The sequence below is a fragment of the Lupinus angustifolius genome, chromosome LG19 (genome assembly GCF_001865875.1).
Source record: "Lupinus angustifolius cultivar Tanjil chromosome LG19, LupAngTanjil_v1.0, whole genome shotgun sequence".
Taxonomy (NCBI): Eukaryota; Viridiplantae; Streptophyta; class Magnoliopsida; order Fabales; family Fabaceae; genus Lupinus; species Lupinus angustifolius.
Window position 1 is genome coordinate 12,545,964 of NC_032027.1, and position 72,089 is coordinate 12,618,052.

General features: G+C 35.5%; 3 protein-coding genes and 1 long non-coding RNA gene across 7 annotated transcripts; 2 read left to right on the forward strand and 2 right to left on the reverse strand.

Moving 5' to 3' along the window:
* LOC109334527 (mediator of RNA polymerase II transcription subunit 33A-like) lies at nt 9,026-19,109 on the forward strand. 2 transcript variants are annotated; one of them, XM_019570350.1, is made up of 13 exons: nt 9,026-9,380; nt 10,401-10,511; nt 11,588-11,935; nt 12,264-12,583; nt 12,683-12,774; nt 13,068-13,443; nt 14,670-14,880; nt 15,143-15,257; nt 15,380-15,541; nt 16,506-17,160; nt 17,410-17,616; nt 17,814-18,927; nt 19,003-19,109. In XM_019570350.1, the coding sequence occupies exons 1-13, from the start codon at nt 9,106-9,108 to the stop codon at nt 19,040-19,042; spliced, it is 4,026 nt and encodes a 1,341-aa protein (XP_019425895.1). In that variant the 5' UTR covers nt 9,026-9,105; the 3' UTR covers nt 19,043-19,109. The 2 variants fall into 2 exon arrangements, with proteins under 2 accessions (XP_019425895.1, XP_019425896.1); XM_019570351.1 differs by lacking the exon at nt 9,026-9,380 and having other exon boundaries at nt 10,398-10,511; nt 11,697-11,935.
* LOC109334127 lies at nt 20,189-20,712 on the forward strand. Its single transcript, XR_002106067.1, has 2 exons — nt 20,189-20,588; nt 20,630-20,712. It is a non-coding gene; the product is annotated as an uncharacterized LOC109334127 (long non-coding RNA).
* LOC109333805 (uncharacterized protein At5g19025-like) lies at nt 23,678-27,397 on the reverse strand. 3 transcript variants are annotated; one of them, XR_002106049.1, is made up of 3 exons: nt 26,726-27,397; nt 25,929-25,992; nt 25,234-25,861 (listed from the first exon to the last, which is right to left on the reverse strand). XR_002106049.1 is itself a non-coding variant. In XM_019569379.1 (3 exons), the coding sequence occupies exons 1-2, from the start codon at nt 27,367-27,369 to the stop codon at nt 25,989-25,991; spliced, it is 648 nt and encodes a 215-aa protein (XP_019424924.1). In that variant the 5' UTR covers nt 27,370-27,397; the 3' UTR covers nt 25,234-25,861; nt 25,950-25,988. The 3 variants fall into 3 exon arrangements, 2 of the variants coding, with proteins under 2 accessions (XP_019424923.1, XP_019424924.1); XM_019569379.1 differs by having other exon boundaries at nt 25,950-25,992; XM_019569378.1 differs by lacking the exons at nt 25,234-25,861; nt 25,929-25,992 and adding an exon at nt 23,678-23,918.
* LOC109334737 (probable serine incorporator) lies at nt 28,231-31,665 on the reverse strand. The gene is made up of 6 exons (XM_019570650.1): nt 31,491-31,665; nt 31,171-31,407; nt 30,907-31,018; nt 30,641-30,815; nt 29,099-29,336; nt 28,231-28,717 (listed from the first exon to the last, which is right to left on the reverse strand). Exons 1-6 carry the CDS (start codon nt 31,663-31,665, stop codon nt 28,422-28,424), a joined length of 1,233 nt encoding a protein of 410 aa, XP_019426195.1. The 3' UTR covers nt 28,231-28,421.

The following is a 72,089-nucleotide window of genomic DNA, read 5'->3' on the forward strand; positions in this document are numbered from 1 at the left end:
GCACTAAACCCTAGGGTCTTCTAACATATTGATTTGAACTAAACCGTTTCTGTTATTACACTATCACTACCTCCATTGCACAGTGTCCTTTGTCACCATTCATCGGCTATTTATAGCTTCATCCATCAAGGTTAGATACTTAGTCGATTCAGGTTTACTATTGAAGTAGTTCTAACATGTCATCTAATTCTTGGTTTGCCTTAATTTTTTGTTTTTTTCTTTTCCTTTTAGCAATATCTGTGTTTTCTTTAAGGAGGGTTTTGTACAAAAATTCTAAGTTATTGAGAGAAGAGAGAGATATAGAAAAGAGAAAACTAAATATTGGATTTGATACTTACATGATCTTGTAACCCACACTCTATTTTCTCATATATATTTTTATTTAGGGTTTAGGATTTTTTTGATTTTTGAGAGTACTGTCATTCTTTGTGTTTCACTACTCGGTGAGGTTGTTAGTTATTTCTTCACTTTGATAGGTTTCACTTGCTTGCATATATACAATTGAATAAACACATTTGATTGATTTCTTCTTATTGTGTTTTTGGTATTATCGTAGATGAACCAAATATTGGAACTTGCTCAAAACTTGTGTGTTTACTTGACTTTAAAACTTATGTAATCATGTATGGGGCTGCGAATATACTTGTGGGATTCTGATCTCTACTAGGTTACAATTTCTAAAATAAAATAATGAAAACCTTCAATTCTAATGTTAAACTATGTTTGGTTTATCGTTTGATCTCTTCTAATTTATAGATGTTAGGTTTGGTTTACCATTATTCTTAAAAGAAATTATTATAAAAATTAATTTATTCTTTATTTTGTTAGATATTGAGAATTGCTCTTAATAGAATGTTAGTAATTTTCGTTGCAGAAAATGGTAAAAAACAAAGGGATGTAAACTAAAAACAATCACAGATTCTCTACGATAAACTAAAGGATGATAATACTATGAGGATTTGGACAGTAATTGTCGGCTCCTAATGGTGAAAGATTCAAATATTCTTACTTCATTTGTAGTAACTTTACTACAATTTCAGAAATAAAATGAGAGGATTGTCAAAAAATAGAGGCAAAACGAGTTAGGGTTTTCCGTTATTTAGGAGCCCACAAGGCCTTTTGTGGTCAAGAAAATTTTGCATTGTCAAGTTGTACCCCTTGTAAGTACCCATCTCTCAAAGGTACCAGATACATGTTTTATGTGTATAAAGCACCACTTCTGAAGTATCCATGCTTCATAGATGGCATGTATATTAAATAAACAACTACCCTAAAAAAGAGATTGTGGAGGAATATGGCATGTGTTCAGCATAATCACCATGACAAGTTTTCAACAAAAAAAGTAACTAATTCAAGTGAAAGGCAAAAAAATTCGAATAGGGTTTCTCCTATTAGCTACTAAAACTTACAGTAAAAGAGTGAAACACCAATGTAAATTCCAAAAATGTTTCTTGGTCAATAATTGCATCATACATTGTAAGACAAAAAGGATATAACAATGAAAACCAGAACGAAAATTCATCAAGGAATGAAGATACGATCGTAGCATATAAGATCTTACCAAGGTTGAATAGAGAAGCTTCAGAAATGGCGTAAAATTGAAATCAATGCAGAGGGAGAGTATTATAAAAGGACCCTCACGGGCTTTAGGGTTTGGAAGAACGTGTAAGTATTGGGCCCTCACGGGCTTTTCTTCTAATTGCCCTCTTTCATGGCCCATAGTTCTACCTATTCAATTTTAAGAGGTGTTTAGATTTAAATCTCAAGAAGAAAATAACTTTTAAAAAGCCCATTTTTTTTTTTAAAAATGATATTATTTCATCTTTTTCCTCTTGCTCATCTATTTCGTTCTCACTTTGAGATTCACTCAAACCTCAAATTCGGTTAAATTGTATGAAAAATTATAACAAAGAAATGGAAATTCTTCAATTTTTACTAGGAATGTGAAAATTGAAAATTTTCATTTTAAGAGATAGGGTTGGAATAGAGTAGAATAATTATCATTTTGAGAGATAGAGTTGGAATAGAGTAGAATAATTATCATTTTGAGAGGTAAGGTTGGAATAGAGTAGAATAATTATCATTTTGACATATTGTTGGCACTGATTTTTCTAAATAAAGTGGTGAATCAAAATAAAAAACTATTTTGAAGAGGACCCAAAATTTGACGTAAATATCCCCTATCATTTGAACTCCCTCAATCCTAACAAAATAATCTAGAATAAGTGGGAAAAAAAAAATCTGATTTTCTTAATAATGCTAAAATAGTAAATATTAAAATTACAAACATGAAAAATCCCATTTGAAGAATGCCCATAGTGTATATTTTTTAATACACCCAAAGTCTATGCCTTTGTCAAGAATCAAGAGTTGTATGTATAATTTATTATACAATAAATCATTGGTCCAGTGGTAAGGTCCTGCTAGATTGGCAGGATGATCAATAGGTCAAAAGTTCAATTCATGTGAACGATATTTATTGGGAGTGACAGTCATAAATAGAGATGGCAAAGTAGGTCACCCGACTCATTTTGTCCATACATGCAAAAATTTAAGTTGGTGTGGGCATGTTCGCATTGTCTTAACAAACAAAATGGTATGCCCTTCCCATTTTAAAACGGAATAACAGGCATGCAGGTGGTTCGTGAACATTGATGAATAATTTAAAAATTAAAAATTAATATAATCAAATAAAAAGAAACTAAATAAAGTAGTTAAAAGAGAACATTTTTTTAAAAAAACTTTGATATTCTATATAAAGTTGACTAAATTATATTACAATATATTTTTTTTGGAGACATTAAATTATATTACATCATAATTTATTTGAATTTTTCTTTTTTTCTTACATAATGCTTGTGGGCCGCCCTTATTGCCCATTACAAATGCCTGCCAGCAAACGGGTCGAGCAAAATAGGCAAACAAACAAATTGTACATGTCATGCCCGCAAAAAATTGCGGGCTATGTGGATAATACCTATTTACCATCTATAGTCATAAATCTCAAAATAAATTAATTCCTTATCAATAAAGTACAGGATACCCATATAAAAATATATATATTATCCCATATTATTAAGTCCTCAACATAGCTAGTTTCATCTTTAATCGTCATAGCAAGAAGCTGAAAAAATAACACTCAATTTCAATAGTGTCCTTGTCTAGTCTTTATGTTGTGTGAAATTTAGTCCTCAATCTAAGACACTTTCCTAATTTGCCCATTAGTTCCCAAGACATCATCCACTCCTTATTCATCATATAGCATTTTAGCAAAGCACCTACCCTTCCCTTTTCAATTTTTTGGTTGACTTGAGCCACATCTTGGGGCTCACTCAGAAACAGTTTTTTGTATAACCAATAATATTTTTACCTATGAGTAAAAAACTAACTTTTTTTTATGTGTGTAGTTATACCTCAACAAATGTCATTCTAAATAATCCAAGTATAGACAAATTTAGAGAAAGGAAAGTGTGAGTGTTGTTCATCTTATATTTAGAATATTTTGTCAAATTAATAATGTAAATATGTGATATTTTTTTGCTTGCTTATTTGTTGAGTCCTTCAAAATTCGTAGCTTTTTGTTCTAGTTCATACGAAACATTGTTTTAGTCCTTAACTAGTGTTAATATGAATGTCATTATTGGCCTTATGCCATACTATTTACTGACATGATCAATTATATTTTTAACATATGAGTACTTATTTGATATGAATACTAAAATTATATATTATAAAATTTCAAGTAACCAAGCCAAATAGTATAGAGAAAATAGTTTTTGTGTTAACAATAATATAAGAACTTTTATATTATCAGCTTATATAAAACATTCATGTATTAATCATTATTGTCTCTTACATACAAATAATATACATGAATGATAATGAATATTAAACTTAATAGTAAAATAATAATAGGTTTTAAAATAAAAATGGCTCAATTATGCTTGTTTGCCTTTGGCATCATTTTGGTGAGACCCCATCCTCTAAAAGTCATCTCTGGGTAAGGACAAGAAGCTTAAGAAAATCGTGGATCAAAATCAATCTTTTCTTTTATGTTCCTCCTAATAAAGTTAGTGACATGAATCATGAACATTAATTTATGGTGCATGTCCTTTTCAATTATTCTTGCTATTTAATCCCACTCTTCTCACCTTCAAATATCAAATCATACCAACTATCTGCTCATATATTTCAGTTAGGGACCATCTCACCAAATTTCACCCATTGAAGACCTTTGTTTAACCTCCAAAGATACATTACATCCCCTAGAAATACTAGCTCGTGTATTTATAGTGCTTGTGAAATTGATATGGTTGGTGGAGCGAAAACGATTATTATTCATTATTGGTCACAAACAATTAAATAAAGTACATAAAATAAATAGAAGATAAGAAACAAGAGAATTTGGTAACAGATTTCGGCCAATTGTGTCTATGTCTCCAAAAGCGCTAAGCATCTACCAATATATTATTAGAGAATAAAAACTACAAACCCTAACACAGTTATGGACCCAAGTGCCCATGTGATATTTCTATTTTGTGTTTATAGCTATTACACATAATGTAACAAAGATGTGAGTCCAATATATAACATTGATACTTTACTCTATTCTAATATTGGACAGTGTGGGATTTTCATATAACATATTTTAAACATCCTCAACCCATATATTTTCATACTTAAATAAGAAGACACATATACTTGTGAAGGACACGTCACTTTATCCTTTCCTCAATTCATTTTTAAGTTCCATTAAGTTCACTTCTAATTCCACTCAATTCACCATGGATCTTCATTATCTTTCTTGCTTGCCTGAATATCACTTCAATCATTCCAAATATCCACACTAGAATCTTTCACAACAAACTTCAAAAACAAAACAAAAAACACAATCAACAAAACCTAATCCTAAGAATCATAAGCCAAAATGCATTTTACTCCAACCATAGTGCTCAATTGTGTCTAGTCCTTGATCATACTAGCAAACTAACAAACATATAGAATAATACAATGTGTTGGTCTAATGATATAAGGTTTCATTGAATTTTTAAGGTTGACAGTTTGATTCTTGGGAGCGACAATCACGAACCCAAAATAGATTAATTCATTTCCAAAAAGATGAGGAAATACATTTGATAGTATAAAAAAATTTAAAAAAAAAAATGTTAGACAGCCGTTGACATAGTGTTACAATTTTTTAACGAGGAGACTGGGTTGATAAGGAAAATAAAGTTAAGGGATTGAAAAAAAAAGAGGGATCCAAATGAAAAAAAATTGAGGGATAAAAACACGTATTTATCTTAATAAAATATAAGTTGAATCCTTCCTTTTAGATTAGCACGTTTTCTATTATTGCATTTCTATAGTTTGTTTAGTGTTTACTTATGTTAGATATAAAAAAACTTAATAGAAGATGAGATTTTTTGGGATGTAGTATTCTATTTAAAAATTAATTTGATATATATTATGGATGTTCCTCACTCCCTCAATCGATAACTAAAGCTTACTTTTATTCAAAGTGGAGATATTATGGAAACAATCACGATCTCTCAATGAAAGATTTTCTATACTCTATCACTTATGCTAGGATGTGGTGATAATATATTAATATTAATTACTATAAGATTAACTAAACATTTGATAATATTTGTTTTCTCATGAAAACGAGAATTCTCATTGATGGAAAATGGGAAATATGAAACCCTGATGATATTTTTGTTAATGAAAAATATGATAAATTATATTTTCCCAATTAACATTGACATTATACATCTTATGTTTTTTATTACCAAACTTAATATTTCGGGCATCATATATTTTTAATATATTTTTAATATATTTGTAATAATTATTTATCTACTGAGTTACAAAAGAAATTAGCTCATATCTCTCCATATTAAAGAGTATACTGGGCCTAAATTATGACATATTGTACCCAAAAAATTGATGGGTCCAATTTTTTTATATATTTAATTCAACAAATTAAAAATGTATAAAATTATTCCGGCCATCACATTCCGGCTGGAGGGGAGTTCTTTTCAAATGAAATTGTCTAATCTTAATGACATGCATGTCTTCTCAAAATTGATATGAACTTAATAAATAAATACTTATATTGCTCATATGAAATAATGAAAATACTGTTTGTTAACACATCTAAATTATAGAATATTTTTCTTTTTCCCCATACCAATGAAAGATGGTGAACACAAATTCAGATATGTATCATATTATTGTTTTAATCATGTGAGAATGATGAAATTTAAGATTATTAAAATATGGTTAGTTCTCCAATTATAAACATTCTAACAACTGCATCAGAGTTTTCTAACTTTTCTTATCCCTTCTTCCATCAATTTGAATTTTTCTTCTTTAAAAGTGATGAGAATAACACCACCTATAATGAGTTCTAAATTATATGTTAGTAAAAGACATTAGTAGATGTAACTTTATATTTGTTAACTAACCCACTTCAGTAATCCATGTAAAATTTTGGAAACTAATTGGAAGTTTTGTTTAGGCAATAAACGTATCATTGCAAAAAAGGACTATTTGAGTATTTCCTTTAAATTGTGTAGATTAATTTTGACTTTTGAATCAAATTATCAATTATTATCGGTTAGAATTGCAATAATATCTACTTTCTTAAATAGAAAACTTGTGAGACAATTTTATACTTTAATAAATATTTATTATTTATAAAAATAATTAAACTCTAGAAAAAGGTGCTTTCCCCCTTTTGTTAATAAAATAAAGAATGGCATTTATTAATAACCCATAAGTATGATTATAAACTTTCATCTTATTTTGGGAAGGAGACAAATTTCTATAAGTATGATTATAAATTTTCATCTTGTTTTGGGAAGGAGACAAATTTATATAAGTATGTTTATAAATTTTTATCTTATTTTTGGAAGGAGACAAATTTTTTGTATTATATTTTTACTTACAACTTAGAACAAATAAAGTTTTTTCCTCTTTCCTACTCGCTTCTTTTAAGTTTGCTAGGATAGTGTTGAACCACATGTCATTATGGTTTTGGTGTAACTGATCTCCAAGATCGAATGTTCAATTCATGAGAGCGACACTTGTTGAGAGGGACATCCACAAATCTATAAGAGATTAGTTCCTTACCAAAAGATATGAATAAATATTTTTAGTAGTACAAAAAAATATCATTATGATCTTTAACATAAAAGAAGAGTACAATGATTGAGATTGGACACTATAACTACTACAAATTTGCACACTTTATCTCAATAGAAGAGTGGGGATAAAGAAAGAAGCAACAATTCCAATTTATTATTAACCAAACCGATACATATTTTGATGTTATGGACCCACTTATGTGGTTGGGATAATACAGCCACCAAGTCACTATCTCTACCTAACCTATCCACTTTACTAGATTGGAAATCACCAAAGAGAAAACTTCAACCTTAAATAAGTAAATAATTAATTAAAACAAATGTGCCATGAAATAAATTGGAAGTTCCAACCATTTGGACTGATTTATGGATGGAAAAACAAACCAACCACCTGACACTGACCAATCATAACCTTAGCCTATAATTATCCAAGCATAAGAATCTCAGTTTACAAATGCTGTATCTGCCATATTGAATTCTATTTTATATCTTATTTTATGCTACACTGCTAGATGTTAATGAAGAAATATATCATATAACTTCAATACTACAATCCTACCCGCTAGACTTGAAGTCAAAGCAAAGTGAGGGATCACTACTATTATTATGACATAGTTATTCATATCATATTATTATGGTGATACAATGATTTAATTAATGATTCATTAATTAAATTGTATATCAGTTAAGTTATATATTTTATAATAAATTTATAAATATAAATATTATCATTTACAATATAAAATTTAATTATTAAAATGATTCAGTGGTTGATTATATTATAAAAAAAAACTATATATTCAAGTTTCGAATAATAATTTATTAACAAATAGGTTTTGATCGATTTGGTATCACTTGATTGTTTTTTATATTACCAAATGAATATTTTCAGTTTTGGGTAAGAAATTAATCTTTTTAGAGTGCATGATTACCTCTTCCAATAAATGTTGCTCACAGGAATACATTTTTTATCTTTCTGACGATCTAGTGGGACCATACAGACATAGACTATTAGACCAACGCTTTGATGTCACTCGATTTTAACTCATATATTTTATAGAATAAATTACACTGACATCCCCTGAGTTTTAATGAAATTACACAAATCACCCATAACTTTTCTTCACATACACAAACCCCTAATTTTTCATACTTTCATTATACTGACCACCATACATGAGAAATAAGTGTAGTCTTTTAAACAAACAATGTGATAAATGTTAAACAAAACATGGTATATTGTGTAGACAAGTCCAAATAATATACAAATAAGTGTATCTTTGTTGTTTTTGGTTACAAAATGCATCAACAATTCTAAATATATATTGTTTAAATCGCTTTTATACTATATCGTAACGAATCAAAAAATAATAAAGATGTATTAACTCATATATTATTTGTACTTGTCTGCACAATATATCATATTTTGTTTAACTAAATTACATTTATCATATTTTTTGTTTAAAATGCTATACTTATTTTTCGTGCAGGGGGTGTAATAAAAGTATAAAAAGTAGGGGATTTATATAAGTATAAAAAAGTAGATGTTGATTTATAAAATTTCACTAAAACACACGGTGTGAAAATAATTTACATTCTTTTATATTAATACTTTTTATCGGTTCACTTATTACCCTGACCCGCAATTCATAATATGAGGTAATAATAGGAAGGAGGATCATTTTATGATTTTTTCTTTTTAAATAATGGTAATTTTTTATTGAGTTAGGACATAAAAAAAGTGGACAGCTAATCCTAGTCCTAATAATAGTAGCGTCTACTAACTACTGAACTGATCCTGCGCATGCCTTCTCTCACTTTCCTTCTCACTATATATTAACGAACCCAATACCCAAACCAAAATCCCGAACTTACCCTTACCCTGTTTCATTTATATATGACAAAAAATCAAACAATGTTGTGTTGAGTTTGTGAATTCTGAACTGCTGCGGTGGCGATGGAGGTTTCCGGCGGAAGGGGGTGGGAGGAGGAGGTGGTGGAGCTGACAAAGGTGGCGCAGGAGAAAGAGAGTGATCCTCTGGTATGGGCAATTCAGATGCATTCGAATTTGAACTCAGCGGGAGAGTCTTTACCCTCCATTGAACTCGCGGAGTTGTTGGTTTCTTACATTTGTTGGGACAATAATGTTCCTATTCTATGGAAGTTTCTCGATAAGGCTCTCATGCTTCAAATTGTTCCACCCATGCTTCTTCTGGCTCTTCTTTCTCTCAGGTTTTTGTTTTTTTCTTTCTTTCTTTCTTTTTTGTTCATCTGAATTGTTGTCATGTAGATGCATTTAGTTATTATGCTCTGGTTATGAATGAGATTTCAATTTTGTTAGTAGCTGTTTGTTTATGAGTAAAAGTTTTTGGAGTAAAGGCTCTCTTAAATAAGACCATAGTGTAAGGCGAGTAAGCAATAAGCAATGTCTTAAATTGTGGATGTGGTTGCTGTTACTCTGTGTTTACCAGTAATTGCGGGAATTTATGGGAAAATGCAGCCATTGTTGTGGCGATTCTGTTGCCTAATACTTGAACCGCAATATTGTGGTCACACTTGCAATTTCGAAGTGCAACTTAAAACAAGCGAGCAAGTAAGAGTGTATCTAGCACTGATTGACATATCAAGATCTCAAACTATTTAATCATATAGAAGTGGATATACCTTTAGTTCTTCACTTTAGAAATGAGTTCACTTTAGGGAGGCAGCTTTATCCATAATTTTTGCTCTTGAAATTGAAATCAATTGCATTTACAAAGAAAGTCTAGCCACTGTTAATTTGTTTTCCCCTACATTGCCTTATGATCTTGTCCACCCAAGTATGATGTTCTTTCATAATCACAAAAACCTCATTTTTATGACCTTCACTGCTCAGCATTCTGGTCCATAGTGTTAGTTTTTTTAACTAAGAGTACCACACTTGGTTTTTAATTGCCGTAGTGGTTATGTTGCATTTATCACTATTTTGGTAAATTGTAGGTATTGACTACAATTATGGTCGCAATGCGGTTGCGGAGACTCTCAACTGCACTATTGCGAGCACAGTTGCAGTTGTGGACCACAATATAAAACTATTACTGCCTGAGGCCTAGTAGGCCATAACATTTTTTTATTTTGTTCACTAATCATTACAGTTTGGTGTTGGAAAGAGGCAAGTTTATCATCCCAATTTGGAAGGGGAAGTATATGCCCCATGTATTGCTGTTAGTGTGTTAGTATATCATATTTATGTCTTTATTCTTTTTGGCACAGGGTTATTCCATGTAGGCATGTCCAGCCTGCAGCATATAGGCTGTATTTGGAACTCCTCAAAAGACATGCTTTTGAACTTAAATCTCAGACAAACAGGCCAGATTATCCAAGGTAAGTGCTTTATCCTGTTTACACCTTTCAATTTATATATACTATGTGGTCTTAGCAGATGCTATCATATTCCGTTCTTTGACAATATAAATGATCACCTCTACTAAATTAATGATTGACGGATGAAATCTGTTGAGTAGTTGAGTACACTACTATACTGCATCACGTTAATTCCTGTTGTAGTTCACATTCAAGTGATTAGAAGCAACCCTAGTGGCCTAGTCTAACATGTGTAATTGATGTCTATATTTTTTTTGATAAACAAATATATCATAAAGGGCACAAGGGGTCCCAACCCGATTACAATTTGCAAAATAGGTCAATACAAGTAATAGGATCAAGGCACCATTGTGCAAAAGATAACGAATTAGAACCAACAATATTTGAAAACCAAACCCAAGATCTAATCTGAATCAAATCCATAATTTGGATATAACTAAAATTCCCCCCTGAATATTACATCATTCCATAATTGATATCTATTACTTTATCCTTAATTAAGCACTTAATTTTATTTGTGATAAAGCAGACCCTTTCAATGAACATTTTGAGTTCACTGGCCTTTGTGAAGGATGTAAAGTCTTTAACTCTTTATGTCCTTCACAAACTGGCTACATGCTAGGCTGTGAAAAAGGTGTCGAACCATCATGACGCACACCTTATTTACATCTCCCAACGATGCTTTCTGATTAGGAATAGGATGATCCAAAGTGTTTGTCAAGTGCAAATGTTTGTATACATGCATGCGCAAACTCAACAAGAAACGAACTTTTGATCCAAAAATAGATTATGTGTATGTGTCTGTATAAGGTTATCACCTTAAGGCCTACTCCAATACTTGTTTCCTTACCATAATACTACATTTAGGACCCTTTTTATTTTAGTATTCAGTGATATTTTTTTTTGTTATTTGATAATATATTGCAGATGACAGTTGAAGTCTGAGAGTTCTTTGTAATTCTGTAGTTCTTCTTACTTCCCTTGAGACAGATATGAACTGCCAACATTAATAGGCTTATTGTATCTAGTGATGAGTTTTTCTTCTTTGTTAATTGTTCTGCTTATACTATGGACAGGGTCATGAAATCTATAGATGATGTCCTTCATCTTTCCCAAGTATTTGGCATGTCACAAAGTGAACCTGGCATTCTGGTGGTTGAATTTATTTTTTCAATTGTCTGGCAGTTACTTGATGCATCGTTGGATGATGAAGGGCTGTTGGAACTTACACTTGAAAAGAAGTCTATGTGGGAAACACTATATCAAGAAATGGAACTGGACTGGCATGATAATTTTAATGATAAGAAGACTGAACATCATGAAAAATTGAGAAATGCAAATGCTCTTCTGACTATCGAGATGATTGGGCAGTTTTTGCAGGATAAAATATCTTCAAGAATTCTTTACTTGGCTCGCCGAAATTTGTAAGTACTTATCTTTGTATTTGTTGTCCAAATTTTCATTATAATTTTACTAATGACTTAGTCAAACAGAATTAATCAATTCATTCTGAAGTTTCACACACACACACACAATATATATATATATGTCATATGATTCTCTTCCTTTTCTGGGTTGATGAAATGAGTTTCAATGAATTCGTGCACTTATACTTTCTTGATTCTTCTACAGTATATTTTGGTGATTTCATGTGGCATATTTTTTCAATGGTGATATCAACCTACCCTACCTAGTGGGGTAAGGCTTGGTTACTGTTGATATTAACTGGGCATAGTTCTCCCATTTTATCAGGCCTGCACATTGGCTAAGCCTCGTTCAGAGGGTGCAGCTGCTCGGAGAAAATTCATTAATATTGAGAAATTCAAGAGTTTTAAGTCCTGAGGCACTTCTGCAACTGACTTCAGATACTTCTATGGCCTTGTCTCGAGAATGCAAAACAAGTTCACAACATAAGTTCCATACAGTTATGGATTTTGAATATCTTTCTTCTTCTGCATCACTCTGCCATGGTGCAAGTCACTCTGCTCTTTGGATTCCTCTTGATCTCGTGCTGGAGGATGCCATGGATGGCTATGAAGTTAGTGCAACAAGTGCTATTGAAATAATTGGTGGTAAGACTGAGACAAACAATTGGAATCTGTCTGAAATGTAGATATCTTCTCAACTTCAATTTTAGGTACTTGTCAGATGAATGATTTTGTGCTGTGTAGGTTTGATAAAGACTCTCCAAGCCATAAATGGAACCTCTTGGCATGACACATTTTTAGGCCTTTGGTTAGCAACTCTTCGTCTTATTCAGAGGGTAGAACTCTTCATCAACAACTAAATGTGTTTTCCTGTGAAGTTTTGGTGTCAAATATATCTTGTCTATTTATACTGGTTTGTTTTCTTGTTGGTTGGTCTGATTTGTTTTCTTGTTACTCTGCACATTGCTTTACAATTTACTCCCATTTATGCTGTTGACTACAATTACTTCTAGACTGAGTCATTGGATTTAGCTAATTATAGAAATGGAGATACCATTACAATAATTTCATAGTTAAGAAATATTTATGAGTGGGATAGTCCTTTAACATAGTTATTTTTATTTTTTAGGAAAGAGATCCTATTGAGGGCCCAATGCCTCATCTTGATACTCGCTTATGCATGCTCTTGTGCATCATACCTCTTGTTGTTGCTGATCTTATTGAGGAGGAGGAGGAGGAGGAAAGGAGACAAGTTGATGAAACAGAAACAGATAGTGATCCTACAAATAACTGGAAAGAGAAGAAGGTTCCAGGAAAATGTCGCAATAATTTAGTCACGAGTCTGCAGGTATTGGGCGATTATCACAGCTTGCTTACTCCACCTCAATCTGTTGTGGCTGCTGCAAATCAGGCTGCTGCAAAAGCAATGCTCTTTGTTTCTGGCTTCACAATAGGGAATGCATATTTTGACTGCCTCAGCATGACAGAGATTCCAATTGACTGTTGTAAGTCGTATTGCTTTCAGTAATTCAGTGTCAATCAGAAATTGTCTACGGTTCTTCAGCAGCTTGAGTAACTTATATCAATTTTAGCACTGCATTACTGACAACAATGTTTTCCATTTGAGATTCTCTATGAGTTTTCTTCCTGATTTAAAACAAATACATGCCTCATATTTCATACATTTAGATGAATAAAAAAAACCAAAAAATCTGTGTGATAATGTATCTGATTGCTGTGAAAGCAATCTTTATCGTCTGATTTAAGTAAATTTGAACCTTGGAAAAGCAAATGGATTACATAATTTGAATCTGTGATAGTATGCCGTAGTCAAGACTACCCATTTTTAAAGGGTTAAGATGCCTCATTGAACATTAGAAAAATAGATTACATCATCCTTTTAAAATCATTTTGTTCCTATCAAGACAAAAGGATCCATAACAGTTAGTGTTTCCACATTACTCTTTGGATTAATTATGTGACTGTACAGAAGTGGAAATGATATTATTTTGCTAAAGATTTGTGCTAAATAAAATCATTACATGGTTGAATAAAGAAAAACCATTTCCCTTGTCATAAACTATCTCTCCCAAAATCTTAAGTTGTTGGTGAAGGCGTATGAGTGATTTTTATTACATCTCTTAACACATTCCCTTACCCCAAGAGCCCTTTAGGCTTGAAGCGTATGCTCCGCAGGCTCACCCACCTTGTGCTTAAATTCAATTTATTATTGTTAAATAGGGCAGCGAGGACCAACCACTTATCCCATTCCTGTATATGTTAAATTTCTGGTTTAGCATTTCAATTTTCCCAAAGTTAACGATTCTGCATTTTATATTTGGCAGTTTATTTCGTAAGGAATTTGTACTCTTGATGCTATATGTTCGTGCCTATGTGCTTGATGCTATACATAGTCAGTCCTATGCCCAGATAAAAGGTGAAGATTGTGTTAGGCAGTTAACAACCAACATAAAATTTTGCTGAATCTCTGATTCATTCAGGAGTTAGATATCTTAGAAAAATTGAAGGAAAACAATCTTGGTAAGAATATTTTTATTTAGCAATAACTAACAACCCAACAAAATAACAATATCTTAAGAATAGTGGTGTAAACAGTTATTGACCTAATCAACCACTTGACTGGTTAATTGTTCCCAAATTGTAATAATTTTACAAATAATTCTTTCTTTGTAATTTCCCTTAATTTTGTAAAAATATTTCTTCTTTTCAGCTGGAAACATGCGTCATCTACTAGTTGAGGCTTGTATTGCTCGAAATCTACTCGACACATCTGCATATTTATGGCCAGGTTATGTCAAGGGACGTATGAATCAAATACCTCAGTGTATGCCAGCTCAACTACCAAGCTGGTCGTCGTTTATGGATGGAGCACCACTTAATTCGGCGATGGTAAATGCTCTGGCTTCAAGTCCTGCTACAAGGTATGATCTAATTTTCCTATACTTCAATCTCAAACTTACAGCTTCAGTCACTGAAAGAATGAATTGACCTGCTGATACATGAGATCATTTACTTTCAACAAGAATCCACTGTATAGTAAAATTTTGAATTATTTTTAAAATTCCATAGCCTGGTCTTCAGTTGTTCTTTTTCTTTCCTGAAGCCAGGTATGTCAGATGCTCTTTTTTGTAAATTTACCAAAAGGTAAAACTACTGAATTTACGCTCCTGGATTTAATGGAAGCTTAGCAGAACTGGAGAAAATTTTTGAAATCGCGATCGGGGGATCAGAAGATCAGAAGATATCCGCTGCTGCCGTTCTTTGTGGGGCATCACTAATTAGAGGATGGAACATACAGGTAGTGAAGTTAGACAATAAAGCATGAAAACTCCAAACTTTTCTGTCACTTTCTCAATAGTGTAGATCAAATCCTTATTGACCTTCCCATGCTAATAGCATTTGCATCTCTATTTCATGCAGGAGTACACTGCTCATTTCATTCTTAGGTTATTATCTCCACCTGTTCCTCTAGAGAACACTGAAGGAAACAACCATTTAATTGATTATGCTCCAATACTTAATGTTATCTTTGTTGGAATTGCATCCGTTGATTGTGTTCAAATATTTTCGCTCCATGGTTTGGTAAGTTTAATTCAATCCCTTATTATAAGTCTTATGCAATGATGGTATAATTTTTCTCTTCATACTGAAAAATTCTATAAAATTAAAAATACTTAAAGATGAAGTAAAAAAATTTGGCCTATCATTTGAGTTTAATGGATGTTAAGTCTTAGGAAAATAATATATCCTCCTACTATATCCTCCTACTAATCCTCCTACCCACAAGAAGATGACATGTGTCACAATAAGATAATTTAATTATTAATGATTGGATTACAAGTGGCATGTGTCATTTTTGTGTGGGTAGGAGAATTAGTAGGAGGATTTAGTAGGAGGATATAGCAATGCTCTAAGTCTTAAGCTCTTAGTTTTACTTGGAGTAGATGAAGAATAACTGTCCAATATAAGTGATATATCTCATGTGGAGATTGTTTTGCATACATTAGAATTAGATCAGAGGTGCAACATTAGTGTCTTTGTTGATTGGTTTAGTAATGTCCTGAATGTGGATAAGGAAATTTGTTCAATGATTTATTTGTGTTCAGTTGTTTCATGATGATAAGTTGAAAGTGGGTGAATAGAGAGGGCCCAACAAATAGCTATCATGCTTATGCTCCTCATAATTTTATATAACACATCATCTTTCTTTAGATATGTATTGCATTAGTAATTAGATATGCAGTCAATAGGTGATTCTGAATCGAAAGTATTTGTTTGGTTTAGGAAGATAAAGCAGGTAAAACAAGAGAGGAGTGCTAGGAACACACTCATAGCAACACACTCCACGCTATCCACATCACCCACTTTTTAAAATACATTACCTGATAACCTGCCTTTCCACTTTACACATACATTCTTATCTTTTACATTGTTGTTTAATGTTAAATGATATTCTTAACTGCATCCTTTCTTTTTTCATCTCTTTCTTGTTCAATTTTCCTTTTATTATAGTTTGAATTAATGCACTTCCCGAATCTACCAACAGGTTCCGCAGCTTGCATGCTCATTGATGCCTATTTGTGAAGTTTTTGGGTCATGTGTGCCTAATATTTCATGGACACTGACATCAGGGGAGGAAATATCTGCCCATGCTGTGTTTTCAAATGCATTTATTCTTCTTTTAAAGCTATGGAAATTTAATCGTCCTCCTCTTGAACATGGAATTGGAGATGTACCTACTGTTGGTTCTCAGTTAACTCCTGAATACTTACTATTAGTTCGAAACTCCCACTTAATGTCAGATGGTAACATCCACAAAGATCGAAACAAGAAAAGGCTATCTGAGATTGCAAGTTTATCATCACCAAATTCTGTATTTGTTGACTCCTTTCCAAAATTAAAAGTCTGGTACCGGCAGCATCAAGCATGTATAGCTTCAACACTGTCTGGTCTTGTTCATGGAACCCCTTTTCATCAAATTGTTGATGGGCTTCTTAACATGATGTTTAGAAATATTAGTAGAGGAGACCAGGTTACTATTGTTTCTGGAAGCAGTAGTTCTTCTGGCCCTGAAAATGAAGACACTTCTATAGGGACAAAGTTGCCTGCTTGGGATATTTTGGAAGCCATTCCCTTTGTAGTTGATGCTGCTGTCACAGCCTGTGCTCATGGAAGACTGTCTCCTCGTGAGTTGGCAACAGGTATGTGTGTTTAGGTCAGACAAATCCAAGGGAACACACCAATTAACTTGTAGAAGTAGTGATGTCTAAAGTACATAGAGCTCTAACATGTTGGCAAACTATATAAATATTCACTCAGTAGCTTAACCTTTCAAAATTATCCTTGATGCCTTCAGAGCAACCAAATAAGTTCACTTAGATGTGCCTTGATGTATGCAGTATCAACAATGTCATAATATCAGAAATTTTTCTTATTTTTGTTAATATCAGGGCTGAAAGAATTAGCTGATTTTCTTCCTGCATCTTTGGCAACTATAATAAGTTACTTCTCTGCTGAAGTAACTCGAGGTGTTTGGAAACCTGTATTTATGAATGGAACGGATTGGCCAAGCCCTGCTGCAAATCTATTGAACGTTGAGGAACAGATCAAGAAAATGTTGGCTGCGACTGGTGTTGATGTGCCTAGCCTTGCTCCAGGTTTTCTTTTTGTTATGATTCATCCAATATAATAATTACTATCTTGTGTCCTTCAAAATAATATTCTACACTGATTGAACTGAGAATTAATATCCAATTGCTGTTTAGGAAATGTCTTCTTACTTCGTTGTTTGTTTCTCTTTGAACATCAATATTACATTATAGTTTAGAATTGTGACCTATTGTAATTTTCACAGGAGGCAGCTCACCTGCCACACTTCCATTGCCATTGGCTGCTTTCACAAGTCTCACCATAACCTACAAAGTTGACCGAGCATCAGAGCGTTTTCTTAATTTGGCTGGCCAAACATTAGAGTCCCTTGCTGCAGGTTGTCCATGGCCTAGCATGCCAATTGTGGCTTCCTTGTGGACCCAAAAGGCAAAACGTTGGAGTGACTTCCTTATCTTCTCAGCTTCTAGAACTGTCTTCCTCCATAATAGGGATGCAGTTGTTCAACTTCTTAAAAGCTGCTTCACAGCTACCCTTGGCATTAATAGCTCTCCTATCTCAAGCAGTGGTGGTGTTGGAGCCCTCCTTGGCCATGGATTTAAGTCCCATTTTTGTGGAGGGATGTCCCCAGTTGCTCCAGGAATTCTCTACTTACGTGTTTATCGATCAATCAGAGATGTTGTTTTCTTGACAGAAGAAATTGTTTCCATCTTGATGCAATCTGTGCGAGAAATTGTAAGTGGTGGTCCATCAAGGGAGCGATTACAGAAGTCAAAAGCAACCAAAGATGGCATAAAATATGGACAGGTTTCACTTGCCACAGCAATGACTCAGGTGAAGCTTGCAGCTGCTCTTGGGGCTTCTTTAGTATGGCTATCTGGAGGGTTGGTGCTGGTTCAATTATTAATAAAAGAGACTTTGCCGTCCTGGTTTATATCTGTTCACAGATCAGGCCAGGAAGAAAATTCAGATGGAATGGTTGCAATGCTTGGTGGATATGCACTTGCTTACTTTGCAGTGCTTTGTGGGGCTTTCGCTTGGGGAGTTGACTCATCATCATCGGCTTCAAAACGACGTCCAAAAGTCTTAGGTGTCCACATGGAGTTTCTGGCAAGTGCACTCGATGGAAAAATATCACTTGGCTGTGATTCAGCTACTTGGCGAGCCTATGTGTCAGGGTTTGTGAGCCTGATGGTTAGTTGCACGCCAAACTGGGTGTTAGAAGTAGATGTAGATGTGTTGAAGAGACTGAGCAACGGCTTGAGGCACTTGAATGAAGAAAAGCTTGCACTTGCTTTGTTGGGTGATGGTGGGGTTGGTACTATGGGTGCTGCAGCTGAACTCATAATTGAAAGTGGAAGGTAAGCTTATTCTAAGAGCAAGTGTGCCGTTTAGTATGCTTTGTACATTAGTTTCATGTTTAAAAAGTTGTGCAGTGCTAAATCTCCTCTTTTGTTTGAAAAGCATTACTTATGAGAATGGAAAATTTTGTATCTGAACTATGCTCAATCTAAGGTAAGTTTCAATCCATCAAATTTCATTTGGCATCACTGCCAACCTCCATTCGTCATCTTTCATGTTGACTCGTTGAAACATTGCATTTGTGTGAGTTCAGTGGGCCACTGGCTACCATCTATTCATGAATCCTATTTGATTATTATGCCACTCCATTGTTAAGGTATACACGTGATTTTAAATGCTGAATGTATAAAGTATGACCAATGAACTTCCTCTGGTTTTCATTGTGCTGGACATGAGTATATGATCAATTAAGAAAAAACATGTATTCTAATCTCCATGAAGTTTTGACAACATTGCATGACCCTGAAGCTTACAGTGTTTTGTTGATTCCCCATGCGTTAAGGACTATGCCAAAGTGAGATTCCTCATATTAAATTTCGAGACTACATATGTCTGATCCTATAAGGCTATTAGATGCCCTTTAGGATGGTCTTCACTCATAAGCATAGTTCACAAAATCGAGATCTTACATAAGATTGAAAGGAGTAGATGAAAACATAAATCGTGTGATCATAATACGGATCGTAAGATTCTACCATTGAATATTATATATATATATATATATATACACACAATAATAAAAACTTCAAGCTTTATCTATTGCTATAAATAATAAAATTAATAACACTTCATAAAACTTAAACTTCAACATTAAACTATATACATATTAAAGTAACACACATATAAGGAAGCAAATATGTTGAGAAGCATGGCTAGTGTGGATAGATGTATACATTATATATAAAACAAAAAGAGAGCACAACAAAAGGAGAGAGAATAAAAAAGAACATCTACACAACATATTTTGTTCAAAGAAGAGAGAGTGAGCATAATTCTTTTCAAAGAAAAGAACACAGTCAACATGAGTTCCCCTTCTATATGGGTTTAGAAGATTAGGATTTTACAATTTGGAGCTTTTGCTATAAAAACATAAACTTGTAAGATCTTGGGCGATCTTACAATCTTACGATCTTCTTCGATGATCTCACCGACAGTGGTAACATCGCATTCAAAGTGGGCACATTATTCGGTAGCTCTTGAAAACTCGTAAGATCTACCGATCCTAAGAGTTAAATCGAGAGTTTAACTACTATGCTCATAAGTTACACTGCACAACGGATCTTGGACCTTGCCTGGCCTCAACAGGCCATTCCGAATCTTAGACCAATCTTGTGCCTTTCAAATTCTATTCTTGTGTTGGCCAGATCTTGGACCTCATTGGTCGGATCTTGGATGGCCGGTGGTTGACTGATGGACATTATTGGCTAGTTGATGGTCAGTTGCCATCATTGGGCCAACTGATGACATTATTGGCAAGATGGTGGCTGATGGCCATCATGAGCCAAGTGATGTCCATCATCGACTAGGTAGAGGCCATATGGTGGCCATTTTTGGGCAGCTGGTGGCACTATTTGCCAGCTTGTGGACATCATGGGTCAATTAGTAGCCATCACGAGCCAGCTGATTGACATGCTGGATTGCTCATGGTTGGGTTGGTCCAGTATGCTGTGGACTTATGGGATAAACGAGTAACAAGCCTAGGTATGATCATCTAACTCTTATGCACAAACTCAAATTTAACAAGGTGATTGGATCTTCCTTCACCACCCTTGCATAACAATAGTCTTAGCATTAGTTAACACTCTGACCAATCACAAAATGACACTTATTATAGAAGATGTGTTTCCATATGACAAAACACTTGCTATTAAGCATTTTAACGACCAAGATAATGTTAGATAATTTTGGTACGAGAGGATATTTTTCAGCCTTATACTGACTTTGCTTATAGTGCATAATGTAGGGGGTTTTCATATGGTATATTTTTTTAGTTTTTTCAAACGTGATTTCAATTTTCAAGTATTGGAATAGCCCCGTGCCTATCCTACGTGGCTCGATCACAATATAGCATATGCACACACATATAATACAACCATTACATGTGTCAAAATTTGTTATATTTTTTTAGAGTAAATTACACTCATACCCATAAGTTTTAGCGAAATTACACAAATCACCCATCATTTTTCTACACCTTCGCAAACCTCCTAATTTTTATACTTTCATTACACTGACCACCATTGCATGAGAAATAAGTATGATTTTTTAACAAAAAATGTTATAAATGCAATTAAGTTAAACAAAACATTATATTATGGAGATAAGTCCAAATAATATATAATCGATATCTCTTTATTATTTTTGGTTCGTTACGATATAGTGTAAGAGCAATTTAAACAATATCTCTTTAGAATTTTTGATGCATTTTGTAACAAAAAATAATAAAGATACATTGATTTGTATATTATTTGCATGTTTCCTCACAATATACCTTGTTTTGTTTGACTTAATTGCATTTTATCACATTTTCTGTTTAAAAGATGACACTTATTTCTCATACAATGGTGGTTAGTGAAAGTACAAAAACTATGGGAGATTTGTGCAGGTGTAAAAAAGTGAGAGATGATTTATATAATTTCACTAAAACTCAGAGGTGTAAGTGTAATTAACTCTTTATTTTATCCTTTACATAGTATTATTTTACACGGTCAAATAAATAAATCATCTCTTCCAAAGAACCTACCAAAAAGCTAAATCCAATTATAATTGAACCTAAACCCAAGTTCCTCATATTATTAACGTAGTGTTAGATGACACTTAGCATCACTAAGACAATGACTTTACATTTATAAATATAGAGGCGTTAGAATTTGGGTACTACAAGAATATCTTCTTATCCTATTGATAATAAACTAACTATTTTTGGTATACATGAGTGCCTTTTAAACAAGTGTCAATTACAGGAATTGGATTATTGATCTTTCATAGAGACATTAGTTATGATAATAATATATTATCTCTAAATTAACCTAATAAGATTTAAAGAGGATGGACATGGTGAATGTGCATCATTTTCTTTACCCATTATGTTTGGAATGTTTGTCTTGTTACATATGAAGCAATAACCAACTAAATAGGCCCGATAATGAACTGAACCAACTCGGTTTTTGTTCGAAACTCGATTTGTTATTTAGTTTGATAAATTTGGTTTATGAACCAACTAAGCTGAACTTGAGCTGAAAACTGAACTCGCTAAATAAATGAGCTCGACTTAAGTTAGATATAGTTCGACTTATTAGGTTCATGAGGTAGCTCGATATATATAAACTAATTTTTATGTTTATTATGACTCATATTATTTTTTATATTTATTGTTATTATATATAAACAATATTATATTTATATATAAAACATTTTGAAAGTATTTTTCAAAATTTAATTAATTATTTGAGTTTTCCAAATGAACCATTCAAACTGAATCGAATAGTTCGCAAACTTTAACCGAGTCGAACTCAAGCTAAAAAGATAACTCATTGAACTCGAGTAGAACTCTAGCTAAAAAGATAACTTATTGAACTCGAGTCAAATTTCAAGCCGAATCAATCTTTATTAATTTTATTAAGTTCAACCGAGCTGAGCTCTAATTCAACTTCATTCAACCTGTTTCAGGCCCTACAGCTAAAGAAGCACTTGGGTACGTATTATGTCTGAAATGTGAATGCTATAATATATTTCTCCAATTGTCTAGCACAATTTTTTGTTACTCTTCTTTTATTAGTTTTTATTAAAAAACTGACTATTTGTTAAAATCAACTCAATTAATAAAATAAGAATAACTATATCAAAAGTTATCGTTATAGAAACTATAATTTATTTCTCTCTCCTGCTTTTCTTTTTATCTATTTGGTATCTGAGTATAAATTAACGGAAGAATACATTTTACCTCTTAAAGTTGATGAAATTAGAAGGATTCACGTCACATATACATCCTCAAAATTAGAATATTTGTACTAGGGATGGCAATAAAAACCGAACCCGTGGGTACCCGCCCGAACCGAACCCGAATTTAACGGGGAAAACCCGATGTGATTGGGTTCGGGTTCGGGTTTTACCCGGGTTTAAATTTCGGGTTCGGGTTCGGGTTTGGTATAGCAAAGACCCTAACCCGAACCCGCCCCGAAGTAAGGTAATTCAATTTAAAATTGAAATTTCTATCATTTGATACAAGAGAAAATAGAAATGTTAGAGTAAAATTACACGAAAATAATATCATATTTTCCTTAATACTTTATCATTTTCGGGTTTTTTTCGGGTTCGGGGATGGTATTTTTATTTTCAACCCCGTTGAGTTTGGGTTCGGGTTTTGAATTTCGGATTCGGGTTTGGGTATGTGCAAACCCGACCCCGACCCGCCCCGTTGCCATTCCTAATTTGTACGGAGTTTTATGTATAATCAAATATAAAAAAAAACATGAAAATAACTTCAAATAGCACTCCAATCATAATGCACATAATTTTTAAGCAAAAGGTGAATGAATTTACACGGTCACTATATATCACTCACTATTCATTATATTATTTTTATTTAAGAGTTAAGTCAATGATAATTAACATATGAACTAACGGTATAAAGAAAAAACTCTTAAAACTTTTAGTCCATCAATATTACAACCAAAATGAATTAGTTTGGGGCAAGAGAAACAGTCACTTTAGGACACATATACACGACTATAACTAATGAAATGGGTCAAAGATGAATCAAATATTTATTGCAGTTAATTATGTACTATCCTTCCAAAGTAGTATGTAGAAAGAATCCCATATAACATATATGGAAGGGTGGCTAACACCATATTGCTATTTTCTTTTCTTGAAAAAAGAAAAATATGTTCTGATCAAAAGTCTTCCAGTAAATGGGAACCATGAGAATGGTAATGATATAAATCAATGATGATCTCCTCTTCCATTAAGACTCACATTGGGTGTGGACCTGTTCAAATTAGTAAAACCTGTTCAGAGTTTACCATTTGGTAAAATTCATCAATGTCAATTGAGCACAACTTCAACAAATCTTAACTAGTGGATATTCAATAACTTCTTAAACAGATGATCATGATCATGGGTAAGTTTCTTATTCTAAGTAAAAACGCATGATGATAGCACCTAAGGAAATTTTATGATAACATATAGCAATATATGTCAATTCCAGGAGAAATTGCAGAGAACAATTTTTAGTTTACCACCAAAGTTCACTGTCAAATGCATTGTTAAAAACAATATGAGATAATGTATCCAAGACAAGATGATATTCAATTACATGAGCACAAAAAGATGAAATTATGAATAAGTCTCAAGGAACTCATAAAACACTAAAACAGTGATTCAAAGTTAGAAACTATTGAAAAATTTAAAGCTTAATGCTTCTGGTCAAAGCAATTCGTACTTATTAACTATCCTCAAAGCTATGTTACCACAAATAATGGCATAGTTTATGTAGCTTGTTATGATGAACTATAATTCGGCCAAAACTCTTTTGAGACAAATATTGGAGTAGTTAAAGCATGTAGATTGGATTTTATTTTATTAGACTTTACATTCTCATGTCATTGAGATTAGACAAAGTTTTACGTTGTCTGTCAACTATCAACACCACACGGTTTAAGTACCTTGGGCCCATCATACAAAAATGATGAGGATATATACGGAGAAGTCAAACATAGAATTCAAGTGTGGTGGATAGATGGAGGAGTGCTTCAGTGTGATAAATAGTACCAATCAAGCTTAAGATAATTTTTTACCATACAACTATAAGACTTGTGATGTTGAATGGGAATGGATGATGGGTGGTAAAAAGGCAATAAGAGAAAAACTAAACTAGTAGAGATGAGAATTTTGCGTTGGATGAATTGACACATTAGACAAGATAGGAGTAGCAACGAATGCATTACAGAGAAAGTTGAGGTAACACCTATTGTAGAAAATATGAGAGAATTTCACCTTGGGTGGTTGGGGCAATGGTGGAAAAGACCCGAAGAAACTTCGATAAGGAGAATAGATTAGATCAAGAGTGGCCCAATCGCTAGAGGTGGCAAAACTATTAAGGATTAGATGTACACAGTTTATCTATAGACATGATTTATTAGGACATTATGATGTCAATTTCCAAGAGCGCTATAGCAGCATGGTCAGATGGCTGCTATATTGAAGGCATCAGCTACAATATAAACCTAAAAAAATTGTATGACATACATAATTAGTAATCCTAATCCTAAATAGTTATAAAATTTGGTTGTGAATAATAAAACAGAGTTTACATACTCAAGATTCAAGAGTCAATGTGATTTAGATTGTAAAATAGAAAGACAACAGCTAAAAAAGATAAACAACAAAATAAATAGAAAGACAAGGGAAAAGAAAGATAGAAAACAGAGGAAGCTGCAAAAGGGTGAGCTGCCAGAAATGGGGAGACTTAGCCTGGAAAAGGGTAGGGGGCTTGGTTGGAACCAGGGTTGATTACTAGGAAAAAGGGATGGCTTAATCGGAAAAGGGGGGTTTGGCCAGAAATGGGGTGAGATTAGCTGAAAAAATTGAGGCCTGCTAGTATTTGGTTGAATAATTTATGGGTTGCAGGGCAGAAATGTATGAACAGAGAATAGTGATCTCTCCTCCCACTATTCCATCTGCGATTGACCTACTATACCAGCTGCAACGGACTCGACACTGAAATGTGAAGCCACAGGAGCTCTGCAGTGGCAGAGGGCCGCTACACAGCTATAGAGTCGCCAACGCACTATTGACTACTATATAACTAAAGGCCTCTGATTGATCTCTTGTGATGATAACTCTTTGACCATATACTTAAACCCTCCAAGGTGATTCATGCAATCACAGGAAGAAAAGGAAGACTCCAAGCTGACAACCCATATGAATGACCTGTTGTAACCAGTCTCGCAGGCATATAACATAAGAAAACTACAATCCATATGACAAGAAGTGCAACTCTTTCAGGCATGCCTACAACTATTTCAGCCACAACCATTAGTCAAAACAGCTTGTCCCTTTACCTATTTAGAAAAAAGAACACAACCCGCAGCAATCAAAAGATAAAAAGCAACAACCAATGAGCAACAGATAAAAAGGGCAGAATGGACAGTAGTCACGCAAAAATACACATGAAGCAATCAAAAGACTGAATGCCATTACTAATTAGCAACAAGTTCAGACAGTAAAGTAATCACACGAAAAATTCACACCGAAAATGTCTCAAATATAATATTCGAGCCAGATTCACTCAGTGTAATCAGAAACACAGCCAATTCAAAAATAGCAAAAACTACTATTACTTAAACTACAACAACAACATTCAAAAGTTATTTCTCCCTATATGAGATCAGCTACATGGATCAAATAGTATCACCTCGTTCAACCCCAAAGATCAAATCTTGCAATAAGTTATTATGGTTTCACCTAGTTTTTTTCTCGATTTTCAAGTCCATCAAATTATAAGTCTATCCTTTTATCGATTAACTCTCCTAACTATTTTCTTCTCACAAGTGTCACTCCTACTTTCCCCTCTAACACATTCACTCTCCTACCCTAATCTTTTCCTTTCATACCAACTCATCTAACAAAACATTATTATCTCTACCACACTTACCTCCACCTAATCAAACCACTGTTATCCAAAATTCCATACCAAATCCTTATACCACAAAATCTTATTTTCTTGACCAACCAAAAATAAAACTAAATTTCCCAAATTTGATGATAAAATGCAAAAGAAAAGTAACCACACACCTTTTCTGGCGCTTTCCTTTCTTGGAGCCCCAACCTTCAAGCTTGGCAATAGGGCAACCACAAGGGGAACGGAAAAGCAATACAGCGCGGCCATTCGGTGGTGCCATTTTTCTGAGCTCAGCCCTAAGACACTCATAATCCGGGTTCCCTTCACTCCCTCCCTTCCAAGGTAACTTGTCAATTTCCCCGAACCCGGACCTAGACCCGATTCTAAAACTCTCCTCTGTTTGTATCTGCAAATCAAACTCCATCGATTTCTTCAAACCCCTGCACCCTCTCTTTCCACATTTGCGCGATCTGGAGGAGCAGCACGCGACGGCGGTGAATGAGGAAAGGAAGAAGAGGAGGAATCCGAGGAGGTAAGAGGAAGAGGGGAGTGGGAATGAGAATGAGGAATGGGATTGGGAGAGGAGAGAGAGGGAGGAGAAGATGTAGGAGAAATAGGAGGAGAGGAGGAAGGTGGCGGAGAAGAGGACAAGGAGGAGGATGAGGAGGTCGAGGGTGGCGGAAGGGGAGTGGTGGTTGCAGAGGTGGGAATGGGAGGAGGATTTGTGTTTAGGGTTGGAGGAAGGTGGAGGAGAAGGGGTGGCGGAGGAGGAAGGCATGGTGGTGGCGAGGGTGGTGAATATGAAGTGGTGGTGCATTAGTTGTTGTTGTTTATTTTTATTTGTTTCAATTTCTATTTGGTTTTTTCAAGTAAAATAATATATGCAAATTTGATTTAGAAAACGGGAAATTGGGATTTAAGAAGGATTAATTGATGGATAATGGACCCATTTACCTGGTTTCACCTCATCATTATTGGTCTCGGAAATAGACAGGTTTCAACGGATCTGACTTTGGTTTTAGGTTCAAAAATTAGATCTAGTCAATATTTCTAACTAGATTAGTGACAGACATAACCTAACGCAATTTATCATATGGCCACTCACTCACTCACGTGTTTGTGTAAGTGTTTGCTCAATTATGTAAGTGATAATAACATATCTTTAATAAAAAATATCATTAATTATCTAAATTTTCATCATATATATTATTAATAATATTTATCCATATATCATTTCATATAAATTTATAATAATAAGTAATATTAAGAAAATTTTATCTAAAATGATATACCTTATATTTAAATCGGTCTAAAATTAGGTTTGAGTTCAAAGGTTCAACCGATTGAAACTAGTTGATGCAGTTAAGTTTGGTTCAAAACCAGTTGATGCATTTAAGTTTGGTTCAACTTAGCTTGATTGATTAAGGACAATTCAAATTTCAATGCAAATAACTTTTATTTTGGTATAAGTTTCAGTTTCACTGAATGCCAAATATATATTATTTACTAGATCAAATGATGAGATATATATCTAAATTGATTTGTATTAAAATATTAACTTTAGAATATATTATTTTCATATAACAATATAAATTTATATTTTATAATTATAAATTATTCTTCAAATATGTATATATTATAAGTTTATATATTTGATATGCATGTAAAGATTTATTTGTATGTCAAATGAAGCAAACATGGAAGGCTATATACAATAATAGATGTAAGAGTGCATGCCATTTTACATACATCATTTTCTTGCAATACTGACATTCTATTTGCAGACATGGAAGGCCATAACTTACAATAACATAACATACACCCAATGGCAATACAAAGTTACAGTAATAATTTTTATACGAGGGGGAACTAAGCAAACTCGCGATCCGGAAACAGGGAAGGAGCCACAAGAGTCCAGATATACAACCCAGCAGTAACCCACTCGGTGCCAATCCGAACCCATACCGATGTCCACCCGACATCTATAAGGTCTGTGCCTTCATTTGTGCTGGTCCATCCAGAAAGAAGCATAGCTGAATACATGGTAGCCAGGGCAAATATTAGGTGGAAGAATGAATATGAATAACTAACTGGTTTTGCTTCCTTTTCCTCTTTCTTTCTCTTTCCTTCTTCCAGTTCTTCCTCAAGAAGAGGTTTATTCCCACCTGAAAAACATAATGTGTGAAAAGAGACATAATAACTAGAAAAATAAAATCTAACAAGGTGTAGAATGAAGCTTAGGGTCTGTTTGGTTTGTGAAAACATTTTTCAGTTTTTATTTTCTGAAACTGTTAACGAAAGTAGAAAATGAAAACAGAAAACATTTTCACAAACCAAATGTAACCATTCTCTTAAATCAAAAGGCAAGTTCCTAAAGTTGGCAAGGTCAGATTTTGATTTACTAAATCTAAGACTATAGGAATCCCTTTCATATTTTTTATAAAACAAAGACTGTAATTGAGTATCTAAAGAGGAGGAAAAGAGTTTAATCCAAAATGGCAACACAAGATAGGAGATCAAAATGGATTTGAAGCATATTTTATTACCCGATCTAGGCGAAGATGGTGGTGATAAGAATGTGGTTGAAGATCCTGCCCGAAGAGCTGAATACAACACTGATAGAACTGTTGTTATCATGCCGAGAACAAGTGTACCTGTGTTGACAGCTCTGGACTTGTTGAGACCATTGCACTCGTAGTCACGAGGTTCACTTTGAAGGCCAGTATAGCACAAATAAGCACAATAAACCGAAATCACAGATGCAGGCAACAAGCTTCCATTTACCTGTTTTTGCAATCCCATTATTTTTTAACAATAATAAGAAGAATGAGTTCATGAGGTTATATGGATGAAAACTATGTACTACAATTTCATTCTCACTTTATCAAATATAATTCCTAGGAACCAATTAAAATTTTGAACAGGAAGGAGATGCACAGCATGGTGATACTGATAGTCTGATACGGGGTAAATTGATGCTGAGACTACTGAATAAATACAACTCTAAACTCTTCTGGTGGCATCTTCCATCAAAGAGGAAATATTATTCGAGAGGGGAGAGATGCAGAAATATTGCTATAGTGTATTTGTTACGAAAATGCTAAATCATGTAGAGCATAACCATTCATTGCAAAGTCTATTATACTAAACATAAATATTAAAGATCGGAGAAAGACAAATAGAGAGGGTTGACATATTTAGTGTTGGTGAATAGGATAATGTTTATTAAACTACCCTAACTACAAGAAACTAATTTTTACATTATCAAATTGTTTCCCTCGAATTGGGAAGGTAAATATGTTGGCAAAATATTACTTGTATGTACTTGGTAGTACACCAGGCCAAAACCAATTATCGCTGTCAATTTTCAATTTTGTAGAAACAACACACCAAAATAATGAAAATCCAGCTTATCTTATTTTATTTCAACAGCAAAATGGATTTAAGTGAAAGTTGAAATTAAATGGAATTATATCTACAATCAAGCCAGGAAGGAAGCAATGGATGAGGAGCAACTAGGTTGTGGATGTTCAAGCTTGATGCATATCAAGGTAGTAACTTGTATGCATAAACAAGTCATTCAAATACAACACAAGTCCATAAAAGAGAAAGAAATGTGACATTCATTAAAATAATTCTCTCTCAGATGGCATTACTATCATGACATCATCATCCACATTAAGTTACAGATTCCAAGCTTTTACCCGATCCAACAAATCTTTCAGAAAATTAACCATTTTACCTAACTAGTAAAGAGAAATCACGTGTTCCACAACTAAACTTAAGATTGAGAAAGGGACTACCAGCAAATTGGCAGAAAGCCAAAAACATTACCGCACGTCTTTTGCTTTGCATAGAGACATAATATCCAATAATAACTTAATAAGTTTATATTCTATGAACATCTAGTTTTTCCAAGAGCGTCACAAAGTGGCTACTTGATTTTAGCCTTCTACGACTTTATTAGGCATACAAGTAATATTTTTGGAAAGCCCTAAGATATTCTCCCATCACCTATCAATTCATTTTGCAAAAAAGCACAGAACATAATCCAACCTCAGTTGTTTAAAAGGGATCATATTCTTTACCTGAGGATGTAAAGAAATAACAGCAAATAGAAATGCAAGAATCATGGTCATGACAAGGAAGAAGACATTGAGGCCACAATCATATCCAGAAGGGTTGAACCAAATGAAAAGTATTCCAGACAATGCATACGCTCCAATGTAGCATCCGATAGATACAACAAGTAAAGCAATATACCTAAACATGCAGATTCATTAGGATAGAATAGGACCATATTGGCAACTAGAAATCATTGGTAAAAAATATTAAAATATTTTTATAAGCATACCATTTCCGTTCATCTTTCTCAACCCATGCATCATTCCAATTGTGTGTGCAATCAAGTAAAATTATCACTTGAATCAATAAAAACAATCCAGCTCCAAATTTTGATATGAATCCTGCACATATTGTAAATATGTAAACACCAAATTTAAACCCCAAAATTATAACCACCAATTACAGAAATAGTGAATATTAAGTGTGCAAATACAAAGTGTGCAAACTGAATAACAACATTCAAAAGCAAGAAATTAGAAGTTACAGAACATACCATAAGCTATCATGATAACATCTGGAATGAAAAAAGAAAGAATTACAAGCAAAAGCCATATGATCATTTTCACACTCCAACCACCATGGTGCCATGAATCACGTCTATCATTCTGATCCTTCACACCAATCATTATAAGCGCTAAAATACCGAAAAACAAGAAATTCCCTAAGCTCACACGAAGAACTGCTTGCACTTGATACCATTCCTTTGTATGGGTATGGGAAGAATCAATCCCTGCAAGTACCAAGAAAACTATATATACCCAAATGGAAAATTATCACAAAGTTTGAAACTTTAGTGTTAAGATTGAAGATTACATGGGATTTTTTCCAAAAGGGGTGCTCCAACTTCTCTGAGAACCCATGAAAGGATTAGAGAGGCACCAAAGAGACCACAGTAACCGATCCTTGCAGATTTTTGAGAGATCCCAGATGCTATAGAAGTGCAGAGACCGCATGTTAAAGACGCACAGCAAGATAACAAACACGACATGGTTCACTTTCTCGATCGATTCTGAGTTGAATTTGTTCGACAAATGCTAAAAGGATAGGTTCTTTGTGCTGTGATGTTGTGTTCTGTTTTTATGTTCTTGACACTTGTCACTTGAGCTATGGGTTTGTTAGTGGGCTTTCAAACTATAGTGGGCTTAAACTTTGGTATCGACTGACAGAAATTATTATATAGTTCACTTATTAGATTAATAAATCCAACCATAAAAAAATCTTAATTGTCCTTTAGTTATTTTACTCAGGAAATAATATATATTTCTACTAAATTCTTCTAAAAATTTTACTCAGGAAATAATATATATTTCTACTAAATTCTTCTAAAAATCTTGCTACCTTATAAGAGATTGACATTTGCCATATGTCACAAAATAATACTATATTTATTAATGATTGATTTATAAGTAATATATATCACTTGAAGTCTCTCTCCCAATTCACTAATTTATATGTGATTGTTCTAAACCCTCCAATCTCATCACTCAACAAGCTCACCACATTCACTTTTTTTATCAGATTAAAATCAAATATACAATAGCATATTACCCTAAACCTTTAAAAAGTCACCATCCTAAAGCATCAAGGTAATAGACTTACAACAACTCAAAGATAGAAAACACCAACCATAGATCATAACACAAGAAGAATGTTTAGTAAGACACACCCAATAATAATAAAAATGTAACATTTCTGACGTAGATAACAAGCATTCATTTTATTTATAATAAAGTGACATAGGTAAAATACACATATGTTAGAAGAGTTTAAAATCTATGCATTGAAAGTGTAAATTTTTTTATACTGTCAACATATCACGTACAATTGATTTGTAGTACTTTTATTTGAAAATCAATACTAGCTAATATATGAATGGTATAAATTTAAAACATTTATACTGTGAATATATACATATTAAATCCATACCAGAAATGTCATGCATGGTATAGAAATTACCCACACCCTACCTATCTCACGAATCAACCACAAAGCTAAAAAAGGCATTTTGATTTTTTGAAATAAAGATGGGGTGAATTTGTAAGACTTTAGGTTAAGATAACCCTTTTTTTTACTTTCATCTTTCATTATTTTATTTTGTCCAATTAACCTAATGTATTATACTATTTTTTTAATATAGGATTGATATATGACGCGCCAATTAATAATAATTAATTGTAAGTTTAACATGTAAATCATGTATAAATGAATCTTAAGAATTTATAGTTTTCACATAGTAAGAATAATCATTTATGACGACAAGATCCTCCTTTATGTGTTATGTTGTTCTTCGTCAATAGAGAAACTCTTCTGTCTATTTCTCTTCCTTTCTATGCTCTTCATTTATTGATGACTGATAGAGAGAAACTTTATAGGCATAGATAGATACAATGTTTAAAGTCATTTTCTAATAAGTATAGTGCTTTCTCAAGTACTGTATATAGACTATTTCCAAAGAGTTTTACCATTTCATTCACAACTTTTTCCAAAGAGTCTTACCATTTCATTCACAACTCTACATTCAAGAGTTACATCATTCAAAACAAAACAATATATTCATTTATGTAACATGTGGAATTTCTTACATTCTCCCACGTGGCTCATGTGACAATACAATTTATGATATGATATATATCAAACATAATGTGCACGATCATAATATGTTTTCCATATTCATTACATTACAAGTCATGATTAAGAACAATAACTAATAAGAGTCATGACAGTTATACATCATTTATCATATATAGTCCCTTCCATGTACTACTATATTAACCTTATTCATAACATGACACATTAAATGAGAATCACATAATAATGTCATTTAGAAAAAAAAATTTATTTTCAACATTACCATTCTCACATGTGTACATAAGTGTGAAAATAAAATATTAATGAGAAACTTAAATATTAATGAGCTCGAAATGTCAAACAATGAGAGATTATTAATAACATAATGTTCAACATTCATTATCAGACATAATGCCCATATTTTTAACATGATCAGAAAATATTTTGGGCGGTAACCCTTTCATCAAAGGGTCTGCAATCATAAGCTTAATGCTAATATACTCAATTGACACTCTAAGTTTATGAACTTCTTCTTTATCGACAAAGTATTTCTACTTTGAAAGTTTAACACCTTTGAAATACTTGTCATTTTTAGAAAAGAAGATTGCTACGGAATTATCACAGTAAATTTTCAGCGGCTTGGCAATACAGTCGACTAACCCACGTCCTGAAATAAAGTTATGTAGACACTTAACATGAACTATGACCTCAAAGCATGCCACAAATTCAACTTTCATAGTGAATGCAACAATGACAATCTACTTCACACTCTTCTATGAGATAGTTTCTCCAGTTAATTAATATATATAAATGAATGTCTATGCATCTCGCAAAGTCTGAATTTGAATATTCAATCACTTGAAGATGATTAAATATTCTATAAATAAGCATGCTATCATTTGTACTTGCAAATATTTCAAACCTTTCTTTGAAGCTTTCCAATGTTATATACTAGGATTACTCTAGTATCCTTCAAACATTCAATCTGCAAAACTAATATATGATCACGTACAAGTTTGAACATATAATAAACTCCCAACAATATATGCATAAGGAATTTCTTCCATTTGCTTCCGTTCAAAATCATTCTTTGGACATTGCATGATACTAAACTTGTCACCTTTCTGAATTGGAACGGGAGATGCTGAACATTTATCCATTCTGAATTTTCTGAAGTTTTTGTTAATATATGTTTTTTGAGACAAACCTATAATTCCTTGTGATCTATCACAAAATATTTAATTCCAATCACATAGCTTGCCTCACCCATATCTTTCATTTCAAAATTTTAGAGAGAAACATCTTAGTCTCATTTAAAAGACCAACATCATTAGTTGCAAGTAAGATGTCATCAATATACATAACCAATAAGATAAACTTACTCTCACTGAACTTTATGTATATACATCAATCAACAATGTTTTCCTTAAACCCAAAGGATACAATAGTATTATTAAACTTAAGATACTATTGTCGTGAAGCTTGTTTAAGTCCATATATTGATTTCTTAAGTTTACACACCATGTGTTCTTTTCCCTTCTCTTTGAATCTCATTGATTGATCCATATAGACCTTTTCTGTTAAATCCTCTTTTAGAAAAGCAGTTTTCACATCCATTTGGCGTAACTCCAAATCATAATGAGTCATCAATACCATGATAATCCTAAGTGAGTCTTTCTTAGAAATTGATGAAAATGTCTCTTTATAGTCAATGTTATCTTTCTGAGTATAGCTTTTGCTACAAGCTTGGCCTTATAACGTTCTAAGTTACCATAAGAATCACGTTTGGTTTTGAAAACCCACTTACAACCAATTGTTCTACAATATTCTGGTAACTCAATAAGCTCCCAAACCTTATTTTGTTTCATAGACTTTTAACTCATCATTCATGACATTTAACCATTTATCGACATTATCACTATCCATGGCTTGTGAAAACATAACTGAGCCATTCTTAATTTCTATGTCACATTCTGACTCATGTAGGTAAACCACATAATCATCAAGAATAGTAGATCGTCTTTCTCTTTGAGATCTTTTTAATGCTATATCTTATGATTCTTCTACTATAGGTTCATCAACTTCATTTTCAGTAATGAGATTATTTTGTTGTTCTCCATCATTACCAACCAGTTCAATAACTTGAGGAACAACATTATTAGGGGCACAAGTAAATTTCCACTTTACGTGGTGTTTCACTCCCACTAATCTCATCATTCTCAATGAACCTAACATTCTCAGTTTCAACAATTCTTGTAGTATGGTTTGGACAATAAAATGTACACCTCTTTGATTTTTCTAGATAACCAATGAAATAACCACTGATTGTTCTTGCATGCAGTTTCTTTTCTTGTGGATTATAAATTCTAATTTCCGCCAGACATCTCCAAACATGTAGGTGCCTTAAACTTGGTTTTCTTCCTGTCCACAGTTCAAAAGGAGTCTTTGGAACTGCCTGATTAGGAATCCTATTTAATAAATACATGGTGGTCTTTAAAGCATAAATCCACAATGAAATGGGTAAAGATGAGTTACTCAACATACTCCTAATCATATTCAACAATGTTCTATTATGCCTTCCTGATACACCATTTTATTGCAGTGTACTTGACATTGTGTATTATGCACATATTTTACGACTTTCAAGGAATTTAGCAAATAGACCTAGATGTTGTCCATTTTCATCATATCTTCCATAATACTCACCACCTCGATCAAACTGATAATATTCACAATTTTATCTAGTTGTCTTTCAACTTCAGTAATGTGAATCTCTAAGGCTTTTAACGCTTGAGATTTATTAGACAATAAATAGAGATGTCCATAACGTGAATAATCATCAATGAAAGTAATGAACTATTTTTTTTCTTATTGAAAGAATTAACATCAAAAGGTCCACAAATATATGTGTGTATAATTTCAAGAAGCTTAGTGCTTCTTGTGGCTCCTTTATTTGTGTGCTTTGTCTGTTTACCTTTAATACAATCCATACAAATATTCAGATCGGTAAAATCTAAATCTGGAAGAATTTCATTCTTTACTAATTCTTTCATTCTTTCTTTGGAAATATGCCCCAAACGTTTATGCCACAAGTAAGCAGAACGTTCATCAATTAAGTCACGCTTAATTCCAACGTTATGATGCAAGGTTAAAAATGTTTCAGAAAAAAGATTATCAAGATTTAACTTGTATAATCCATCACATAATATACAATTGTCAATTAAATGAATATATTTATACAAACATTACCAAATTTAAAAGAGTATCCAACAACATCAAGTTTAGATAAAGAAACCAAATTCCTAGATATATTAGGTACATAATGAAAGTGCAAAGTGTCAAGATAGCACTATTAGCTTGCCTATGTTTTGATGAAGACAAGGATTTAGTGAAAGCTTAAAGACAACTTAACAAATCAACATGCCAAGGACTCAAGAGCTTCATGTCTAAACTAGAGTCATAAATAAAGTAATCATTAGTAGTCTTAGATATGTGTCTTAGTTATTGAGTCTAGGTTCGGTAAACCTAGATGCAAATCTCACAAGTCCTAAAAACTATCATATCATTTACATGAGACATGCCATCTAGATTATTATATATTCATGCATTAACCATACATGTTATTTGTGCATCTTAGGCATAACATAATGGTAGAACATGTATAGTTGATAAGCATAACATATAGGTAGTTTACCATTTAATCTCTTATATGAAAATATGTCAGTTAATGGATTAAGCAAGACGTTAATCGATTAACGTGAAATCAGTTTTAATCAGTTTTAACAGATAACTGAAAAACAGAATTCAGTTATTCTCAATAGCCCGTTAATCGATTAAAATGGCACTTAATCGATTAACTGGGCGTTAAACAACTTTTCTATATAAACTGTGTTTTTACACCATGCTACATACATTCATTCATTTTTAGAATTGCTAAGTTGCGTATTTTTGTGCTCATTGTATGTCATATAGGCAGAGATAATTGTATGTCAGATAGTGAGAGATAATATCATGCTTAGGGATTAAAATGTCATCCAATTTCATGTGTTCGTCATTCTATCTTTTCTTCCATGATTCTTTCAATTCTTTTACAGATTTCGTAGGGTATAAATTACATGTTTCTACATGATTATGATCTTATACATATTCTTGATAATTTGTGAGATTTGTATAGGGTTTATAGTTGGTCTTTAACTGTAATAATTGAGCCATATTGTGGTTCATAATATTGTATTTTTGTGTTGTTTTTGTGATAAGGAAAGTCGTCTCTTGGTGTCTTACCACCAATGAGATTTAGTGAGTCTTCACCAAGACTTAGAGGTCTTGAGTTTAGAACATACTCTTGGCTGGGGCTAGATCGTAGGAAAGGTTTTCCTAGGCGATTAGAGGAGTCAAACCAAGGTAAGGGTTCTAGAAATTCAAGAAGGTAGCATCTAAGGTCTTGTTTTGGAAGTGTGTCTGTAATATACAATTGTTTCAGTTTTAGTGAAGAAAATATTCTGAGATCGGAAGGGAAGGACTGGATGTAGTTTTTGCAATGGACCGCAAAACGAACCAATATAAAATCCTTATTGCAGGCTGTTTCTTACCCTTATCTCTTTACTTTTTCAAGTTGTTTTAATTGCCCATTTTAGCTGATAATTTGAATATTGTGAGTCTGCCATATAGTGATTAATTATGTTCAAATATATCTGCTATATCATTTCTATAATATTGGTGAGTGGTTGTGCAATCAAGTCATTCATCAACTGTCTGTTTTGTGTGATTTAATCGATTAAGCTAGTGAGTTAATCGATTAATTGGACATTTTCTAGAATAGGGCTTTGGTGCGAAAAGTGGTATTTGGGAACCGTGACACCTATTCAAACCCCCACCTCTAGGTGTGTTCTGTCACTGATGGAGTTATTGAGAGGAAAAATCGAGTTTTAGAGGAGCTTGCTAGAACCATGCTGAACGGAAACAAGGTTCCTAAGTACTTTTGGGCTGATGCAGTGCATACAGCTTGCTATGTGATAAATCATATACTCTTGAGGCCTACTTTTTCAAAAACTCCTTATGAACTTTTAAAAGGCCGAAAACCTAATATTGTTCATTTTCATGCTTTTGGTTGTAAATGTTTTATTTTAAATAATGGAAAGAGAGCTTTAGGAAAATTTGACTCAAAAGCCGATGAGGGTATATTTTTAGGGTATTAGGTGCATAGTAAAGCTTATCGAGTCTTTAATAAATATTCAATGCAATTAGAAGAGTCTATACATGTCCATTTTGATGAATCTTCTCCAAAAGAAAAGAGAAAGGTATTTTATGATGATGTTGTAGGTGCTTTAGAAGAAGCATACTCTAAGGATATGGACCAGGAAAAAGAAGAAGAAGAACAAATTGTCCAAGATGAGCATCAGGACCAGCCGATCGCATGGAAAACGAAGAAGGATCATCCACTCGACAAAGTTATAGGTGATATAACTACGGGGGTGGTAACCAATAGCTCTTTACGTAATTTTTGTAACTTCGTTGCTTTTGAATCTCAAATTGAGCCAAAGACCATTGATGAGGCCCCTGAGGATGTGCACTGGGGTATAGCTATGCGAGAAGAGCTAAACCAGTTCGAGCGTAATAATGTGTGGGACTTGGTCCCTAAAGAACATCCAGTGTTTGGTACTAGATGGGTCTTTCGTAACAAATTAGATGAATCTGGCTTGATCATAAGAAATAAAGCACGCTTAGTGGCCAAAGGCTACAACTAGGAGGAATGCATCGATTATGATGAGACCTACGCTCCTGTAGCCAGATTAGAGGCCATTAGGATGCTTCTATCCTTGGCATCGATTAGGAATTTTAAGCTCTTTCAAATGGACGTCAAGAGAGCCTTTTTGAATGGCTACATTCAAGAGAAGGTATATGTTGATCAACCTCCCGGCTTTGAAAATTTTAAATATCCGAACCATGTATATAAGCTCAAGAAGTCCCTTTATGGCTTGAAACAAGCTCCTCGAGCTTGGTATGATAGATTGAGCTCTTTCCTTCTAGAAAAGGGTTCGTGAGGGGTATGGTTGATACTACCCTCTTTATCCATAGATTAGATGATCATGTATCATTAGTTCAAATATATATTGATGATATAATTTTCGAATCTACTAATGATATTTTTTGTAAAGAATTTTATGAGATGATGCAGGAAGAATTTGAGACGTCGATGATGAGTGAGCTGACCTTCTTCCTTGGGCTACAAATCAAACGAATGGAAAGTGGCATCTTCATTCATCAATCGAAATACTGCAAGGAGTTACTGAAAAAGTTCGACATGGAAAAGTGTAAAGAAGCTTCAACACCTGTGGCATCCGCCTGCTATCTAGACAAAGACGAAAAGGGAAACACAATCGAGGTAACCAAGTATCGTGGGATTATCGACTCACTATTATACTTAACTGCAAGCCGCCCCGATATTATGTTTAGTGTTTGTATGTCTGCTAGATTTCAAGCATGGCCTAAAGATTCATATTATACTGTTGTTAAACGCATCATGAGATATTTAAAAGGAACATCTAATATGGGATTATGGTATCCTAGGAATGCCTCATTATCCTTGGTAGGGTATTCCGATTCCGATTTTGCGGGATGTAAGTTGGATCGGAAGAGCACTAGTGCGACTTGTCACTTACTAGGCAGTTCCTTAGTTGCATGACACAGTAAAAAGCAAGCTTGTGTTGCTTTGTCCACCGCCGAAGCGGAATACATTGCCGCTGGTGTATGTTGCGCTCAAATCCTATGGATGAAGCAACAACTAAAGACTTTGGACTTAATTTAGAAAAGATCCCTATAAAATGTGATAATACAAGTGCCATAAACCTATCCAAGAATCCCGTTTTGAATTTGAGAACCAAGCATATAGATATTAGACATCATTTCTTGCGTGACTATGTACAAAAAGGCGATTGTGTGCTTGAATTTGTTGAAACTACTAAGCACTTAGCTGATATTTTCACCAAGCCCCTCTCATGAGATACTTTCTATGTTCTTCAAAGAGAACTTGGAATCTTTGATGTAAATTATCTTGATTAAAATCGTCTCGAACTTTATTATGTGCTTCGCATGTTAAATGTCTTATATGCTTCAAAATGTGTATTTGTTGAATGCATTATATTCCTAATATAACTCATGATCTAGCATGATAAAATTCCATATGAATATGTGTTTGATTAAAAATTGCTTGATATATGTAAGAAATATTTGCATGCTTTTAAAACCCAAAAACCTGTGATTCTACAAATATGATGCTAGTTAATCGATTAACCATAATTCTTAATCGATTAAAATGAGTTCTAGTAGCCAACATTTTATTTTTCACGAAAGTTAATCGATTAACGTCCTACTTTAATCGATTACCTAGACTCATTTCTCTGAAAATATGGAATTTTAATTATGATTAATCGATTAAATGCAGCTCTTAATCGATTAACGACAACATATAAATTAGAAATAGTAGCGTTTTTCCATTTTTTCAACTCTTTCTTCCCCCTTTCTCTCTAAATCTCAGAAGTAACAGCAAAAAATTCAAATTTTGGCTTAAAAGAAGAATTAAACCTCACCTATACCCATATTGCACCTCATTTCATCCCACTTTCTCTCAAATCCTCCAAGAAATCCCATTCCCAATTCCAAACCCTAAGCTTAGGTTCCCTCCCTTATCTTTCTTCTTCTCTCATACACTCACAGTTTCCACTTAAAAATGGAAAGAGGATGTTCGAAGAGGTTCAAGACAAATGCTCAACGCACTCATAGGCCTCCTACTACTTCATCTTCGAATCCGAGTGTGAGGAACGACCGTGGAAAACCCTACTACTCTCTCACACTTTAGGAGACTCAGTTGTCAAATTTGCAGGGAAGGAAACCAACCTACATAAGGTATGCTGATCTAACCTGGATGGCAGAACAAAATGTTGAATTTCCGCAAGGTATGCAAGCTTAGGGAGCTGTCATGTTTCTGGAATTAAAAGGAAATCTGTACCCCGCTTTGATTAGAGAATTTTATGCCAACTTTAGATATAAGGATGGCAAGTATTGGTCTATGGTTTCTGGAAATTTATTTGAGATGGATAGTGATATCTTTATGAATATGGATGGCTTATCCACTAATGGTGCTAGCCTAGGTGATTGTGAATGGCTTAAGGATTCTGATGCTGCTGAGTTTTACAAATCAAGCTAAGGTTTACAAATCATGTTTGAGAAGTCCCCATTTGTATATTCAAGGAGAACTAACAAAAGTTGGTTCATTATCTATAGAGAGTAGATTGCTTCACTATCTGATAGCTTACATTTTAGTTCAGAGGAACATAAATCATGCACAACCTACTATGAATGATTTGAAATTCATGTATGATGTTAAGGAAAATATTATGATTAATTGGCCTGAATCCTGAAGGTCATGTATAATGTCCCTACCTCGCAATCCAAGTTTATGCCCTATAGTATATTCATTTCGAGGATCATTGATTATCTACATATTGACGTATCTGACACCATCATCAGAAAGACTTCTGATAAAGATCACCTTGTTGGTGAAAGCCTAATCCACAAGATGGGTATCTACAAGTATGGAAGTACTTGGTAATACCAAGAGGATTACACTATCGTGGATTTGGATCTATCTGATGATGAGGATCAGGCTGGAATAGATCAGCCTAATGCAGGAACTCAAGGGGAGCCAACTGGAAACGCGTCGCAGGAACCATCCTTTGGATTAGCTCTGTTGGATGCCATGGAGCAAAGGCTGAATAATATAATGGATCTACATTTTCAGTCTCTAAAGGACTCCTACCATACAGACTTGGGAGCAATTTGAGGAACGTCAAGTTGCCTACATTGATAACCACTATCAGGCTATGAGGAGCTTTGTTCAGAACACTATTTAGGCACAGAATGAGAGGTTTTGTGCAGAATTTGAAAAGTTGAGATTCCTCATTCAAGGTGATAGTTGTCTGACCGTTCTTGATGACAGAGACCTTCCTCCGCATCCCTAGATTTGACCCTAGGTTACCTTAGGTTTTTTTCTTCTATATGGCTAATCTTCAGGATTCTTGCTGCTTTGTACTTTTGAGACATATTTTCTCTTATGCTTTTTGAGTTGTAACTCTAACTATCTACTTTTGTTGAACTACTATGACTTGATATGCATGCCATTTGAACTTAAATCCTTACCATTTTTGTTTTTAAAATTGCGTACATAACATGCTTATCTATGTCAAATATAGTATGAATATATGTTTAATGGTACTTGATCATGATTGGTTATATGCATCTCTTATATTTGATTGAGCCTTCTTTTTGAATGTTATAATAAATATGCTTGATTAGTAATTGTTTAACCTTCCATGCCATTAAATTTGTCTAATTATTATATTCTGTCAGTTTAATTGATTAACCCATTCATTTAATCGATTAAATGCTAATCAATATGTGCACGTGTTCAATTTTTCCGTCATCTGGTTGATTAATTACATTCCCAATATTAATTGATTAATTACAGTTTGATTTCATTTCATAACTCTTCTTAATTTTGCCAAAATTCATTAGTTTATCTTTTGGATAATGTCAAAAGGGGAGAAAGGTTGCTTTGTGTTTGATGTGTGCAGGTTGTAAATAAAATTCAGCTTCCGTCGGCTAGCTATGCACTTTAACTTCGAAATCAACAACCATGTATTCTATGACCATCTTCAAGCTATGCATAAAAAAAAATTGGTGTGGAGTTTGTCATCATCAAAAAGGGGGAGATTGAAAGTGCAAAGTATCAAGATAGCACTATTAGCTTGCCTATGTTTTGATCAAGACAAGGATTTAGTGAAAGCTTAAAGAGAACTTAACAAATCAACATGCCAAGGACTCAGGAGCTTCATGTCTAGACTAGAATCATATATAGAGTAATCATTATTAGTCTTAGATATGTGTCTTAGTTATTGAGTCTAGGTTCGGTAAACCTAGATGCAAATCTCACAAGTCCTAAAAACAATCATATCATTTACATGAGACATGCCATCTAGATTATTATATGTTCATGCATTAATCATACATGTTATTTGTGCATCTTAGGCATGCATAACATAATGGTAGAACATGTATAGTTGATAAGCATAACATATAGGTAGTTTACCATTTAATCTCTTATATGAAAATATGTCAGTTAATGGATTAAGCAAGACGTTAATCGATTAACGTGAAATCAGTTTTAATCAGTTTTAACAGATAACTGAAAAACAGAATTCAGTTATTCTCAATAGCCCGTTAATCGATTAAAATGGCACTTAATCGATTAATTGGGCGTTAAACAACTTTTCTATATAAACTGTGTTTTTACACCATGCTACATACATTCATTCATTTTTAGAATTGCTAAGTTGCGTATTTTTGTGCTCATTGTATGTCATATAGGCAGAGAGAATTGCATGTCAGATAGTGAGAGATAGTATCATGCTTAGAGATTAAAATGTCATCAAATTGCATGTGATCAAATGTGTTCATCATTCTATCTTTTCTTGCATGATTCTTACAATTCTTTTAGATATTTTGTAGGGTGGAAATTACATGTTTCTGCATGATTCTGATCTTATACATATTCTTGATAATTTCGTGAGATTTGTATAGGGTTTATAGTTGGTCTTTAACTCTAATAATTGAGTCATATTGTGCTTCATAATATTCAGTTTTTGTGATAAGGAAAGTTGTCTCTTTGTGTCTTACCACCAACGACATTCACTGAGTCTTCACCAAGACTTAGAGGTCTTGAGGTTAGAACATACTCTTGGGTGGGGCTAGATCGTAGGAAAGGTTTTCCTAGGCGATTGGAGGAGTCAAACCAAGATAGAGGTTCTTGGAATTCAAGAAGGTAGCATCTAAGGTCTTGTATTGGAAGTGTGTGTGTAATGTACATTTGTTTCCTTTTTAGTGAAGAAAATCTCCCGGGATGGGAAGAGGAGGACTGAATGCAGTTTTGTAGTGGAACGCAAAATGAACCAGTATAAAATCCTTGTTGCAGGCTGTTTCTTACCCATATCTCTTTATTTTTTCAAGTTGTTTTAATTGCCTATTTTAGCTGATAATTTGATTATTATGAGTCTGCCATATAGTGATTAATTCTATTCAAATATATATGTTGTGTCATTTCTATAATATCGGTGAGTGGTTGTGCAATCAAGTAATTCAACAATTGTCTGTTTTGTGCGATTTAATCGATTAAGCGAGGGAGTTAATCGATTAACTGAGCATTTTCCAGAATAGGGTTTTGGTGCGAAAAACAGTATTTGGGACCGCGACACCTATTCAACCCCCCTTCCAGGTGTGTTCTTTCACTGATACCTAACACATAAAGGGTTTCAAGTAAATCTAAATGATGTCAAGTATCAAGGATTAAACGAAAAGTCTCGATGGCTTCCACTGGAACCTTCACTCTATTTCCCATAAAGACAAATTTTTCATTTGATCTTGTAATTCAGGTCGTAATGAATCTCTGCGTAGTATTAGAAATATGAGTAGTACATCCAGAGTCAATCAATCAAGTATTATAAGGAACTTCTGCTAAGTTTGATTCAAAACATACATAAGTACTAGGCTTACCTTTATTTTCAAACCAACCTTAGCGTTTTGGACAATCGTTTTGGAAATGTCCAATCTTTCTACAGAAACGACATATGTTATCATGATGTTCGTTATTGTGGATTTGAGAACAAGACTTATTAATATTTAAGAGTCCTTTCCCTTTCTTGTCATGTTTCTTATGACTTTCTTTCTAGCTTCTTGATGATTAACATAATTGATGGAATGATTTCCTTGACTCCTTATTTTTGTTTCCTCTTGAACTAACATACTATGCAATTCATGCACATTGCATTTTTATCTTGCATGGTATTATAGTTCATTTGGAAAGGACCATATTCAAACGGTAATGAATATAGTATAAATTTCAGAAGGAAGTTTTCATCCACATTCATTCCCAATGTCTTAAGTCTTGCTGCAATATTTGTCATTTCCATGACATGTTCATGCATAGTACGAGAACCATCAAATTTCATGGTGGTCAATGTATTCATTAGTGTCCCAGCAAGAGACTTGTCAGCAGTTTGGGAGCGCTCTTCTACAAACTTTAGTATTTCTTTAGCACTTTCATTTTTAGGAAGAGTTGACTTAATATTGTCAGCAATACTCATTCACATATACATTAGACTTAATATGTTTGATCTTTCCCAATTTCTATAATGAATTTTATGTTCTTCAGGGCTTATATTAGTAATAACACTTGAATTATCTTCTCAAAGTAACAAATCTAAATCCATTACCCTAAGATAAAATTGAATTTGTTCACTCCATTCAGAGAAGTGAAGTTCATTGAAAGTTGGAACATATGAGAATTGTGAATGCAAAATAAAAAGTATTGCAATCAATAAAATTAAATAAAAACATTAAGGCCTTGAGTTACAATGTTACATGCTAAAAATAATCCAGACTACTTCATAAGTGTATGTTAATATCTACCTTTGAGTAATCCATCAATATACCATACTAGACAAGAAATTCACATAATTTGGCATTGATACATACATATATTAGAAACATTTACTATCTTTGAATTTATAAATATAACTAATGATGTATTTATACTACCAACATTTATGATTATTGATTATAAGTACAAACAATCAACCTTTAGGTGATTCTTAATTATCTTACAATAATGAACTTCAATTTACTCATAAACTAGTGATTGTTGTATCATTCTTAGTATCAAATTAATGAGTAAATGAAATGTGATAATAGAATTTGGAATTAAATAAATATAAAGATTCAACCACTTTGGTGATTAACAAATCTATCATACAATAATTTCAAATATTTAACAAGTCAAAATATAATACGTACATATGACTCCCAAAATTGTACATAAGTTATAAAGTCCCATTCATATTCATAAAACAATTACATCAAAATAAAACAATTGCATCAAAAGTTCAATTGTAACTTAATAATTATATATATACCTATATATTCACTCTTAATGTTATTTATAACATATACAATTAACCTTATATACATATTTATTACTTTCTGTTAATGCTAATATATACATAAATAACTGTTCATATGTATATATATATGGTTGTTAACCAATTTACACATATACATATATATTAAAAAATAACAATAAACATATGTTTGCAAACTAGTGTTTCTGTTATATATATATTGCTTTTGTTACGGAATGTGAAACAGTTATAATGTATAAAGTTTCTGTATGGTTTCATTCTTTCCAAAACCAGAATAAAGAAAAGTAAATGAAACAGTCTTAATAACATGAAGTGCTTCCTTTATGTTAACATTATATGAATGCAATATGAATAGTGCAGAATATAGGTATAAGATAGTGGCATGTTCTCTAACTTTGTTTATTATTATAATGCAGCCAAAATAATCATATATGAGTTATCTAAATATTTAACAACATATTTTAAAACATCATTCAAGATTTAATTATTTTTAATGGAAAATTATAAGTTCTTAAATACAACATTCTGATATCACATATAAGTTTAACATGGAAACCATGTATAAATGGATCTTAAGAATTCATAGTTTTCACATAGTAAGAATAGTTATAGGTTACCTCTATCCATGGTGATATGATTCTCCTTTATGTGTTGTGTTGTTCTTCGTTAATAGATAAACTCTTCCATCTCTTTCCCTTACTTTCTATGCCCTTCCTTTATTGATGGTTGATAAAGACAAACTTTATGGGCAGAGATAATGACAATGTTTAAAGTCTTTTTTCCAATAAGTATAGTGCTTCCATCAAATACTATATATAGACTTTTTCCCAAAAGTTTTACCATTTCATTCACAACTCTACATTCAAGACTTACCTTATTTAAAACAAAACAATATATTCATTACTTTAGTCAACATATGAGCTACATGAATATAAAGGAAACTGGCATTTAGTCAACATAGTTTAGTGTTAGTCTATTTTACCTTTATTAATAACTATATTTTTAAATTAATTTATACTAATTTCTAAAATTAAATTTAACATTAGTGTTTATAATAAATTTATATCATTAATTTTTTAAATTTTCACATATATAATATTTGTTTATGAAATATTAATCTATAATATCAATTTCAATGAATTGGAATCAACAAAACATTGGTTTAGTTGTGTAAAGTTTCGTTAGATCCCCAGAACAAGTAAAATGTCAATAATTTAATTCCTGAGAACGATGTTTGTTAGGAGGGGCAACCACATACCCAAAATAGATTAGTTCCTTATCAAAAGGTGAATGAATACATTTGGTAGTAGATTGACAAAAATATAAAAAGCTACTAAGTATAAGCAAATTATAACTTAATTGTCTGGTGGAATTATATCAAATTAAGTCAATTATATTTTGCTATTTCTAAATCATATCTGTAACAATGTCCAAACTCAAATTTTATAAAAAATGAAATTATAATTGATTTAAAACGTGTTAATAGAAAAATTTGAGTGTCATAATCTCATCAATAATTTCCTTTTCTTTAGTTTGATTTCTAATTTTAGCATTATTATAACAATTGGATTGATTGGTTCGACCATGAATCAGATATCTAATCAGTTTAGATTGCTCGTTCGATCAATCATTTTGTCAAAAATGGGATGATAGAGTTTGATTCGGCCGATTTATGCCTAAAATCGGTGTCTCGAGCACTTGAACTTGTCAGATCGGCCTAATCAATCATTTTTTTTTTAAATTTTTGTATCAAAGCTGAGTCATTTTAAGATGAAAATTATGATTAGTTAGATTTGTCATTTGTTAACTCATGCTATAATAATGCTTTAATTATTTAATTAAATTTTAAACTTATTTGTATGTTCCTCTTGTGATTATGTAATTAAATTTTATTTTGTTCTCAACTGCAAATTTTCTCCTAGTAAATTCTTATTTTTTTTATTTGTTTAATTATGTACTTGCGTGATGATAATTTTTTTAAATTTGAAACATAATTTTATTAAATAATGTTAGTTAGTATTATGAATTTATTAAAATAAACTAAGTCAACATGTCTAACTAGTAACCCTATTGTCCAAGTGGTGTAACTAGTAACCCAATGTTCAAGTACCCTCACCAAGTCTATTCTCGTCAATGACAAATCCAACACCTGAAAACAGAGTGTGCAACATATATAAAAGAATAAAAAAAAATATCATCATATATTAAAAGAATGAAAACATTAATGTCAAAATCATAAAATTTAAATATAGCTAATCAAAAAAATTACATACTTCATAATTATATCTACATGATTTCGTTGTTGAATGATTAACTCATTATCAATATTGTTGAACATATCTCCCTCAATATAACTCACTAGACAATCATTTATTCATGCTTCTATCATTCAATTACGTATCCTATTTTTTAAAATCTTCATAGCTGAAAACGATCTTTCTATGGTTGCCGTGATAACATGTAAAATCGTTGTTGTTCTTTGCTGTTGAGAGTGGATGGTCGAGAATTGAGGACGGATGGTTGGAAGTTGAGGATGGATGTTCGGGAAAGTGTAGTAGAGTAGGAGACTTGGTCGTCTAATCGTCTGGCCCGCCGGGGGAGGTACCTAAAAAGGTTCTCCGATGATCAAGTCAGTAGAATATTATAGAGAGAGAAGGGGAGTAAATAAGAAAGAAGTTACATCAATAAGTGCAACAATAAATGAGAGGAATGAGAATTAATTATACTCCATGTGTGGTCTCTTCTATTTATAGAGCTTAGGAAGTGCTAAGATGACATCTGGTCATTGGCCAACACCTAATAGGTACAAGGGACATACTCTAGTCGTCCTTAGTTGGCATGTGGATCTATCCTTGTCAATTTGTCGGGGCAGGTAGAATGTTCAGGAGGCGTGACATGTGGTCTGACATTGATGGTGAGTCGCGACGCATTAAATAGCATGCCTGAAGTGCATTAAATAACGTGTCAGAGGCCTTAATGTCGCCTTAAGGGCATTTAATGCCTCTGCCACGGGGGACCCATCTAAGGCGAATGATAGGAACATGCAGAGTACTGCACGAGATACGTGGGTGGAAGGGGATAGCCCGAGGATGTCGGGCCAATGAATATTCATTCAAGGTTGACAACCCGAGTATTTCAAGGTTGACATCCCAGGTATGACCGGGCTGGAACAGTTGCCCCCAGCCTATTAAGCCGGTTAGAGGTGACCCGGTTAGCAGACTCTTTGGGGTCAGAGGCGACTAGACTAGTAGACTTGGATCATTCCGATTTGGCGTAACGTAATAGGGGTAGGGTTTGATGGTAGGTATAGGGGTAGGTCATGATGGCTAAGAGTTTTTATCGGACATGTGTGGGAATGCTTGGCGTTTCTTTCTAAGACTGTAACGACGGAGCGACGCGTCGGTTCATTTCAGTTCCGTTGCCTGGGTTTCCGTGTCACCATTGGATTGTCCTTGAGTGATTTTGAACGGGTGGATACACATTTTAGGTTGAGCCTCTAGGGAGTCCTCGATGTGGGTCTCTTCCTATAAATAGGGGTGCCTTCCTTCATTTTTCTTCACTTTGCTTTCTGAAAAATTCTCTCATGTCGAGCATATGCCTTGTTTGAATCTGATCTTCAATTTTCTTCCAGATTCTCCTACTTCCATTAACTTGGTAACTCCTCTTCCTGTTTTTCTTTCGCAATAACATTCTAGGCAATTATGGTGTCATTAGGCAGGGATTAAAGCCCTAATGAGGTGGAGATCTTATCCGAACCTCCACCCGTTTTTACTAACGCAACTCGCCACCGCCACCAACGAGCCCACCATGTTGCTGCCCCGGGTGGTAGTCGCCCCTCTTGAAGGCGATCTGTCCAGATGTCCTTGCCGACCTTGCTGCATGATTTGATGGAGAAAAAGGTCGGGCATGGGGCCGCTTTGACTGACCGGGTGACTTTCTCAGAGAAGTGGCGTCTGGTCTTGGATAATCTGTCCAGTTCGGATTCTGACACTTCTTCTGATGACAGGTCTACTATGGGGCGGAATTTTTCTGATCGGGCTAATCAGTTCACTATCCCAGAGGACATGGTGGGTAGCGAATGCCGCTATTGGTGGGTCAACCAAGAGGTTAGGGGAACTCCATCTTATTTCCCACCAGATGTTCGCCCGGCGGTAGAGGTGTTGGCACGATCGACTAATGATATCTAGTAGTATGCCCCCACTGCTTAGGAGCGAGTATGTCAGTACATTTTGTTTGAGACCAAGAATAGGTGGAGCTTTTACATGTACGAGCAGGTCTGCCGACGGATAGGGGTGAAAATCCCCTTTGAGGGGTGGTATACTGAAGTATTGCAACACCTTCAGGTGGCCCCTTCTCAATTGCACCCCAACTCATGGGGCTTTATTCGGGCTTTTAAGCTCTTTTGTGAGGTCATGGAAAGACATTGCACGCGCCGGTTATTCTTCTGGATGTTCCGGGTGATGCATAGTTCAAACAAGGATGAGGCTCAGGCTGGGCGTCATGGGTGGACGTCCCTTCAATCCCAGAACAGACGGGCTTTATTCCTTCCCTTTGAAGGTTCTGTGAAAAACTAGAAGGGCAGTTTTTTTCGTGTTGAGGCTCGGGGGACCCGCCATACTTGGGCATATGGCCCTGGCAATGTTCATCTTTTTCCCTACTCTTGGAATAGGGGAGTCCATCAGAAGTCGACCTAGTCCTTTGGTTTCTCCTATGATCAGTTGGATGATTATGAGAGGAGGACAGCGGATGAGATGTTGGCTTGGGTTTAGGAGGGTCGTTCAATTCTCTGCTACAAATTGGTCTAAGGTGACCAACTCTTCGAGGAGGCAGTCGGTATGCATCCGATCATGTATCTCTTGTTTTTGTTTGTTGACATTTATCTGATCTTTTTCGTTTGTTTCTTTCAGCAGCGGCCACGAGGGACCATGCAGACGGGAGTAGGCTTCTGAAATGGGCGACTGCCAAGAGCAAAGACGCGGAAAGCAGCAAGCGTCCTAGGTCGAGTATTCCTGCCCGGATTGAGGGTTCTCCTTCTACACCTTAGAGGGGAGATGCCTAGGCAAGTGGTTCGGAGGGGACCACTATAGACCGGGCAACTCCTATTACGATGGTGCCTCTTGAATCTGCCTTTGGTCAATCGGTTGACCTAACTGAGGAGCCTGTCAGCCCCCCCTGAAGCGGCCTCAGAGAAGGGTACACAACTGGGGAAGCAGAGATCAGGCAAGTCTTCCGATAAGGGCAAGTCTAGCCCCCTTCGCTTTAAGACTACCTACAATATTCCCAAGGTCGTTGAAGATGGTTTAGTCAACCTGAGGGTGAAGGATTTAATTGATGGGGTACCTCTAGTGGACCTGCTGAGGAGGACCCAGGAGGCGGGGGTTATGGTGGCTTTAGTCGCCAAATACCTTGAAGGTGAGGGGGTGTTTGCCACCCGAATTGGGGAAAATGCTCTGGCCAACCTTCAAATGCTGCATTCGAGTGAGCTTCACGAGTTGAAGGAGAAGCATGTCGAAGTGGTAAAGAACTTGGAGGCTTAGAACCTCTCAGCCGCCGAGCAACTCTTAATAGTGTCTCTCCAGCTTAAGGGTGCTCGGGAGGCGGAGATGCTGGCCAAGATAGACATGGGGGCTGCTAAATGGGAGGTGCAGTCTCTAGCTGATCAACTTCAGAGGAATAAAGACGAGATGCTTCAACTTTGGGATAAGTTGAAGGCATCGGAGGCTGAGAACGCCCGGGTGTGTAAGGAGCTGGATAACCTTCAGGCAACCTACCTGAAGTTGGAGGATGATGTTGATGGGGCGGCTAATGCCGGCTGGGATAATGCCTTCGCCAAAGTCGGCTTGGATTATCCTGATGCTGACTGGTCCTAGACCAGGATAGATGTTCGGGTTACCCCCAAGGGTGGGCTCGTCGTGGACGACGATGAAGGCCCTGTTGCCCTCCCAGTTGCACCAGAGGTGGCGGGGGGGTCAAGCTTAGTTGTTTTTTGTTCTTTGTTTCTGTATTTTGTAATTCCTTACTATCAATGAAGATCAATCTTTGATCATTTTATCTTAGTGTTTTTATTATGTCTTGTTGGCCGGAATAAGTGAACCAACCAATCTGATAACTAATCGTCTAGATAACCAATAACATAGGCCTACAACTTAACTAATGCTGGAGTGAGAGTTGATTGGATCGCATTTACATGATCGGTTAACCGTTTAATTCAAGTGAGAATGTTAGGATAATCATATGTATTAGTTACTCACTGAAGTTGCGCGGTTAACCCATGAACTGATATTGAACTTGAATGTTAAGATGGAATATCCATTAAATAACAATTGTTTGGTTAAAATTTTGTTGAATCTGAATGAGAATGTTGAATATTCATTAAGTAAGAGTTGTTCGGGTATTACTGTTTTCGAACTTGAATGAAAATGTTGAATACTCATTGAGTAAGAGTTGTCTGGGTATTACCGTTTTCGAACTTGAATGAAAATTTTGAATACTCATTAAGTAAGAGTTGTCCGGGTATTACCATTTTTGAACTTGAATGAGAATGTTGAATACTCATTAAGTAAGAGATGTCCGGGTATTATCATTTTTGAACTTGAATGAGAATGTTGAATATTCATTAAATAAGAGTTGTCCGGGTATTACTGTTTTTGAACTTGAATGAGAATGTTGAATATTCATTAATTCTTGGAATACCCATGCCTCGTAAGGTTATGTCGTTGGCGACCAAGAAGACTTTGTCCTGGCCTGGGTTTATTGGATGAACCTTCGTTAGAGGGGACTGGCCCACGCCACTGAGGGGTGATTTGTTGGTGACCAAGAGAACTTGGTCCTGGCTTATGTTTATCGAGTGAACCGCCATCAGAGGGGGACTGACCCACGCCTTTAAGGGGTGATTTGTTGGCGGCCAAGAGGACTTGGTCCTGGCTTGGGATTATCGAGTGAACCGCCGTTAGAGGGGGATTGGCCCATGCCACTAAGGGGTGATTTGTTGGCGACCAAGAGGACTTGGTCTTGACTTGGGTTTATCGAGTGAACCGTCGTCAGAGGGGGACTAGCCCACGCCTCTGAGGGGTGATTTATTGGCGACCAAGAGGACATGGTCCAGGCTTGGGTTTATCGAGTGAACCGCTGTTAGAGGGGGACTGGCCCACACCTCTGAGGAGTGATTTATTGGTGACCAAGAAGACTTGGTCCTGGCTTGGGTTTATCGAGTGAACCGTCGTCAGAGGTAGATTAGCCCATGCCTCCGAGGGATGATTTGTTGGCAACCAAGAGGACCTAGAAAAGACGTCTGAATAATACCTTGTGAACATATAAGCTGAATTTGGTTACATTATTTTGCTCAGCCGTATAAAGTTCTGGCACTGGATTTACATTATTAAGTGAAAAATTGTCGTAGATTTTCCACGTTCCAAGTATGGGGGATTTCTTTCCCTCCCAGGTCTTCGAGCTTGTAGGCCCCTTTTGCTAGTCTTGCTAGTTACTCGGTATGGTCCTTCCCAATTGGTTGCTAGTTTTCCTTTTGTTTTTCCGACGTCAGCTCTCCTAAGTACTAAACTGCTTGTTTCAAAGCCTCGCGGTACTACCGTTCTGTTGTATTTCTCGGTGGCTCTTATTTTGATGGCGATTTCTTTGATTCTGACTCAGTCTCTTTTCTCTTCGATCTAGTTCAAGTTGTGCCTTAAGATGGTCGCATTGGCGGCCTCATCAAAGTGTATTTTCTGCTAGGTGGGTTCGCCGATTTTCACTGGGATCATAGCCTCGAACCCGTAAGCAAGGTTGAAAGGAGATTCCCTAGTGGTGGAGTAAGGAGTTGTACGGTAAACTCACAAGACATGATGTAGCTGTTCCGGCCAAGCGCCCGTGGCTTCTTGCAATCTTCTTTTTATCTCACGGAGGAGGACTTTGTTAGTCGCTTCTACCTGAATATTTGTCTGAGGATGTTCAACTAAAGTGAAGTGTTGTTTGATATGGAGGCCTCACAGCAGTTCTTCGAACTTCCGGTCAGAAAATTGATTTCCGTTGTTAGTGACTATTGCAGCAGATATCCCAAACCTTATTATGATATTCCTCCAAGTAAATTTCCGGATGTTGGCCGCCGTGATGTTGGAAAGGGGTTCTGCTTCAATCCACTTGGTGAAGTAGTCGACTGCTACTATCAGAAATTTGAGTTGCTCAGTTGCTGGCGAAAATGGCCCCAAAATGTCTATACCCCATATGCAAAATGGCCATGGGGTCATTGTCATTGTTAGTTCTTTAGGGAGGGCCTTGTGAAGGTCAATAAACAATTGACATGGTGCACACTTCCTAGTGAATTCGGAGGCGTCCTTGTCCATGGTCGGCCAATAATATCCAGCCCAAAGTATCTTCTTAGTGAGTGATGCAGCATCGAGGTGATGATCGCAACTCCCTTCGTGGATTTCTTGGAGGACGTACTAGGCCCTATCGGGGACGAGGCATTTGAGCATGGGAGTGGAAAAGCCTCGGCTATACAAATAACCTTGTACTATGGTGAACCATGAACTATACCTGAGGAATCTTTGTCTGTCCCTCTGATATGCTGGCAAGTCACCGTTGGATAAGTACATGATGATTGGACTGGTCCAGTCGTCTGGGATATGTGTTTGCTCGATGGCCATGACACTGGGCTGTAGGATTTTCCCTTGAACCACTAATCTATTATTACCCGGGCTCTTCATGCTTGCTAGATTGGATAAAATGGCAGCCCGAATATTCTGCTCCCTTGGGACGTGTTGGATGGGGACCATTTCGAACTTCCCCATCAACTCCTTAACTGTGGCCATGTATTTTCCGAGTAACACATCTTTTGTCTGATAGACGCCCGTAATTTGAGAGACTGTGAGTTGGGAATCACTACAAATGGAGACTTTCTTCGCCCCGATTTCTCTGGCCAACTGCAGACCGACAATGCATGCTTCATACTCTGCTTGATTATTTGACGTGGAAAGGTGAATGTCAATGAGTGCTCGATGGTCATTCCCTGATCGTTATCTAACAAAACCCCTGCTCCGCTGCCTTGAGAGTTGGATGAACCGTCAACATATATGGTCCATATTTGCTCGGAACCACCTGGTTGTGTGGTCAATTAGACAACGAAGTCGGACAGGACTTGACTTTTGATAGTCGTTCTGGATTTGTATCGTATATCAAATTAGGATAGTTCAATAGACCATGAGATCATCCACCCGGCTAGCTTGGGATTGTGCAAAATTTGGTGGATAGGTTGATTGGTTCTAACCACCACTGGTTGGGATTGAAAATATTGTCACAGTCGTCTTGTTGTCACCAATAGGGCGTAGGGGACCTTTTCTAACTTCTGATACCTGAGCTCTAGGTCTTGTAATGCCTTGCTGGTGAAGTATACTAGGTGTTGATCATCTTCACTCTCCCTGATTAGAGCGGTGGCTATGGCCCCGTCTGTTACTGCCAAGTAGACATATAGTGTTTCAGCGGGTGCAAGCTTTGAAAGCACGGGGGAGTAGTTGATTCTTAATCCTCCGACCAAGTAAAATTATTGCTCTTTTTGAAGAGCTGGAACAATGGGAGGGAATGCTTGGCGGATGCTGGAAGGAATTTGGCCAAGGCCGCCAACCGCCCATTAAGTTGTTGAACTTCCTTAACTGATCTTGGGTTGCGCATGTTTATGACTGCTTGGCATTTTCCTGGGTTGCCTTCAATACCCCAGCTTGTTAACAGAAATCCTAAAAACTTGTCGACTTCGACTCTGAATGTACACTTTTCTAGGTTGAGGCATATATTAAACTTGCACAGTCGGCCGAAGACGACATTTAGGATACTCACATGATCTTCCGATGGTAGACTCATGGCTTCATATCGACCATGTAGACTTCCATATTCTTTCTAATATGATCTCCAAAAACGGTGCTCATCATTCTCTAGTATGTGGCCCCCGCATTTTTCAAACCAAATGGCATCAGTGTATAATAGTAACTCGCCTTGGGTGTAATGAAAGCAGTCTTGTCTTGATCTAGGGGGTACATGGGAATCTGGTTATACCCTGAATAAGTATCCATAAATGACAGAATCTGATACCCAGAAGAATTGTCAACGAGATGATCGATGTTCGTGAGGGGGTATGGGTCTACGGGCCATACTTTGTTCAAGTCTGTATAATCGACACACATCCGCCACTTCCCAGATGATTTTTTAACCATCATGACGTTGACATCGAGGTGGTATATGTTATATCTCGGATGAAGCCGACCTCTAGTAATTTTGAGATCTTTTGAGTAACCTAATTGTTCTTTTAGCACCCATCTTTCTTTTCTTCTGCGACACCAGCCTTACTCCTGGATTTGTAATGAGGCGGTGGCAAGCATCTGAGGGGTCTATTCCGAGCATATCCACAACGGACCAGGCAAAAAGATCTTTGTTGGTCTCTAGGCATTTGATCAGTTTTAACCTCTGAACTTCGTCGAGAGTATAACCGATATACACTAGATTTGCTTTCAAGGGACCAAGTTGAAGGGAGGTTTTTTCTCCTTCTGGCTGAGGTCGTAGGTCTTCTGTATCTGCCCTGGCATCTAACTCCACCAAGTGCACGCCCCGTTGTTTTTTCTTGGGGGGTGGTGCCCGTGTTGAAGTTTGATCTGGTAGAAGACTCATCTGATAGCAACTTCTTGCACTATGCTGATCTCCCCTAACCGTACATACCCGAAGGTCGGATGAGAGAAACTTCATATAGAGTTGTGGGGTGGAGACTATTGCTTCGAGATGATTGAGCGTTGGTCGACCGAGTATGGCGTTGTAGGCCGAGACACAGTTGATGACCAGGAACTTTGCTTGAATTGTCCAGGTTAGAGGTTATTCTCCGACAGTGAGCCATATATCAACATAGCCCCGTGGTATGATTTCTTGTCTAGTGAAACCGACAAGCTGCCCATCATACAACAACAGGTCTCTGTCTTTGAGTTCCATTTTTGTGAACACGTCTTGAAACATGATGTCTGTTGAACTAACTGCCTTGGTCAACAAACAAAAGTCCCACATTTTTATTGTTCATTTTGGTGGTGATGACGAGGGGATCGTCATGACCGTAGACGACGCCTTTATAGTCACGATCGTTGAAGGAGATCGGGGGTGCTGCCTCATAGCCATGAGACTGGCGGGGTTTCTAGACAGCTGATTGCATGACCTCCCGAACATACCTTTTCTAGTCGGCCCTGGATGTACCACCAACAGCGAATCCGCCGGATATGGTGTTGATGTCCACCGGGCTCCGTTATCGCCTATTGTTGGAGCGATATTGGTCCCTTCGGTCTTTGTTCGAAGGACGTTCATGTTGATTTTTTGGGGGAACGTCTCCGAGGGGGACTGAACCGACGCAGAGGCGGCGATCGCTCTTGGCGGGCCCGAGCTAGAAATTTCCAGAGGTGCCCCGCATGGATCAGGTCTTCGATAGTGTCCCTCAGTTGAGTACATTCTTCTGTTACATGGTCGGAGAAGGTATGGAAGACACAATATTTGGAGCGATCTTGGGTCCCTAATCTCCTGCTTGGATTGGGTTTGGGAAGCTAGACTGAGTGAGCGGCCATGACTTCTTGCGAAATTCTAGTTCAGCTAGTATTAAGGGGGTTGTAAGAGGACTATTTGGGTTTTTTGGGTTGTCGGGGTGGATCATCTCGAGGGTGTTCGTGTGTTTTTGGGTGTTTGGCTTCCCATGAGGGGAGTTAATATTCTCTATGCTCAGTGGGTGGGCGGTTAGGACGGGTTTCTTCTAGATTGATGAATTGTTGAGCCTTAGATCAGAGTTCTTCCATTGTGAGGTCTGAATATTTAGCCAATTTTTGCCTGAAGAGGCCATCCTGCAAGCCTGTCACCAAAATATACACTGCCACCTCTAGGCTCAGGGTGCGAACCTTCATGGATTTCGAGTTGAATTTGTCTAGGTAAGCTCGGAAGGGTTTATGGGACTCCTACCATATATCGGATCGGGTGTAGGAAGAGCGAGTCTGCTCTTTGCTTGTTGTGAAGCGGATGTTGAATCCATTGGCGAGAGTGGCCCATTGGTCGATGATGTTTGGTGCGAGCCGAGTAAACCATTGCAGGGCAGCGCGTTTCAGAGTAAGAGGAAATGCTCAGCACATGATGGGGTCGGTGGCCCCATGAAAAAGCATTGAGGCCTCAAAGACTTCCAAATGATCTCGTGGGTCACTTGTTCCATCATACTGTTTGATGTTGCTTGGTCGGGTGAGATGTTTTGGGAGTGGTGAAGACATAATGGTTTCGATGAAATGATGTCTTGCTCGTGAGGAGTTGTGGTCAGGGGGGTGAGTTACTTGAGTGGTTTTCGTGTTTGGGGGGGCTACTAGCCTAGAGGCTTCGATAGATTCAGCAGAGTGCTCATCGGCAACTGGCCGCGAAGGTCCATTACTGAGTTCTGGTTTGTGTTGGATAATTTGGCCTTGGGGTTGGATCATGTGGATAAGTTGTTGGGTAGTGGGTGCTTCTGGGATGGTGTTTGGGGGATGACTTTGGCTAGCCTGGTGAGATAATTGTACTAGTGTTGAGGTTTCAATGGAAGGGGTGTCATGATTTGGGTTAAGTGGTTATGCATGGCTAGGTGGTTGAGCGTGGTTACGAGTGGTCACCAAGTTGTAGGTAAGCCACAGACGGCGCCAATGTTCTTTGATGTTGAGAGTGTATGGTCGGGAATTGAGGACGGATGGTCGGAAGATGGGGATGGATGTTTGGGAAAGTGTAGGAGAGCAGTAGACTTGTTTGGATGATCGTCTAGACCCGCCGAGGGAGGTACCTGAAAAGGTTATCCAATGATCAAATAAATAGAGTATTATAGAGAGAGAAGGAGAATAAATAAGAGAGAAGTTAGAGCAATAAGTGCAGCAATAAATAAGATGAATGAGAATTAATTATACTTCATTTGTGGTCTTCTATTTATAGAGCTTAGGAAGTGCTGAGATGGCATCTGGTCATTGACCAGCACCTAACGGGTATAAGGGACATACTCTAGTCGTCCTTAGTTGGCATGTGGATCTGTCCTTGTCGATTTGTCGGAGGCAGGTAGAATGTTCAGGTGACGTGACAGGTGGTCTGACATTGATGGTGAGTCTGCGGCACATTAAATAGCATGCCTGAAGTGCTTTAAATAACGTGTTAGAGGCGTTAATGTCGCCTCAGGGGCGTTTAATGCCTCTACCACTGGGGACCCATCTAAGGCGAACGATAGGGACATGCGGAGTACTACACGGGATACTCGGGTGGAAGGGGATAGCCCGAGGAAGGACCCATCTAAGGCGAATGATAGGGACATACAGAGTACTACGCGGGATACTCGGGTGGAAGGGGATAGCACGAGGATGTCGGGACAATGAATATTCTTTCAAGGTTGACAGCCCGGGTATGACCGAGCTAGAACAATTGTTAACTTCAAAATAATATAAACTAATAAGTAAAAAACGTATCATTCACTTTCAACCAACTTCTCTGAAATATTACTGATTTTTTTCAAAAATTATGTCAATGATGTAAGTCTTAAGTTGATTACCAAAAGTTACAAAATCAGTTGTAGAAAAAAACCCCATGTCTTCAACACCTCTTATAAAAATTATTAATGTATAAATTTATGATTTATTACCTATATTGAATAATTAATAATTAATAGATACATGATTAATGAAAACAATGTTAAATATATAATAGAAATAATGAAGTGAAAATAAGAAACAATTAAAAGAATATTTTTTTGGTACATAAAAAATATATAGGTAATATATAACTTTTTTTTTTAAAACCAGGGTGTGCATTTTTTGCACACCCTCAATTCAACGTGGCACCGTCCCTGATTATCGTTCCTTAATATCATTTCAGTATCTATTGGTTTATCAACAAGCCTAGATAGTCATAAGAAGCTAGCTATAAAGGCTAAGGATATATATACTACATGTGAAGTCATACAATATTACAATTCACTTGGCTGCTGTTGAACTAAAAGTAATGTTAACACATAACCTCAGTTAGGCACATATTGAATCATCTAAATTTTCTCATTATTGCTCGTACCAAGACCCGACATGCCAACATGTGGACGCCACAATAAGACTTATAAAATTATGCTTGGATATTTAGTAGTATTTTAGACTTCCAATTGATTAATTTATAGTTAATTTATTCAATTTAAGTATACTTTTATTTATACATGCAATTATGAACATTTTTTTTTTGGAGCAAGAAGAAAATTCTATTACCAAAACGGTTAAGTACAAGCCGATCAATCAATCTAGGTTATTACACCAAATGACTAGAATGGTCCCTATAATCAATTAGGGTTGAGTTTCTCACAATACAATTTCAGCCCATTATGCAGCGTAATTCTATCACAAATTGCTCTAATAACACTAGGCTCAATGTCTAAACTATTATTTTGTTTCTGGAAGAGACAAACATTCTTCAGATTCCAGATTGCATACACGGTTTCAGCAATGGAGATCTTCATGAGTTTGCATTTCATGCTCTTCCCTCTTGTTTGTTGTTCAATCCACTGAAGCTCAGCCGTCCATCTTCCTGGTGTGTGGTTATTTTCCATCCATCTTACCACATATGTCCATATTCTTGATGTGTGGGCACAAAGAAAGAATAGATGTTCAGTTGACTCCATGAGGTCACAAAAAGCACATTTACCATTTGTCCAAATCCCAAACTTATGTAGTCTATCCTTGGTGGGTAACCTGCCATGGCACCCCATCCATAATGTGAAGTTAGCCCGAGGTCTTGCAGGATTATCGTAGAAAATCTTCTTCCAACTCACTTTTTGTTTTGGGCCCCTAAGTTCCACGTACATCCTTTTAGTGCTAAATTTTCCATTCACAGTAGCGTCAAACCATGTCAGGGATTGCATTCTATCAGTCATATGCTTAAGTATGGATTTTAGGATCCATGAGCAGTTTGAGCTTACTCTGTATGTTTTGAGATATGCATCTTTCAGGTAGTATGTGTGAACCCACTTAATCCAAAGCTTATCTGATTTAGAAGCTAGGTGCCAGAGCAGTTTAGCTATAGTGGCCTTATTCCAGTCCGTGAGAGCTATGATGTTCAAGCCCCCAACTTGCTTGGGGTCACAAACCTTACTCCAAGCCAGAGGAGCCTTTCTACTATTATCATCCTTGCCACTCCACAGAAAAATCCTACACTTGGATTCTAAGTGTGAAAGAACTTTTTTTGGTAGTGGGAAAACTTGCATCTAGTAGTTTGCTATGGAGAATAGCACACTCCTAATCAATTGCAGTCTACCTATATAGCTGAGAAGCCTTGTGCTCCAGTGCTTCAGTCTTGCTGTGATTTTTTCAATTAAAGGGGAACATAAATTTACTGTCAATTTCCTACTGTCGAGGGGAACACCAAGGTATTTGAAGGGGAGTGTCCCCGCTGTGAAACCTGTAGTATGTTGGATTGTTTCTTGGAGTTTTAGGTCAATCCCCCCAAAGTACACTTTGCATTTTGTGGGACTAGCCTTCAAGCCTGTACTTTCTGAGAATTGGTTGAATTTTTGCATGAGGAGCTTCACTGAGATTAAGTCATCTCTGCAAAATAGAAGTAAGTCATCAGCAAAGCATAGGTTAGTTATCCCAATTTGTTCACATTTTGGGTGGTAGTTCAAGTTGTGATCATATTTCAAATCTTGGAGTACTCTATGTAGGTATTCCATTACCAGAACAAAGAGCATAGGTGATAGGGGGTCTCCCTGCCTCAAACCTCTCTTGGCTTGTAGTACATCAGAAGGTATCCCATTGATAGAGTATCTGTAGGATACGGTTTTAACACATGTCATAATCCACCTAACAAGCTAGTGTGGGAATCCTAACTCAATCTTCCAAAGCATCCCATTCAACTGTATCATAGGCTTTTTGGATATCCATTTGTATCATGCACCTAGGTGAGATTCCCTTTCGCCTATAGCCTCTCACTAGTTCTTGTGCAAGAAGAATGTTATCATGTCTTACCTTCCCTGGCACAAAGGCAGATTGGCTTTCATCCACCACATGATTTATGACTCTGCCTAGTCTAGTAGTGAGAATTTTCGAAATGACTTTGTAAATTGTTGTACAACATGAGATTGGTCTCATATCCTTCATGGTAGTAGCATCATTAGATTTTGGGAGCCTTGTTACCACTGTACAGTTTATAGCAGGGTAGAGTTTCTGTCCTTTGAAAAATTCATCCACAGCTTTCCAAACATCATTTTTAACTATGTCTCAAGCTACCTTAAAGAAATGAGAGTTATAACCATCTATTCTAGGGGCTTTATTTTCGCCAATACCTTGCAGTACAGTCCAAACTTCCTCTTTAGTTACTCTTTGGATTAGATTGAAGGTCATATCTCTGCTGAGGCATGGACTCTTTCTCAGGGCTATCAAGTTTACACCTTTCCTGTGGGTGGTGGTTGTACCTACAAGGTTTGTGTAAAAGGATAACACTTCTTGCATAATGCCCTCTTAAGTAGAGTCTGAGGTCCCATAAGATTTTGTTAGTGTATAGATACCTTTTTTCTTGATTTTATCTTTTACCGTGGCATGAAAGAATGCATTGTTGCCATCACCAAGCTGAAGCCAATTAATCTTGGATTTTTGTTTCATAACCTCATCCTCTGTTTTGTGAAGATCCAACAGGTTTTTAGTGCAGGTTTTCACCTCCATCAACAGGTTAGAGTTGAACTGATCATTTTGGAGCTGGGTTTGAGCCTCATTCAATTTGAGCCTTGCTGTCTAGATGTCGTCAGTTATACCATTATATTTTCTCCCCAAACTCTTCGGTGTAGTTCTTAGACGCTTTAGTGTTTCCCATAGACAATACATTTGTACCTGTAATAGGTTGTTCCCAGTTATGTTTAACATAAGGAATGAATTCCTCATGTTTTGAGAGACAATTTAGGTACCTCAATAAGTGCGTTTTTGTAGTTCTGACCATATTATGGGCTTTGATCAGCAGAGGGGAGTGATCTGATATGCCAGTAGGGAGAACTTCAATTAGCATATTATGACATTGTTGGAACCAGGCCACATTGCAGATTGCCCTATCAATTCTTGAGTATATTATGCCTTTTGTAGTGTGCTTATTTGACCAAGTGAAGTGAGGGCCATGAGTATTAGCTTCAAAGAGCCCAACAATTTGTATCATATTTTCTAGATCTTCATATTCATGGAGTTGTACCCTAGCACCTCCACATCTATCCTTAGTGCTTAGAACATTATTGAAGTCCCCAATTGTTATCCAAGGGCATGATAACCCCTGTGAAAGTTGGATTATATCTTTCCAAAGCAGTTTCCTTTTTTCTAGTTGATTGTGTGCATAGAGACCTGTTACCCAATATCTGAAATTCCCATCCAAGGAAACAACACTCAGATGCATTAGCTGGTCAATAGAGTGGATTAGGCTCACTATTACCTTTCTAGGATCCCACAGGCATTAGATTCTTCCATTTTCATGATTTGCATAGTTGATATAGTAGTGTCAATGTTGATCAAAATGTTTCCTAATCTTATTCATGTTGCTATTCTTAACTCTGGTTTCTAGCAGGAGAGCAATGGCCACATCTAAAGTCTTGAGACGGGAGCTAATATCACGATGTCTAGCCACTTTATTCAACCCCCTCATATTCCATGATACAATCATGGAACCTTTTCATTTTCCCCAGTTGTATCATCTCCAAATCGCAGATAAAAATCAAACAAATAAAGAAATGTTAATAGGGCGTTGACTGTGGCGACCATGGGGAAAAAGGGCGTTGGCCGACCGTGGAAGAAGGCGGCGACACCTACACCTGTGGATACAGCAAGCAACCTTCAACGAAGCCCTCTATCTGAAGATCATACGACGAACATTGAAAATGAGCAAAGTGAAAGGGAAGAAATTGTAGAACGGGAGGTATCAACCCCCCGTACAACTCCGACGACACAAATTAGAAAACAACAAACACATGAAGCGAATCAGCCGCAACCATGGGTGGACATCATCAAAGATAACCGGGGTCTTGATCGTGGCTTATCTATTAGCTTCGTGCCACCTACTATCATAGATGGTGAAATAGAGATACAAATTGATGATGAAGATGTGGCAACAGAGATAAAATTCTGGGAGCACACACTCATATTATATGTGCTAGGGGGTGACCTCTCCATGAATGTGGTGAAAACCTTCATGCAAAAGGTATGGAACTTTATCACCCTCCCTGAACTATACTACAATGAAAATGGGTATTTCTTAATTCGATTCAAATCTGGACAAGAGAGAGATGATGTGTTAGCAAAGGGCCCATATACTATTTATGGATTACCGATGTTCCTAAGACAGTGGACACTAGATTTTGAGCTCAAGGATGATTTATTGCATGTTCTGCCTCTCTGGATAAAACTCCCCCACCTTTCGCTCCACCTATAGGGAGAAAAGAGCATATAAAAAATTGCAAGTGCGGTGGGGAAGCCTATCACCACCGATGAGTGTACAACAAAAAAACTCAGGGTAACATATGCAAGGATCCTAGTTAAGGTAGATGTGACCATAAAGTTGAAGGAGAAGGTCATGATCAAAGATCACTTAGGGAGGAAGATTGAACAAAAAATTGAGTATGAATGGAAACCACTATACTATGACAAATGCCTCTCAATTGGGCATGATTGTGCACAACAGGTACAGAAAAGACATAGACCCCAACCCAAGCCCAAACCTATCTGGAAAAAAAAGCAAGTAACTTGCCCTAATGCAAATGAAAATGAAATTGAGAAGGAGAAGGAGCTTGGTCAGCCTCAACAACAACTTTGGATTACTATTGGAAGTGCGTGAAAAGACAAGGAAAACTCTCCATTACAAACTCATGACATCAATAATGGAACCTTCAAGCTACAATGCCACAATGGATATACCCCAATTATGAACATTTCATAGTTATTATTTTACTTTTATGTATATTTTGGAAGGAAAAAACAAGAATTCAAAGTATAATTGTCCAAGAAAAAATTTGTGATACTACATTCATTCACTATCATATTGAATTTTTTTTTGGATATGATGTTTCTAACATTTGGAGCTTCAATATAAACAATTACATAAATGAAACATGTGCGAAGTATGTAGCCATTGCTGAGCGATAATGAGACGACACAACTTGAGTTTTTGGTTGAACATTTTCATTTAGCGAGAATCCTCTCGCTGAGTGAAATGTGCAAATTTCTACAATTTTAAAAGGGGAATACACATGATTTTTAAACCTAACTTTTCTCCATTTCTTAATTTTAGATTTATCACACTCAGACTTCAAATTTTAAGGTTTTTGCAACCCAATGGAGAGTGGGACTTGAAGATTGAAGATATTGCAACCTTTTGGAGCTAATTTTGGTGTTATTCCAGGAAGGCTCTTCATCTTATCTTCTACATTTTGTTGGTTATCTTGGAAGTGAGGAACTAATTCCTCTCTTGTTTAGATTTAATGTATCTATTCACTTGTATATATTTATTTTGAGTCATTTCAATACATTCATGTTTATGTAATGATTTCTATGATTTATTCTTGTTCTTAATGTTTGTTTTAGTTTGACCACCTAAAACATGATTTTAGATATTGAATATATTCTTGGAAATCACATGTTTGAATCTGAACTAGAATATATATTTAGCGAGTCTAATTTCTAGGAATAAGAGTTAGATTTTTTTTTGGTTTCCCACAGATATCCTCGCACTAGAGGCAATCCTATCCGAGCCGGGAACATCCACAGGTATGTGGAGCTAACTCTCCCAGCGGGTATTTTTTCCATCCACAAGACTCGAACCCGAGATCTTGCTTAAGCGGAATCAAACATGTACCACTTGAACCAACACTCGTTGATAGGAATAGAGTTAGATTGATTAGTGTTGTTACCGTAGCTCGCAACAATTCTGAATGGCACGAAATAATTGTTATTGGCTGAGTCACGACGAGGTCGCCCTCTTTAAGACATTTCGTAGTATTGCCAAAATTGTGCAAGCAGACTATCAACCACACTGTCCTCAGGATAAAACAACTCAATTCTCTGTTATACGATTTCTTATTGCACCATAAGAATCACTCTCGAATATACCTACAATATAGCTACCAGTGTCAATTCTCGAATTCTCACAATATGGCTACACATGCCAATTCTGTTACCACAATACTAACTACCAGTGTCAGCTCTCGAAATGCTTACTTTGGCTGTCTGTGCCAATTCTCAAGTGCCACAGAAAGAAAGATGGAGAAGGTTGTTGGAAATGCGTCGGCGAAATATCATGGGGGAGAAAGAGAAGTTGAGAGGTAAACGCCTTCAACTAGGTGCAAATTATAATGAGGGAAAGAGGTCTCTATTTTTAGCCTGAAGCCTCCAACGACTCTCTAACGGCTCTTTTACCAATGGCTCTTTTACCAACGGCTCTATTACTAACGGCTCTATCATAATGACTGAGATCTCCTCCAACGGCTCTTTCCTTGTTGCATGTGTGTGTTGAATTGGTCAACACACGATCCAAGCCCAAGGGCCCCAAAAAACTAAATAAATATTTTATTAAAAAGAATGTTGGGTCGCAACTTAAGGCTTATAAAGCCTTTCAACTTCCCTCCTCCAAGCAAAGTGAGACTAGTGAGTTTTTTCATTTCACTTCAAAACATTATTATTTTCTACAAATTACAACAATCCTCCACTTGAAATTAAAAAAACATTTTTTGGGAATTTCTATGGTCTCAATAAGATTGTGCATAAACAAAGATGTCATGTGACTTGAACCTTTGCATTGTGAATAAGATCTAGATTTTCTAGAGTAACTCGTAGTCTTGAACTCTATCTTCGACATCAAACCACACATAACCTTGACAAAGATGTATTCTGTAAAGCCCGTGCATTAAAGGCCATGCACGTCTATCCCAATATAGTGAACGTTCTATAAATTTATGCCCAAAATTTCATAGGAAGCAAGCCCCACTTCCACTTTCACATAGGTGAGTTTATCAAGAGAACTCATGTAGCCTATATACTCCACTCCAATTAGAATATAGATCTCATTAAGAGTTTAACTCATCCTTACATATGTTGCAAGAATCATACTTGTCATAATTTTATAGCATGTTCATTCTCATATCACTTCACGACTTCTTATTACCCATTGAACTTTTTTCTTAGGATCTCCAGTCAGTTAGATCGAGTTACCATCATGAGTGATCCTCGTTCTAAGGGAAATAGTCCTATACTATGAGAAGTATTATGGACTTTCTCTCTAGCTAGTCCTTTCGTCAAAGGATCTACTAAGTTATTCTCAGTGCATATATGATCCACTCTAACAACTCCTATAGAGAGTAACTCTCTAATAGTGTTGTGCATACGAAAAATTTGTCATTTCTTATCACTATAAAAGTTGTTCTCAATTTTTGAAATAGTTGTGGTACTATCACAATGGATAAACACAGCTGGAGTCGATTTTCTCATAGAGGAATCTCTACAAGCAAGCTTCTCAACCAACTTGCTTCTTCACTAGCTGTTGCTAGTGCTATCATCTCAACTTTCATAGTGGTTTGAGCCAAAATGATTTGTTTATATGATTTCCAAGAAACAACCCCACCCGTTATGCTAAATATATAGCCACAGGTTGCTTTAGAATCATCTAAAGGAATGTTCCAATCAACATCACTGGATCCTTCTAAGACAACTGGAAACCTTTGGTAATACAATCCAAGGTTCATTATTTTCTTAAGGCATCTCATTACTCCTTCTATAGCATGCCAATGCTCCATACTATGTCTATTAGTAAACTTGCATAATAATCCCACAACATAGGCAATGTCGGGACTAGTGCAATTAGTGGCATACTGAAGGCTGCCAATGATGCTAACATACTCAGCTTGTCTTACACCTTCACCAATGTTCTTCAAAAGTTTTACACTTGGATCATATAGTGTGCTAGCAGATTTACAGTCAAAGTATTTATATTTCTTTAAGATCTTTCCCACATAATATGATTGATCCAAGGAAATTCCTTCTTTTGACCTCGTAATTTTTATACCAAGGATTACACTTGTCTCTCCAAGGTCTTTCATATCAAAGTTGTTACATAACAATGATTTCACATTACTCGCAGCATGAATTTTGGAACAAAATATGAGTAGGTCGTCTACATAGAGACATATGATAGTGAAAATGTCATTTTCTGATTTGTAATAAATACATTTGTCACTTTTATTCACCTTAAACTCATTCGAGATCATTAAGTCATTAAGCTTTTCATGTCACTGCTTAGGTGCCTGCTTAAGACCCTACAACGACTTATCTAACTTGCAAACATTATTTTCTTTCCCATGTATAACAAAACCTTCATGTTGTTCCATATAGATTTTTTCTTCCAAACCACCATTTAAAAAGGCAGGCTTAACATCCATTTGATGCACTAATAAATAATGTATCGCAGCGAGCGAAATTAGTACTCTAATAGATATTATTCTAGTAACATGTGAAAATGTGTCGAAGAAATCTACATTCTCCCTTTGCCTAAAACCCTTAGCTACAAGGTGAGTCTTGTATTTATCCACTATGCCATCAGGTTTTAGTTTCTTTTTCAATATCCACTTACAACCAATAGGTTTGCAACATGAGGCAAGTTAGCTAAATGTCAGGTCTTGTTAGACTCTAGAGAATCATTTTCATCATTTATGGCCTCTTTCCACAAATCAACATCCAAAGAAATCAAAGCTTCTTAGAGAGTTGATGGATCATCTTCCAATGTATAGACCATATAATCAGGTCCATATTCTCTGGCAGTCCTTGTTCTCTTACTTCTTCTAGGTTCTATTTCTAACTCATCGTTATTATCATTATTGCTAATCACATGTATGCTACTAGTTGTTGTGCCCCCACTATTCCTCAATTTAAAAGGGAATTTTATTTCATTGAAGTCTAGATCATTAGACACAATGATCACATTCGTTTTAAGGTTATAAAATCTTTACGCCTTGCTATTTATAACATACCAGTGAATACACATTCATAGGCTCTACTTGTGAGTTTAACTCTCTTGGGGTCTGACATCTGGACATAGGCCAAACAACTCCAAGTTCTCAAATAAGACAAGTTTGGTTATCTATTCTTAATAATTTCATATGGGAAAATTTTGCTTTTAGCCTTGAGGACTCTATTTAGCACATAACATACAGTTAATAAAATTTCACCCCACCAAGAGGGTGCTGCACCAGAACTTAACATAATAGCTACAACTAATTCACTTAAACTTCTATTCTTCATTTCAACTTTACCATTCATTTCAGGTGAATATGGTGTAGTTATTTCATGAATAATGCCATTTAATTTATAAAAAACATTAAACATGTTAGAGTCATACTCAATGTCTCTATCGCTTTTGAATTTCTTTATTTTCTTCCTAAGTCGATTTTCAGTTTCAGTTACATATAACTTAAACATGCACATGAACTATTTCTCTTATATTTATATCCTATGTAGAAAATATCAATATTAAGAAAATACCACAATTGCAAGCATTAATAGTTATCAGAAATTGCCGAACTTATACTCAAATTATGGCACATCAATCTTGTAGAACTTATACTCAGATCGTGATGCAGGTAGCTGAGTCTAAATTATGTGATTGCTATATTGATAATACTAATGAAACAGTTTAACACTATTTTCTATGGTTAATTGATTCAATGAGCAATCTAATACACATGAACATGTAAATTTAGTTCTTGGAGCCACTTGAAGTGCACTCATGGAGTTCAAAATGAAGTTAAATAATTATTCAATGAGAATTTACCAAATTATTTATTCGATGAACCTATATTTGCACTTTCCAAATAAATAGGTGATGTTTGGTATCCGGAAGTCAGACACATTCTCGGGAATGTGATGCCAGGTAATGTAGACAATAGAAACATTCTTACTAAAAATTTAGGAATCCAAATTTTCTACTTAATCCTCAATTGCAATGTCTAGGAATTCCATTTGCCTGCTAGACACACTACCAAATGAGATGGGCATGAATGTAAAAAAATAAATTGGATACCAAACTCTACCTTAGATGCTTAAAGGCAATAAAAAGGTATATGCACTGGCAAAAAGTTATGTATAATATTGATGAATTGTTACCGGTGCAGTTATCACATACAATTTGGAATTTAACAATTCATCTTGGTTCAGGAAAAAAGTTCCTAATACTACTATTTGCGCATATCCAAATATAGTAAATCTGGATTTGAAATGTGAACTCTTTCTCCAATAACAAAAAAATGTTTATATTATTTTTCCTAAAACTTATGAAGTAAAACAACACTCATCCATAAGTTCAAAGCTCAGCACACTAAATACATCATAATTTTCTCATAAACAAACAAACTTTCAAAATTTGCACTCAATTTCACATTGTTACTCTTCAAACTCTCATAATTTAATATGCAGTGAAAATCATGAAATTGATAGTATACTTTTTAGTGTCAGTTTCCTCGGTATCATATTTCTTTTCAAGTGCATACCAAATTAATTTGGCAGACTTGTATAGGTTTTACTGATCATAGAGATCATCGGACAACTCATTTAGAATGAAGTTCTTACATAAGTAATCACTTTTATTCCAAAGAACTATTTCAATAGCGAGTTTATCCATTTCCTCTTTTTCAGCCTCATCCGACACCACTGGGATGACGGTTTTCAGAACGTGGGCAACCTTTCTCATAGTGAGGAAAAATTCCATCTTATGTTGCCAATGTTTGAAATTTGTCCCATCAAACCGAAATGGCCTGTTCAAGTCATAGTTGTTCGGTCCAGTAATATTATGTACGAATGCTATTGTAGTAGAAACGTTTTAAAATTGTTGTTACCGTAGCTCGCAACAATTCTGAAGGACACAAAATAATTGTTACTGGCTGAGTCGCGACCAGGTCGCTCTCTTTAAGACATTTTGTGGTACTGCAAAAATTGTGCAAGCAGACTATCAACCATGTCGTCCCCAGGATAAAATAGTTCAATTCTCTGTTATATGATTTCTTACTGCACTATAAGAATCGCTCTCGAATACACCCACAATATGGCTACTAGTGTCAATTCTCGACTTCCCACAGTATGGTTACGCGTGTTAATTATTTTTCCACAATACTGACTACCAGTGTCAGTTCTTGAAATCCCACTTTGGCTGCCTGTGCAAATTCTCAAGTGACACGAAAAGAAAGAGGAAGAAGGTTATCGGAAAAGCGTCGGCGGAATATAAGGGGGGAGAAAGAGAAGTTGAGAGGTAAACACTTTCAATGGTGCAAATCTATTTACTATATTATACCAAAATAAACTCTCACCACCTCATTAATTGTCACATGTCATCTCCTCCTTCACGCCAGCTCATCAATTGCCACATGTCATCTCTTCCTTCATTTTTTGCCTCCTAAATGGTTCCATGGTAATCATATGTACCTTCTCACACTATATTTGCCATTTCTTGACAATAGTAATAAATTAATAAATAACTATTGCATTTTTTATGTCTACATCTTAAATTACATTTGAATTGTTATTGAGGTATATGACTCTCTCTTTCTCTTCCAACATTCTTTTTCTCTCAACAATCTTCTTTTTCTCCCGTTTCATTTTGTTATGTCTCTTCATTACCATTTTTTCTCTTTCAGTCATCATCTTTAAAGTGCATTTTTTGATTTATTTTGTAGATTTGATATTTAAGTACATTTTTCATTGATTTTTTGGTTTATTTTGTAGATATGTTCTTATTTTATCATTGATTTTTTTGTTTAATTTTTCGTTGATTTCCTTATTTT

What these genes read in the sequence shown, in the direction of transcription:
- LOC109334527 (XM_019570350.1), top strand. Translation starts at nt 9,106, where the DNA reads ATGGAGGTTTCCGGCGGAAGGGGGTGGGAGGAGGAGGTGGTGGAGCTG. An exon ending in TATTTTCGCTCCATGGTTTG is followed by an intron (nt 15,542 to 16,505) that starts GTAAGTTTAATT and finishes ATCTACCAACAG; the next exon opens with GTTCCGCAGCTTGCATGCTC. An exon ending in TGTGCCTAGCCTTGCTCCAG is followed by an intron (nt 17,617 to 17,813) that starts GTTTTCTTTTTG and finishes TAATTTTCACAG; the next exon opens with GAGGCAGCTCACCTGCCACA.
- LOC109333805 (XM_019569378.1), bottom strand. Translation starts at nt 27,369, where the DNA reads ATGCACCACCACTTCATATTCACCACCCTCGCCACCACCATGCCTTCC. An exon ending in AAAGGAAAGCGCCAGAAAAG is followed by an intron (nt 23,919 to 26,725) that starts GTGTGTGGTTAC and finishes TAATTTGAACAG; the next exon opens with GTCCACACCCAATGTGAGTC.
- LOC109334737 (XM_019570650.1), bottom strand. Translation starts at nt 31,665, where the DNA reads ATGTCGTGTTTGTTATCTTGCTGTGCGTCTTTAACATGCGGTCTCTGC. An exon ending in TGTTATCATGATAGCTTATG is followed by an intron (nt 31,019 to 31,170) that starts GTATGTTCTGTA and finishes CAATATGTGCAG; the next exon opens with GATTCATATCAAAATTTGGA. An exon ending in ACCATCTTCGCCTAGATCGG is followed by an intron (nt 28,718 to 29,098) that starts GTAATAAAATAT and finishes TATGTTTTTCAG; the next exon opens with GTGGGAATAAACCTCTTCTT.